General features: G+C 50.5%; 4 protein-coding genes and 1 pseudogene across 7 annotated transcripts in view; 1 reads left to right on the top strand and 4 right to left on the bottom strand.

The window, feature by feature from the left end:
* C3H16orf89 (chromosome 3 C16orf89 homolog) overlaps positions 1-2,939 on the bottom strand; it is an 18,838-nt gene extending 15,899 nt beyond the window's left edge. Inside the window, exon 1 of one of the 3 annotated variants that reach the window (XM_013995669.2) lies at positions 2,636-2,939. In XM_013995669.2, coding sequence (XP_013851123.1) covers positions 2,636-2,843 — 208 coding nt within the window. In that variant the 5' untranslated portion in view covers positions 2,844-2,939. The remainder of the gene's footprint in view (positions 1-2,635) is intronic. The other 2 variants (XM_013995668.2, XM_003354629.4) reach the window with 2 other exon arrangements.
* Positions 9,068-25,744, top strand: ALG1 (ALG1, chitobiosyldiphosphodolichol beta-mannosyltransferase). Of its 2 annotated transcripts, none has more exons than XR_001307482.2 (13): positions 9,068-9,316; positions 10,524-10,601; positions 10,706-10,809; positions 14,362-14,510; positions 16,960-17,049; positions 17,356-17,466; positions 18,340-18,461; positions 18,623-18,661; positions 19,011-19,070; positions 19,846-19,956; positions 21,478-21,592; positions 22,842-22,939; positions 23,947-24,018. XR_001307482.2 is itself a non-coding variant. In XM_013995667.2 (13 exons), exons 1-13 carry the CDS (start codon positions 9,097-9,099, stop codon positions 24,076-24,078), a joined length of 1,407 nt encoding a protein of 468 aa, XP_013851121.2. In that variant the 5' UTR covers positions 9,068-9,096; the 3' UTR covers positions 24,079-25,744. The 2 variants fall into 2 exon arrangements, 1 of the variants encoding a protein (XP_013851121.2); XM_013995667.2 differs by having other exon boundaries at positions 22,864-22,939; positions 23,947-25,744.
* Positions 24,764-38,554, bottom strand: EEF2KMT (eukaryotic elongation factor 2 lysine methyltransferase). The gene is made up of 8 exons (XM_003124619.6): positions 38,417-38,554; positions 36,595-36,657; positions 34,107-34,187; positions 33,452-33,553; positions 27,574-27,707; positions 27,202-27,497; positions 26,976-27,125; positions 24,764-25,196 (listed from the first exon to the last, which is right to left on the bottom strand). Exons 1-8 carry the CDS (start codon positions 38,510-38,512, stop codon positions 25,096-25,098), a joined length of 1,023 nt encoding a protein of 340 aa, XP_003124667.3. The 5' UTR covers positions 38,513-38,554; the 3' UTR covers positions 24,764-25,095.
* On the bottom strand, positions 39,162-41,836 carry LOC100524367 (annotated as a pseudogene).
* On the bottom strand, positions 48,525-49,927 carry LOC110260112 (ectonucleotide pyrophosphatase/phosphodiesterase family member 7-like). The gene is given in 3 exon segments (XM_021088379.1): positions 48,525-49,179; positions 49,182-49,209; positions 49,814-49,927. Coding segments are annotated over 3 exon segments (753 nt in total). The 3' UTR covers positions 48,525-48,568.

Genomic DNA, 69,387 nt, shown 5'->3' with positions numbered 1-69,387 from the left:
ATATGCATTAGCAAAGAACAACCGAGGTGCAAACCTAGGCAAGCTGGGTTGCTGCAAATATGCATGCTGTCTACAGAAGCACAATGGTGATTCTCTAGATGCTCTGCATAGGTAGCTGACACCAAGCTTCCTCAAATGCTAATGATTGTTAAATGCCTAAAGATCAGGGAGTTCCTTTCGTGGCTCAGTGGTTAAGGAATCCAGCTAGGAACCATGAGGTTGCGGGTTTGATCCCTGGCCTTGCTCAGTGGGTTAGGGATCTGGCATTGCCGTGAGCTGTGGTGTAGGTTGCAGACGCGGCTCGGATCCCGCGTTGCTGTGGCTCTGGCATAGGCCGGTGGCTACAGCTCTGATTCAACCCCTAGCCTGGGAATCTCCATATGCCGCGGGAGCGGCCCAAGAAATAGCAACAACAACAACAACAACAAAAAGACAAAAGACCAAAAATAAAATAAAATAAAATAAAATAAAATAACTTAAATAACCCTATATCCTGCACCTACAACGCCCTTCTCACTTAACATAATCCTAAAAAACACAATAAAAGCAGTGTGGTTTCTTGAGGTGGGGCTCTTGGTCCCTGAGACCTTGAGTCTCCGGGTTCCCACCTTTACTTAAGATAAATGTCTCTGTGTCTTGTTTTATGTTAACTTTTTTCCTTAAGTTTCACAGCACCCGTTCTTCAGCCCCATCCTGCTGAGCTGGTCTCCACACCCGCCTTGCTGTGGCTACAGCTCCGATTGGATCCCTAGCCTGGGAACCTCCATATGCCACGGGAGCGGCCCTACCAATGGCAAACAAACAAACAAATGAACAAAAAACCACACTGGAGATTGTTTTACAACTAGATTGTTAGAATGTCTGATAAAAATGGAAAATTATGTATTAAATCATTTTCTTTGACCTATAAGTTCATTTTTCTTCTCCCTAACTTAATAGAAATTAAAACATTTTCGGGTAGTTCCTGTGGTGGCTTGGTGAAAACGAATCCGACTAGCATCCATGAGGATGCAGGTTCGATCCCTGGCCTTGCTCAATGAGTTAAGGGTTCGGTGTTGCATGAGCTGTGGTGCAGGTCACAGACCCAGCTTGGATCCCTCGTGGCTGTGGGTGTGGTGTAGGCCAGTAGCTACAGCTCTGATTCCACCCCTAGCCTGGGAACCTCCATATGCTGTGGGTGTGGCCCTAAAAAGACAAAAAAAAAAACCCCAAACAAACCCAAAAACCCATTTTCATGGGCCCCTGAAAGTATCATGTGCCTGATGGGGAAGCTGGCCCTGCGTGTTTATGATTATTATTAATTTCTACAGGAGTCAGAGGCTGGGGCTGGGGTTAAATGTCTTGGCCCACCCTGGTCCTGGCCTGGAGGGGAGGGACCAGGTCTTGAGGGTCTCCAGGATCCAGCCCGGGGGCGCAGGGCGTGGGGAGGACACCATGACAGCCTGAGGTGTGAGGCCATGACACAGGCCAGGGAATGGAGGATGAAGCCTGGCAGGTGGAAAGCCGCTCTGGCAACACCGAGGGGTACCAGGGAGCAGGGAGCAGGGAGCAGGGTCTTTGTCCCTTGGGTGGGGGAGGGGCACGTGGCAACCCTGTGTGTGTGTGTGTGTGTGTGTGTGTGTGTTGGGGGGGAGGGATGGCTCCCTGCTGGTCTTGGCCTGTCTCCAGCCCCCTCCTTGGGTATCTTATATCCTTCAAAGCTGAACAAACACTTGGTCCTTTTCTCAGCGCTTTCAGGTGGCTTTGGCTGGATGCGTTGCCGGGGGGGGGGGGCGCTACCACCCTCCCGTGACTACCTCCTTCCCTCTGCCTGCCTCCGTCCTGGCGTTTCAGGAGGGACAGACTGTCCAATGAATTGTTTCCTCCCAGGAAAATAACAATTTCCAAATCTTTTCTCAGTGGGGCTCCAGACACCCAAAAGGAGCAAGCTGCCCTCTGCTCCTCTTTCTTTTCCCTTCCTTTCTTTCTTTGTTTTCTTTTTTTAGGGCCGCACCTGAGGCATATGGAGGTTTCCAGGCTAGGGGCTGAATCAGAGCTGTGGCTGCTGGCCTACAGGATCCAAGCTGCATCTGCGACCTACACCACAGCTCACGGCAATCCCGGATCCTTAGCCCACTGAGCGAGGCCAGGGATTGAACCCCCAACCTCATGGTTCCTAGTCGGATTTGTTTCTGCTGCGCCACAATGGGAACTCCCTCTTTCTTTCTCTCTCCCTCCTTTTCTTTTTTTCCTTCCTCCCTCCCTTCCATCCTTCCTTCCTTTTTCTTTTTGGGGCCACACCTGCAGCATATGGAAGTTCCCAGGCTAGGGGTGCAATCAGAGCTGCAGCTGCCAGCCCACAACACAGCCACAGCAATGCAAGATCTGAACCAAGTCTGTGACCTACAGCACAGCTCACAGCAACTCTAGATCCTTAACCCACTGAGTGAGGCCAGGAATCCAACCTGCATCCTCAGGGATACTACTTGGGTTCTTAACCTGCTGAGCCACAACAGGAACTCCTGCCCCTCCTCCTTTATATCAAAGCAGACTATTTGGGAGCCAGAGGTGGGCAGGTCCTGGTGGTACAGAGCAGGCAGGCGTGTTGAGAACTGGTTTCCCAGAGGCCAGTCCAGGGCAATAAGAGCACACCCACCTTCCAGGACCCGGAACCCCACCATGCCATCCAGGTTGATTTCTGGCAGCCTCTTCTCCAGGAAGGATGTGGCTCTCTCCAGCGCAGAGAGGATGAGGCCCGTGACAGCGGCCTTGCCCCCTGGGGTGTCCAGTGGTGGCAGCAAGGAGGGCTGCAATGGCGGTGGGGCCAGCAGCAAGAGCAGGAGCAGGAGCCCCGGGCTGGACATGGCTGGCCTTCTGCGGGAGGCTGGTGCAGCGCTTCAGACCCGGCTGGCCTGGCTCCACGGGCCCTCCTCCCGCCTCCTCCTCCTCCCGCCTCCTCCTCTTCCCGCCTCCTCCTCTTCCTCCCTGCAGAGTGGCAGAGGAGTGGCTGGGCAGGGCTGACCCAGCAGCATGGGCACAGGACTGGGAAGGGCAGGTACAGGTGACTGACTGCGGGGTGTCAGGTCAGCCCTGGACTTGGAGCAGGCTGGCTGCAGGCTCGGGGGAGGGGTGTCTGTCCTGGGGGAGGGGTGTCTGTCCTTTTCCTTCTCACCCCCCACTCTCCAAGCCCAAAGGCTACATCTTTGCTTTTTTTTTTTTTTTTTTTTTTTTTTAAAGGGCCGCAGCTGTGGCACCTGGAGGTTCCCAGGCTAGGAGTCCAATCAGAGGAGCTGAAGCCACCTGCCTACACCACAGCTCACGGCAACACCAGATCCTTAATCCACTGGATTGACCCTGCAACCACATGGTTTCTAGTTGGATTCGTTTCCACTGCGCCACAACGGGAACTCCACAGGCTACATCTTTCTTTTTTCTTTTTTCTTTTTTGCTTTTTAGGGCTGCACCCGTGGCATATTGAGGTTCCCAGGCTAGGGGTCTAATCGGAGCTGTAGCTGCCAACCTACACCACAGCCACAGCAATGCCAGATCCAAGCCGAGTCTGCAATCTACACCACAGCTCATGGCAATGCTGGATCCTTAAACCCACTGAGAGAGGCTAGGGGTCGAACCTGCATCCTCATGGATTCTAGTCAGATTCACTAACCACTGAGGCAGGACGGGAACTCCCACAGGCTACATCTTTGATTTAGCAGTTGCAATTACAAAGTTTGTTTTGTTTGAAATAAGTTTGGAATAAACTCATTTGAAGGCACACTTGCCCCAAACTGAATATTTCTTTTTTTTTGTCTTTTGTTGTTGTTGTTACTATTTCTTGGGCCGCTCCTGCGGCATATGGAGGTTCCCAGGCTAGGGGTTGAATCAGAGCTGTAGCCACCGGCCTACGCCAGAGCCACAGCAACGCGGGATCTGAGCCGCGTCTGCAACCTACACCACAGCTCTGCAACCTACACCACAGCTCACGGCAACGCCGGATCGTTAACCCACTGAGCAAGGGCAGGGACCGAACCCGCAACCTCATGGTTCCTAGTCGGATTCGTTAACCACTGCGCCACGACGGGAACTCCCAAACTGAATATTTCTTAGAGCGGCTCCCAGCCAACAGAAACAGAATGAGCCATAAAGGCAAGCTTCACGGGTGCTTCAAAATCTTCAAGTGGCCACGTTAAAAGAAGCAAAGAGGAGTTCCCGTCGTGGCGCAGTGGTTAACGAATTCGGCTAGGAACCGTGAAGTTGCAGGTTTGATCCCTGGCCTTGTTCAGTGGGTTAAGGATCTGGTGTTGCCGTGAGCTGTGGTGTAGGTTGCAGACGCAGCTCAGATCCCGAGTGGCTGTGGCTCTGGTGTAGGCTGGCAGCTACAGCTCTGATTAGACCCCCTAGCCTGGGAACCTCCATATGCTGCAAGTGCAGCCCTAGAAAAGACCAAAAAAAAAAAAAAAAAAAAAAAAAGAAGCAAAGAGGAGCACGTGAAGTGAATTTTAACAATCTATTTTATTTGAATGCATAGATTCAAATATCTACGATATTAAGATAAGCAATGAGGTCCTGCTGTACAGCACAGGGAACTACATCCAACCACTTGTGATAGAACATGATGGAAAATATATATACCTTTCTGCTGTAACTTCTCCAGAGATTAAACTTCTCTCCTTGCTGTCTGGGAGGAGTGAAAGACTTTGTGATCTTTAAAAAAATCATTTCATTAGCAGACAGAAACTATTATATATAAAATGGATAGATAAACAACAAGGTCCCACTTTATAGCACCAAGAAATGCATTCAATATCCTGTGAAAAACCAAGGTGGAAACAAATATGAAAAAGAATGTATATTATGTATAATGAAACCACTTTGCTGTACAGCAGAAATTAACACACCATTGTAAATCCACTACGCTTTAATAAAATAATTAAAAAGATAATTTCAACTTGCTATCAATATAAAAAACAATAAAAATTAATTTTTTTGCACTTTTTTTTGGGGGGGGACCCCTCATCTGCGACACGCAAAAGTTCCCAGCCCAGGGACTGAACCCGAGCCACAGGAGCAACCGAAGCGCTGCAGTGACAATGCTGAATCCTTAACCTGCTGTGACACAAGGGAACTCCTGCATTCCTTTTTAAGTACTATTTCTTTTCCTACAAAGTCTTTGAAATCTGGGGAGTATTTTACACTTGAGGTGCATTTCAGCTCAGGTTCGTCTCAGCTCGAGCCCACAGCCATGTGTGCTTCTTGTGTCCTGTATGGGACAGTGAGGACTTCGTGCCCCCACGCAGCTCACTCACCATGAAAGTCCATCTGTTTCCAGGTGGCAGTGTCACTGTTGCAGTACTGGGTGCTGTCCCGAACCTTGCTGGGACTACTATGTGTGTGCCATATGACCTTCCTGAAATCCAAAAAATTCTGCGTTCAGAAACATACCTGGCCCCTGGGTTTCAGTTAAGAGATTACAGATCTGTAAAAATAATAAAAATTGCCACCACCAAAATGTGCATCTGATGCTCTTTATGGGCAGACTCCAGGTCAGGTTTTCTCATTTCTTTCTTTTTTTTTTTTTTGTCTTTTGTCTTTTTGTTGTTGTTGTTGTTGTTATTGTTGCTATTTCTTCTATTACTCTGTAAAAACTCTTTTTTTTTTTTTTTTTTTTTTTTGGTCTTTTTAGGGCCGCACCCGCGGCATATGGAGGTTCCCAGGCTAGGGGTCCAATTGGAGCTGTAGCCACCGGCCTACACCAGAGCCACAGCAACGCAGGATCCGAGCCGCGTCTGCAACCTACACCACAGCTCACGGCAACGCCGGATCGTTAACCCACTGAGCAAGGGCAGGGATCGAACCCGCAACCTCATGGTTCCTAGTCGGATTCGTTAACCACTGCGCCACGACGGGAACTCCAGGTTTTCTCATTTCTTTCTTTCCTTCTTTCCTTCCTTCCTTCTTTCTTTCTTTCTTTCTCTCTCTCTCTCTCTCTCTCCCTCCCTTCTTCCGCCCCTCCCTTCCTCCCTCCCTCCCTCTCTCTCTCTTTCTCTCTCTCCCTCCCGCTCCCTCTCCCTCTCTCTCTCTTTTTTTTAGGGCTGCACTTTAGGCATATGGAAGTGCCCAGGCTAGAGGTCAAATCAGAGCTGCAGCTGCCGGCCTACATCACAGCCACAGTAACGGCAGCTCTGAGCCACATGTTCGACTTATGCCACAACTTGCAGCAATGCTGGATCCTTAATCCACTGAGCAAGGCCCACGATTGAACTCACATCCTCATAGACACTAGTTGGATTCTTAACCCGCTGAACCACAATGGGAACTCTTTTTTTTTTCATTCTTTTCCTTCCCCAGCCTTTTAAGGAGCTTCTCTGAACATTTAAAGATAATAGCTTTATTGAGATATAATTCGCATGCCCTTTTAAAGTGTATAATTCAGCAAGGTCTTTTTTTTTTTTTTTTTTTTTTTTTCTTTGCCATTTCTTGGGCCGCTCCCGCGGCATGTGGAAGTTCCCAGGCTAGGGGTCAAATCAGAGCTGTAGCTGCCAGTCTAAGCCAGAGCCACAGCAACGCAGGATCTGAGCCGCGTCTGCCACCTACACCACAGCTCACGGCAACGCCGGATCCCCAACCCACTGAGCAAGGCCAGGGATTGAACCCGAAACCTCATGGTTCCTAGTCGGATTCGTTAACCACTGTGCCACGACGGGAACTCCCAATGTCTTTTTTTTTGGCCTTGCCCATGACATGTGGAATTTTCTGGGCCAGGGATTGAACCAGCGATCCAGGCCGCTGCAGTAACAACACTGGGTCCTTAACCCACTGTGCCACAAGGGAACTTTGTAGCAGTGTCTTTTACAGAATATTCACAGAGTTGTGCCCACACCACCACTGTCTAAGTCTGGAGTATTTTCATCATGCCAAAAGGAAACCCCACACCTCTTAGCAGCCACTCCTCATTCCCCTGACGCTAGACCCTGGCAACCACGATCTGCTTTCTGGTTCCATGGATTTGCCTGTTCTTGATATTTCACAGAAATAGACTCATACAACATGTGACCTTTTGTGTCTGACTTCTTTTACTGAGCACAGTGTTCCCAAAGTTCATGCATGTTGCAGCATGAATCAGTGCTCCCTTCCTTTTTATGCCTGAATAATATTCCATTGTATGGAGAGATCACATTTATCCCTTCATCAGCTGATGGATATTTGAATTGTTTCCTTCTTTCTGCTATTGTGAATAATGTTGAAATAAATATTTATGAGTTTTGTTTATATACCTAGGAGTGCAATGACTGGGTCACGTGGTAACTCTATGTTTAACGTACTGAAGATCTGCCAGGCTTCTTTCCGCTACAACCACTAGCCATGTAGGTGTGCACAAGTGTTTGTCCAGAACTCAGGTGAAAATTTTAATATAACAGATATACTGTATTTTGTTTTTGTTAAGTTTTTCTTTGATTCCCCAAGAACCATTTTTTGCTCTCCTGGGTGTGCCACTGAGAATGACTGTCATCACGTCTGTTAATGCTTATAACAACTCCTGAAGTGGGTACTATTCTTATCTTCTTTTACACCTTAAAATCTGAGGCTCGGGGTGGGGGGGTAAGTGACTTATAACCCCCTGTGTCACGGCTGGTACATGGTGGCTCAGGGACTCCAACACCTGAGTCCACATCTTAACTGTTGGGTAATTCTGCCAGGGTTCAGCCTCCAGTCTTTGCCAGAGGAACAATACCCTCTTGACCTCTGGAAGGATTGAATTTCATGTGTGAAGCAGGCCAAGTGGGCAAGCAGGCCGAGCAGGACTGGCTGGTGATGGATCTTGCGTCTGTCTCCCGACAGAATCAATCCCATCTCCTTCCTTAACTAGGGGTTCACCTTTTGGGCAGGGGCATTTACTTCCGGTGTGTCACAGCTGTGGCACCTGGTCCTTATCCTGTTAGATCATCAGAGCAAGAGGGGCTCTCTGAGGTCTGAGGTCCCTCTTCCTTAGTTTACAGGTCAGGAAAGCGATCTGCCTAAGATTAAAGATCCGGTGAGGTCAAGGTCTGGGGATCCCAGCCCTGTCCCAAAAGGGGCGGGGGAGGGGAGTGGGCAGGGTACATGCAACCGAAGGCAGGTCTCTGTCTGTCCATCTCTCCACCTATACATATTTACTCATCCTTCCTTATCCTGTTCAACTCGGTTTCCAGCCCTGCCTCTGCGGTACGCTCACGAATGTGTGAACTTCAGTGTCCTTACCTGTAAAAAGAGGACTCACTGAGCTATTGTGAGAAGCTAATGAGACATGTGCCAAGTCCTGAGCTGGGTTCTAGGGTCCCTGCAGGTTCTGGGGCAGCTCCCAAGGTGAGGGCAGTGGGGTAGCTTCAAGGGGACCCCTTTCAAGGTCAAAAAGCTGTCACACAGAACTCTTCAGTGTAGCTACTTTGGGAGGTGAAATGGGAGGGTCAGTGGGGAAATTTTCCCTTCTTACTACGGATACTTAAAATCATTACAGGAGTTTCCATCGTGGCTCAGCGGAAACGAATCCGACTAGAAACCATGAGGTTAGGGGTTGTTGAGGAGCCGGTGTTGCCGTGAGCTGTGGTGTAGGTGGCAGACGCGGCTGGGATCTGGCATTGTTGTGGCGGAGGGTGGCAACTGTAGCTCTGATTAGACCCCTAGCTTGGGAACCTCCATATGCCAGGGGTGCCCTAAAAAGACAAAAAAGAAAAAGAAACATACGATGACACAACCAGGTCCCCACTGCCTCCCTCCCACTTACTCCCCCACCCTCCCAGGCAGGTCACCTCTGATTTCTAACAGAAAAGAACAGTTTTGCTTTTATAATGGAACTGGCCGGTGTGCACTCGAGCCTCTCTGGCCTCTTTTCTCAATATTATGCTTGAGTTTCATCCAAACTGTTATCTCACTGTCTACTGAACTTCAAAGAAACAAATGTTCCTAGATCCCCACGGAGTGACAGCTTTGCCGTAATAGCTCTAAATCTCGGCCCCCCCGGAGGCTCCTCCGCGGTTCCGCGGGCCCCGCCTGGGGAACCACGTCCAGCCTCCCTTTTCTCCGCCCACCTCGGAGGCTCGGTCTGCGGCTGCGCGGTCACGTGACGGTTGCCGGCTCGCCAAGATGGCGGCCTCCTACGTCGCTCTGCTGGCGGTATCCGTAACCCTGCCGCTGCTGCTGCTGCTGCTGTTGCTGGTGGCGTGGAAGCGCTGGCGGTGGGGGCGCGCGTCCCGACACGTGATGGTCGTGGTGCTGGGAGACCTGGGCCGCAGCCCTCGCATGCAGTACCATGCGCTGTCGCTGGCCAAGAACGGCTTCTCCGTGACCCTCCTGGGGTTCTGCAGTGAGTGCAGGGGCTGGGGTCTGGGAGGGAGGGTGCACCCTCAGCTTTTGTCCCCACGGGGCTGAGGTAGGGGCGCCCCTTTTCTCTCTCCCTCCAGCAGCTCTCTGACATTGGCCCAGCCGCATCCTGGCTTGGACAGCTGTTGTCAGGTTTCTGTCCATCCTCTGCGGGGTGGGTCACTAGGAAGAGTCAGCATAAATCTAACGCCTGCCATATGCCACGACTGTACTAAACTAAATGCACTCAGTGAATAGTCTCACTTGATCATTCTCCTGTAGGTGATAAAATGGACTGCTATCCAGGTGCATGTGACTTCCGGGCCCGTGCTGGTAACCGCATCTCTGAGACTACTCTTGTCGGGCTGTGTCTGAACCGACAGGCAGCTTTTCTCCTCTCCATTCCTCACCCTCAGGGCAGAGCTTTGTAGGCAGGAGATGTTTCATTTTCCCATCATGTCCAGCCTTTTCTCTCAGTGTGCAGGGGGAGGGGTGTCTGCTTCTCCATCTTACTCTGCCTTGACATCTTTAGAGGGTAGCTCAGCCCCCATCAGCGAAAAGCAGGAATAGCTCTGGTTGCCTCTGGCCCCTGTATTTATTTATTTATTTATTTACTCAGTCTTTTTGGGGCTGTGCCCTCGGCATATGGAGTTTCCCAGGCTAGGGGTCAAACTGGAGCTGTAGCTGCCGGCCTACACCACAGCCACAGCAACATCAGATCCGAGCCTCCTCTGTGACCTACACCGCAGCTCAGGGCAAGGCTGGATCCTTAACCTACTGGGCGAGGCCAGGGCTTGAACCTGCATCCTCATGGATGCTAGTTAGATTTGTTTCTGCTGAGCCACGACGGGAACTCTGTGGCCCCTGTTTAGTCTGCTATCCCAGGGCGAGGGGTTGGAGTGAGACTTTCTAGGTGTTTCTCTGTGGTGTGATAATTCTACTACCCAGGGAATCTAGATCAGCTTGAGTGCCTACTGTCTTCCAGACAGTGTTACATAAAAGTAGATAAGATTCCAGCCGACCCTCTGTGGGTGGTCTAGTGGAATCTGGACAGCTGGCCTTATTCTCTGTTCTGGCTACTGAAGAACAGAGACAGGTTTGGGAAAGTCTCACTTTCCAAAACTCTTCCCTCTTTAGCCTGGGGTGTGGGATCACCTGACGTTAACTTAGATTGTCTTGTTCAGCACATTAAAGGTGGACCTTCTTTTCAGACTCCAGACCCCGTGAGGAGCTCTTGCAGAGCGACAGAATTCAGATTGTGAGTTTGACAGAACTTCCGAGACTTACAGGTAGGAAGCAGTTAACTTCAGATTTGTCTGAGTCTCTGTGTGTGTATGTATCTGCAAATTGCCAAGAACTCCTTTACTAGTGAGAGTTGTCTTCTGACTTGCAGTTGGGCCCCACATTCTCCAGTATGGAGTCAAAGTTGTATTTCAGGCAGTGCACTTGCTGTGGAAGTTGATGTGCAGGGATCCAGCCGCCTACATCTTTCTCCAGGTAACTGGTAGCTCTGCCTCCCACTGTGAGAACAACTGTGAGCAGTTTTCTTTACTTTCCGGTTTTTAAAAAAGTCCAAATTGGTGAATAAACTGCATGGTCATGTGTAAGTGTGTAAAAACTTTTAAAAACATGAGTAGGAGCCTCTGGTATGCGTTCATTCGATTTATGGTACCCATGCCTTTTATTTTTCAGTGTCATTACAGATTATATTGTACTTAGCTAAATGTTTTACGTACATTATCTCATTTAATTCTTTACAACATTCATAAGGAGTAGGTTCTCATATTATCTACATTTGAAAATGAGGACCTAGGAAGTTCCCTTGTGGTGCAGTAGGTTAAGGATCTGGTGTTGATGCAGCTGTGGAGCAGGCTGCAGCTGCTGAGAGGGTTTGATCCCTGGTCTGGGAACTTCCACATGCTGTGGGTGCTGCCAAAAAAAAAAGAGAGGAAACCTAGACACAAAGAGGTTTTGTAAGTAACATCAAGTAACGTTGACACACACACCTAGGAAGTGCTGGAGTCAGGATTTGAATCACTGACTCTGGTTGTCACTCTGGTTCTGGATTTATACTCTTAATCTCTTCCCTATACTGCTTTTTAAGACAGAGAAACTCCTTCTTTTAATTGGCAGTGTTGTATCTTGACATGTGATTAGAGTACCTAATGTATTTACTTAGTCAAACCTTTTTTTTTTTTTAGTCTTATCTTAATGGACACTTAGATTCTTTTTTTTTTTTTTTGTCTTTTGTCTTTTGTTGTTGTTGTTGCTATTTCTTGGGCTGCTCCCGCGGCATATGGAGATTCCCAGGCTAGGGGTTGAATCAGAGCTGTAGCCACCGGCCTATGCCAGAGCCACAGCAACGCGGGATCCGAGCCGCGTCTGCAACCTACACCACAGCTCACGGCAATGCCGGATCGTTAACCCACTGAGCAAGGGCAGGAACCGAACCCGCAACCTCATGGTTCCTAGTCGGATTCGTTAACCACTGCGCCACGACGGGAACTCCGACACTTAGATTCTTACCGATTTTTTTTTTACTTTTACAAATAGTGTGACAGCATCAGTGAACGTGTGTCTTTTGCATGGGTCTGGATTCTTCTTGGGGTAAATTCCTAGGGATGGAAATGCCTGATCAGAGTCCATGCACCTAATTATCTTTTATTTTAATTTTTTTATTTTTTTGCTTTTTAGAGCTGTACCTGTGGCATATGGAGGTTCCCAGGCTAGGGGTCAAATCGGAGCTACAGCTGCCGGCCTACACCACAGCCACAGCAATGCCGGATCCAAGCTGTGTCTGTGACCTACACCATAGCTCATGGCAACGCTGGATCCTTAACCCACTGAGTGAGGTCAGGGATCGAACCCGAAACCTCATGGTTCCTAGTTGGATTCATTTCTGCTGAGCCACATTGGGAATTCCAGAGTCCATGCCCTTAAAAAAACATATTCAAAAATTTTAGTTAATTTTTATTTTTTGTTTTTATGTATTTTTATTTTTTGAGGGCTGCACCTGAGACATATGGAAATTCCCAGGCTAGGGGTTGAATCAGAGCTGCAGCTGCCAACCTATACCACAGCTCATGGCAACACTGGATCCTTAACCCACTGAGCAAGTCCAGGGATCGAACCCACATCCTCATGGACGCTAGTTGGGTTCATTACCACTAAGCCACGATGGGAACTCCCCTTATTTTTATTTTTAAATTTTTTATTTTTATTTTTAATGATTAGTAGTATTTATTTATTTATTTGGCCCTGCCCTTAACATGTGGAAGTTCCTGGGCCAGGGCCCGAACCTGTGCCATAGCTATAACAAGAGCCACAGCAGTGACAACACCAGATCCTTAATGTGCTGAGCCACCATGGAGCCCTATTTTTGATTTTTTAAATTTTAAATTATTTATTATGCTGCGGGTGGGCCCTAAAAAGCACGCCAAAAAAATTACTTATTTATTTTTAATTTTCATTTTTATTTTGTTTATTTTTTTGCTTTTTAGGGCCACATGTGTGACACATGGAAGTTCCCAGGCTAGGTTTTGAATTGGAGTTGCAGCTGCCACCCTATGCCTCAGCTACAGAAAGGACAGATCCAAGCCATGTCCAAGACCTACACTGCAGCTTGAGGCAGTGCTGGATCCTTAACCCACTGAGCGAGGCCAGGGATTGAACCCGCATCCTCATGCGGTTTGTTTCCATTCAGCTACATGGAAACGTCTATTTTTTATTTTTTAATTAAATTTTTTTTGGTCATGCTGTGGTGTATGGAGTTCCTGGGCCAAGGGTCAGATCTGTGCTGCTGTTGTGACCTACACCACAGCTGCGGTAACTTGGGATCCTTCAACCCATTGTGCTGGACTGGGTGGGGGTCAAACCTGGTTCCTGATGCTGTAGGGATCCTGTTGCACCATGGTGGGAGCCATGCCCACGGCATGTGGAAGTTCCTGGGCCAGGATTGAACCTGCGCCACAGCAGTAACCTGAGCCATAGCAGTGCCAATGTCAGATCCTTTTTTTTTTTTTTTTTTTTTTTTTTTTGTCTTTTTGCCATTTCTTGGGCCGCTTCTCACAGCATATGGGGGTTCCCAGGCTAGGGGTCGAATTGGAGCTGTAGCCGCCGGCCTACATGGATCCTTAACCCACTGAGCAAGGCCAGGGATCAAACCCGAAACCTCATGGTACCTAGTCGGATTGGTTAACCACTGAGCCACGGCGGGAACTCCCTACAATGCCAGAACCTTAACAGCTAGCCCACCAGGGTACTCCTCCATGCCCTTTTCTTTTTCTTTTTAGGGCCGTACCTGCGGCATGCGGACGTTCGCAGGTTAGGGGTCCAGTCAGAGCTGCAGCCTCCAGCCTACACCACAGCCGCAGCAACATAGGATCTGAGCCTCATCTGCGACCTACACCACAGCTCATGGCAACGCCAGATCCTTAACCCACTCAGCGAGGCCAGGGATTGAACCCACAACCTCATGGTTCCTAGTCAGATTTGTTTCTGCTGCGCCACGACATGGGAACTTCTCCATGTACTGTTAAAATGTTGTGATGTATGGGAGTTAGAGCCCTAGCCTGGGAACTTCCATATGCTGAGGGAGTGGCCCTAGAAAAGGCAAAAAGACAAAAATAAATAAATAAACAAATAAAATGTTGTGATGTGTTCTCGGTTAGTCCTGGAGTAAGGCTGGGCCAGTTTGTCCCCCACTCAGTGGGGAGGCCTCTCCCCCCCCTCCTCACAACCACCAGGCCTTGCTAAATGTTTTAGAGTTTCTCTTATGATAGGTGGAAAATGGTACCTCTTTGCTCCATTTTTCATCAAGGATATCAATGATCTTGGACTTTTCAGGTTAGTCACCTTTTTTTTTTTTTTTTTTTTTTTTTTGTGACTTAAACCTTTTGGCCAGAAAGAGGGTCTTCCTTCTGCTTCTCAACTATCAAGAGCTCTGTGAAGACAATTGACTCTTTGACGTATATGTTGCGACTCTTGCTTGGTTTATTAGGAACTGTGTGGTCTGGTTTCCTCTTCTTCATCCAAGTCTCTCTTTCCCAGAACCCTCCAGGCCTGCCTGCCATTGCCGTCTGCTGGTTCGCGGCCTGCCTCTGCGGGAGCAAGCTCGTCATCGACTGGCACAACTATGGCTACTCCATTATGGGGCTGGTGCACGGCCCCGGCCACCGCCTCGTTCTGCTGGCCAAGTGGTGAGGGTCTGGGAGGAGGGTGCAGACTCCGACCCCGAACTGTGGCAGAAGGAAGGGCCAGTGTGGAAACCTGGGAGAGCTGGTTCCCCGTGTGCTCTGGGGGCGAGGGTGCGGGCAGGGCTGGGGAGTTGGGCTGATGCACGTTACAGGCGATGGAAACAGAGCTGAGCCAAGGAGCGCATCGGTTAGCCCCTGAAACTGAAAGTCTGGAGAAATGGCAGACTCTGTGCTTGGGAAGGGCGTCCTCAGGAGCCCCCATCCCTCTCTCCACGCTCCCTCCTGGAGGTGTTTCTCAGGCTCTGGGAGCTGCCCCCACCCTCCTCCCTACCCATCAGGCTCAGTGGAGAGACCAGGCCTCTGATTGGCTCCTGCTCCATGGTGTCCTCTGACCCTCCCTGAGCCTGGGGGGCTTCGATACCCCATTGTCTCAGGTCTGCGACAAGTGCTGCACTGGAGAGCTGGGGTCCCTGGTGCACCCAGACCAGATCCCCAAATGAAAACCAGGGCTGCTGCAGCCGATGAAGCTGGTGAGGGAAGAAGGCCCGGGGGAGCAGATTAGACTGGGAGGCAGAAGCGTCTCCTCCGTGTGGACTTGCAGCCTCAAGCCACTGGCCGACTGGGGCCTTTCCCCTGAAGGGGCATTTGTGGGTGGAGGTCACGGCCGTGGTTAGTGGTACCTGCCGCGTGCCAGGTTTCAGGCCAAGTCCTTTATCGCATTCGGTCTCCACGGCCCCCCCAGTGATGGTGTCATGCCATCACTCTGTTCTTATTTATTTTTATTTTTGTTCTTTTATTGGGTTTAATTGGATTGGTTTTATTGCTGTTATTTTATTTTTCTAATGATTTTTATTTTTCCCATGATAGGTAGTTTACAGCGTTCTGTCAGTTTTCTGCTGTGCAGCAGGGTGACCCAGCCACACGTATATGTCTACATTGTTTCTGAGTACCCACTGGTAGCATCCTTAATGACCATATTTCTTTTTTTAATGAAAAGCAATTTTTTTTTGGTCCTTTTTGCCATTTCTTGGGCTGTTCCTGCAGCATATGGAGGTTCCCAGGCTAGAGGTCGAATCGGAGCCATAGCTGCTGGCCTACACCACAGCCACAGCAGCGCGGGATCCGAGCTGCGTCTGTGACCTACACCATGGCTCATGGCAACGCCAGATCCTTAACCCACTGAGCAAGAGCAGGGATCGAACCTGCAACCTCATGGTTCCTAGTCGGATTCGTTAACCACTGAGCCACGCGGGAACTCCTGAAAAGCAATTTTTATTTTTATTTTCTTCATTATGGCTGGTTTACAGTGTTCTATCAGTTTTCTGTTGTTCAGCAAGGTGACCCAGTCACACATACATATATACATTCCTTTTTCTCACATTATCATGCTCCACCATAAGTTACTAGATATAGTTCCCAGGGCTACACAGCAGGATCTTACAGCTCATCCATTCCAAAGGCAGGAGTCTGCATCTGTTAACCCCAGAGTCCCAGTCCATCCCACTCCGTCCTCCTCCCCCTTGGCAACCACAAGTCTGTTCTCCAAGTCCATGATTTTCTTTTCTGTGGAAAGGTTCATTTGTGCCATATAGTAGATTCCAGATATAAGTGATATCATGTGGTATTTGCCTTTCTCTTTCTGACTTACTTAGTATGAGAGTCGCTAGCTGCACCCATGTTGCTGCAGATGGCATTATTTCGTTGTTCTTTATGGCTACGTAGTATTCCATTGTGTATATATACCACATTTTCTTAATCCTGTCATCCATTGATGGACATTTAGGTTGTTTCCCTGTCTTGGCTGTTGTGAATCACTCTGTTTTTATAAACTGGGACCCCAGGCTGAGCGCCTCATGTCCCTTACCACACAGCTGGGAAGTGTGGGCTCCAAAATTCAGGCCCAGGCAGTCCAGCTCTGGAGGCTTTCCTTGCATCCTGAGTAAGGAACAGCCGTGGGACCCACACGTGTTCCGTCACCCCTTTCGTTTCCAGTTCTCTTTCAGTTCTTCCCTGTCATCAGGGCTCGAGTCTCAGTTTGGAGCTAATCTGTTGCTAACGCCCTGCTGACTTTAGCTAAACTCCCCTGGTCACACATGGGGAGCGAGCCTCAGTCCCACAGCCGTTGCAGGGAATAGCGCCATGTGGCTGAGATTTGATAATGAGGCCTTTATTGTATTTCTTCTTCTTTCATGGCAGGAGAGACTGGATTTTCCCTTCTGTGGTGATAAACGGTTTCCCATGAAAGCAATTGTATTTAAGCCAGAGAACAATATGATTTAAAGAAAGGTGTGAAGGAGAGAATAGTACAGGCAGCGTTCAGAGCAGGCACTGGGAAGAATTTGGGAGACCCCAGCTCTGCAGCCTCTTCTCTATGAGAAGGTGCAGAAGCACATGGCGCTGGGGTAGGGGTGCCCGGCCCAGCTCCGGGCTGACCACTGACACGTCTTTTCAGGTACGAGAAGCTCTGTGGCCGCCTGTCCCACCTGAACCTGTGTGTGACCAACGCGATGCGGGAAGACCTGGCAGAGAACTGGGGCATCAAGTAAGGGCCTCGGGAGGCGAGGGGCCCCTCCCAGCACGGTTGGCTGCTGTGTCGTGTTGCCAAGGCATTGGGAGCTCCAGGAGGTTGTTGCTAGCTTGGGGAGGCTGAGGGCGTTTCTTTCCCGGCCAGCCACATGGTGCAGGCAGTTTGCATGTTAGGACTTCTCTCTGTGCCTCCCCAAGAAGGAAGGAAGTGTCGTGTCGGAGATTTGGAGCCCCAGACATCCTCCTTCTAGATCCTTCTGGGTCTTATATTCCTTACCCTTTCTCCCACCCTCCGTAAAGCCCCACCATGATCTCGTTGCAGAGCTGTGACCGTCTATGACAAGCCGGCATCTTTCTTTAAAGAGACGCCCTTGGACCTGCAACACCAGCTCTTTATGAAGCTGAGCCGCATCTACTCTGTGTTCAGGGCCCGGTACGTCGGCTCTCCTCAGCCTTCAGCTGCCTTCTGTATGGTCGCTGTGACCTGGTCCCTCCCCTGTCTCCTTGCCGCAGACCCGGGGATCCGCGAACCCAAGGCCTGACAAACTGTGGCTGCAGGCCCGCTGCTTGTTTTTGTAAATGACGTTTTATTAGAGCACAGCACATGTATTTACATGTTGTCCGTGGCTGGTTCTGTGCTACAAGAGCAGAGCTGAGTTTTGCAGCAGGGATGGTGCGGCCCCCAGGCCTGCAGTGTTCCTTCTTGGCGCTTAGGGAAGTGTTTGCCCTGCACTGGGCTGTGGGTGTCCTCCCCCTGCCCCCGCCGCCCATGGTTCCTGACCCTCTGGCGGGGTCTGGGTACCTGTGTGTTCTCTGGGCATCTCTCAGGGCTAAGGAGAGTTACCCGGGACAGTTGGAGGGGCCACAGCGGCCTCCTCTTAAGTTGAGGGATGAGGCGTTCCTGCTGTGGCGCAGCGGGATCATTGGCGTCTTGGGAGCTCTGGGATGCAGGTTTGATGCCTGGCACAGTGGGTTAAGGATTTGGTGTTGCCACAGCTGTGGCTTGGGTCGAGACTGATCCTTGGCCTGGGAACTCCATGGGCTGCCAGGCTGCGAAAAAATGGGGAAAAAAAAAAAATTGAGGGATGCTGAGAACCTTGAGCCCTGTGAGGCGGGAGCTGAGTTGGTTTTATCCACTGTTGTGATTCCCTAGCAACGCATACATGCTCACACAGAGAAATGGGCCTCAGGTGGTGGCTGCACACTGACCACCGGGAGCCTGTGGGCCTCGCTGTGGCGGGAGACGGCCATCCGCGGCCTGAGGGCCTGCTCTGTGGCAGCTCACAGGCTGTCTCTGCTCCTGCAGCTCAGAGCCCTCGGACCTGGATATGGAGCGGTCGGCCTTCACAGAGCGGGATGCCCAGAGTGCAGTGGTGACCCACCTTCACGGGCGGCCGGCGCTGTTGGTCAGCAGCACCAGCTGGACAGGTGTCTGGACTGACCCCCACCCAGGCCCTTTGGTTTCGTACAGGCCCCTGGCACAGCCTGTGTCCTCTGCACGGGGCCCCAGGGAGAAGGGGGGGCACACTGAGCTGGGTGGGGACATGTCTAGAAACTGGCCGCTGACGCTTGGTTCTCTTTTCTCCCAGAGGATGAAGACTTTTCCGTCTTGCTGGCAGCGTTAGAAAGTAGGTGTGTGGCTGTGATCAGGAGCTGGGCTTGTCAGGGGCTGTGGAGCTGGGAGATGCGTGCCTGGCCTTGTGTGGTGTCCTCTGCCATGATCTCAGGGCCACTGGGTGGCCGGCCCGGGGACTCGGGGTGCAGGTGGCGGGCCTGACTCTCTGTTTGGGTCCCTGAGCCACCAGCCTCGCTCTGAAGGGCCGCCTCCAGGAGTGGGATGGCGCAGTTGGGAGCAGCGCCCCTCCCCCACTCCCTGGATCTCCCTGTCCCGCCTCCCCTCCCCCATCCATGCTGTCAACCCCTCTCTCGGCTGAATACAGGTTTCTGTTTATCACATATTTCATTTCTTCAACACAGAATTTGAACAGCTGATCAACGATGGAGAAAGCCTCCCTTCTCTGGTCTGTGTTATAACAGGTACCCACCTGGGACTGGGCCTGTTCCCGTAGTCAGTGGGGGCAGTGGAGTGGACGGAACGCCCATAACCTTGGTCATGGGTGCCTTCCCCGTGTCAGGCACGTGATGTGTGTGGTTGATCCTCACCTGGCTCTCTGGCACATGGTTTTCTGCACCAGCTTGGCAGAGGGGAGGCTGAGATCAGAAGGGCGTCCCAGCAGGGCAGAGTCTAGATCTGCATCTCAGGTATCATGACCTGAGAGATGCTGAGCTGCTTTCTTCGCAGTAGTCTTCGAGCATCTTTTTGTTGTTGTTACAAATGAGAGGAGTCCACTGTCCAATGTAAGACTATTTCCCAAGTTGCCCAGCAAGGGGAGAGAAGCAGAGAAGATTGGGGTGGAGAAGGAGGGTCCTGGCCCTACTGGCCCACCTAGGCACCCCCTCCCCCTGGGCCCCCAGGGGCGGCAGGAGCGCCCCTCTCAGGCTGTGCCATCCTTGGGGGTTGGGCAGTGTGCGGAGCATAGGGCAGTCTGTGAGAGAAGCTGTATTGGGTGCTGTGCTTCCCGGCCAGAGTTTATCCCACCGTGTTCCCATCCTCAGGCCTGCTGGGCACAAGCTGCTGGGGGGAAGGGCTGTGATCTCTGGTCGGCGTGCACACTCCTGGGGGTTTTTGGAAGGGGCTGGATGGGAGCCTGATTGGAGTTGCCGAGCGTGGGCCTCGCAGGGGCTTCTCAGGCCTGGGGCTCTGGGACGGGGCCAGGGGTGGGCTGGTACAGTGACTGGTCTTCTCTGCCAGGCAAGGGGCCGCTGAAGGAGTATTATAGCCACCTCATCTGCCAGAAGCGCTTCCAGCACATCCAGGTCTGTACCCCGTGGCTGGAGGCCCAGGACTACCCCTTGCTTCTAGGTAAGAGCATCTGGCTGGAGGCCTATGGGGAGCGGGCTGGGGTTTAAAGGGGTATAACTGAGGGCAGGGGACAGAGGTTTTCTGAAAAGGCTTAGTAAGTATTTTACCAGCCTCTTTGGCCTAGTCTTTATTTTTACAATCCTTTAAAGATTTAAAGCCATCTTCAGAGCTCCAGTTGTAGCTCAGTGGGTTAAGAACCCAGCTACTATCCATGAGGATGCAGGTTCGATCCCTGGCCTCACTCAGTGGGTCAAGGATCTGGTTGGTGTTGCTGTGAGCTGTGGTGTAGGTTACAGATATGGCTCTGATTTGATCCCTAGCCTAGGAACTTCCATATGCTGCAGATGTGGCTGTAAAAAGAAGAAAAAAAAAGTCATTCTCTGCTCAGGGGCCTACACTCGCAGGCCTCAGGCTGGGTTGGGCCCTGGCTCCTGGACATGTGGCCGTTCCCTGGTGTGCCAGCTCCTCCCTGCCTGGTGGGCTGTATGCCAAGGTCAAATCTCAAATCTGCACGCTCCAGGCCTCCACGCCCTCCCGTCAGTCCTGCCCTTCCATTGGGCAGAAGGGCTGGGCTGGGCTTGGGTGGGGGCTACTTCCCAAGTCTGAGAGGTGCCGAGTTACACAGTTACACAGCGTGGGTTTGCTCAGGGAGGATGCCCGCCCGCTCAGCTCCTTCCGGCTTGCTCTCTTGGCTTGGTGTCTGTCGGTTGCTAAGGCCTCGGTCTTCAGCAGCCAGTCCGCGGTCTTGGGGGCTCCTCTACAGGCGGGAGCGCCTGCCCCACCGAGCAATGCCGGGTTTCGTCCTTGGCCTGATCTTCAGTGACACGTGGTGTTCCGTTGGGGCTGCTTTGGGTTCCTTTTCTATTTATTGAGAGAAAATATACATAGCAAAATTTGCCATTTTAACCATTTTCAAGTTTGTGCAATCCAGTGGCACTAATTATATTCATGGTGTCCAACTATCGTGACTGTGTCTTCCCCAAATGTTCCATCATGCCAAGCAGAATCTCTGAACCAGTGTTTTTTTGTTTTTTTTTTTTTGTTTTTTTTTTTTGCTTTTTAGGGTACTCTGAACTTATGAGCAGTAATTGTTATAGCTTTTAAGATCTATTTTGGTTGAGAGTTCCCTGGTGGTGCAGACGTTAAGGATCTGGCACTGTCACTGCTGTGGCATGGGTTCTATCCCTGGCCCTGGAGCTTCTACATGCTGCAGGCATGATCAGCCCCTGCCCCCCAACCACATCACAACATCGTGGTTAAGGAGTAAAAGGGGGTTTGGTGAAGGGTGGGCAGTTTTCAGAAAGGGCCGAATGGCTGGGGTGGCAGGTGGGAGGCACCTCCGTGTCCCTGCCCCACGCGAGGCTGCTGGGCCAACTCCAGGTGGTCGTCTGCAGGGTTGGGGGAGATATTATCCCCTCTCCACTCCTCCCCGAAGGCCTCGGTCCACAGTCCCGTGGGATGTGTGGTCACCGCGTGCACAGCCAGCACTGACGGCCCCTCACCCTCATGCTCACCCTGCAGGGTCGGCGGACCTGGGTGTCTGCCTGCACCGCTCCTCCAGCGGCCTGGACCTGCCCATGAAGGTGGTGGACATGTTCGGGTGCTGCCTGCCTGTGTGCGCCGTGAACTTCCCGTGGTAGGAGCGGAAACCCAGTCTTCCTGGATCAGGGTCTCGCCTCAGCAGTTGGGGGTGGGGGGAGGAGGCGGGGAGACTAGTGTGGTCAGAATTGGCCCCAGAGACCTGCCTGGAGGCTGCATTGTTGGGGCAGCTCAGCCACCCACAGGGAGTGGGAGCCCTTGCAGACCGGGCGACTCCCACTTAGGGCTCATGTTGGATGAAAGCTCTGAGTTTGGAGTCCCTTGTGGCTTAGCGGTTAAGGATTCGGTATTGTCACTGCTGTAGCACGGGTTCCATCCCTGGCCTGGGAACTTCCACAGGCCGTGGGCGCAGCCAAAAAACAAAACAACAACCACCACAAAGCTACGAGCCTTAAATTCTCCAGGTGGGGGCTTTTGCTAATGGGCAGGACGGCGCTGTACTTGCCCTTCAACTCACGCAGACCTTTCTTTTCTTTCCCTTTTGTCTGCGCTCACGTAGTTGGATGCGGATCAGTTAAGTGAGTGTGATTCTGCCTCCGCTCTTCCTGGCAAAGATGGACAGGAGAGGGTGTCTGGAGGGGGCTGTGTTGGAAGAGCTTCTAGAGACAGTGGCCCCACTGAGGGGCCAGCCTCCACATGGGAAATCCAGGATGTTAGACCCTAGGCTCAGGTCATGTTGGGGTCAGCCAGCCCCCTTATCACCTACAGGCTTGTGTCCAGCAGAGTTGTCTTGTATCTGGTTTCTCTTCCATGGAATTAAAAAAAAAAAAAAAAAAAAAAAGCAGAACTTACCGAGCATGTTCTCAAAGAAAAGAGCATGTAGCACAGAAAGTCCAAATATCTCCTTACTGCCCCTCCTTCCCCAAGTTGGTATGGATTTTAATTTTTTTCCTTTTTCCTTTTTACAGTCATACTTGCAGCATATGGAAGCTCCCAGGCTAGGGGTCAGATTGGATCTTCAGCTGTCGGCCTGCACCACAGCCACAGCAATGCGGGATCTGAGCCACGTCTGTGATCTATACCACAACTTGCAGCAATGCCGGATCCTTAGTCCACTGAGCAAGGCCAGGGATCGAACCTGCGTCCTCGCAGAGACAATGTCGAGTTCTTAACCTGCTGAGTCACGTGGGACCTTCTGGGTTTTTAATGTGTATCCTTCCAGGGCTCTTTTTCTGTCCGGATGCCAAATCTAAGAACAGGCTCCCTAACCCAGACCTGACCCCCAGCCTAGCCCGCAGGTGGGTGGGGCCTGGGTGGCCACTGTTTCTCCTCCCTGCGTCTTCCAGAGAGCCTGCCTTGTCTCTGCAGCTTACACGAACTTGTGAAACACGAGGAGAACGGCCTGGTCTTCGAGGACGCGCAGGGGCTGGCAGCTCAGCTGCAGGTAGCGTGTCTGCCTCCAGCCTGGGGCTTGCAGGGTTTTGGAGATTCCTTGCTCCTGACCTGGGCTGGGTCTGGGTGAAAAGCGGACGGAGGGAGGGAGGGAGCGGTGGTCTCATGGCCTGGATCCCCTGTAGGCCTGGGGATCAGGGCTCACACCACCTGCCATCTGGGTTTACTGAGCCCAAACCACACAGGTGACGCTAGAGCCAGGTGGACTGTGTGTGGCATTTAGGGAGCGTTTGGATCCGGGAAGGGAGTGAGGATCAAGGGAGCTTCCTGGAGCAGTCTTAGGCGATGGATGGGCATCTTCAAAGGATACTAATTTCTTAACTACATATGACAAAAACACTGTCATCATTGACAACCTGTGGATGAAAGGGTGTGGCTGTGTTCCAGTAAAACTTTATTTGCAAAGACAGGTGGAGGGCGGCCTGTGGCGCACAGGCTGGAGTCTGCAGACACCTGGCTTAGTTTAGCAGAGCTGGGAAGAGCAGACATTGCCTGGCTCTCAGCACATGGGCAGGATGATGCTGGGCTGAGGCCGAGGGGTGGGTGCTCTTGGTGGAAGGAGCAGCATGGCAGAGGTGGGGGCTGCTGCAGGGCACGGGCTGTGGATGGTGAACGCTGCAGCTCGGCTGTGCTGTCAGGTCAGAGCCGAGTAGGAGATGAGCACGGCCTGGGTGTGAGGGCCCCCCTGTGCCTGGTGATGGAGGGGTCTCGCTGCCTGGGGACACTGGGGTCAGCTGTGTTGAGAAGGGTTCGTTAGCCAGGCCTGGTGTGGAAGCTGGGCAGGGGCGGGAGGCCTGCTGGAGGCTCCTGGAGACTCTGGTGGTTCAGGACGTGTGGTGATGGTTTGAGCAGACTCACCGGCCTGGAAGCTGGGGCTGGGGGATGTGGGGGAGCCTAGGCTGCCCGAAGGAGGAGCAGCTGGAGGAGCAGCTCGGGGTGGCAGCTGGGAAGGGGAGGGAAGGGTGAGGAGGTAAGTTGTTGCCTTTATTTTTCTCTTAGTTGCTTCTCTCCAAGTTTCCTGATCCTGCTGGCAAACTGAACCGGTTCCGGGAGAACCTCCGCGAGTCAGAGCAGCTTCGCTGGGATGAGAGCTGGAAGCAGACGGTGCTTCCTTTGATTTCGGACACATGACCCCTCGGGGTGCCGACAGAAACCCCAGAAGTGTCTGTACTGGTGGAAAGGCCCTCACGCGGACGTCCTCCCCTCCCTCTTCCTCCCCAGAAGGCGGTCCCGTCCCCTCCCCTCCTCGCAGCCACCTCCGCTGCTGGCCAGTCCCTGGGCAAACTCTGTAGAGCAGCGCCGCCTGGTGGACGGCAGCTTAAAGGAAGGGGAATTAAGTTACTTTTAATCTTCAGGTTTGTGGCCCGGCAAACTGGTTCTGCCTGGTTTCTTTGGAGGTGCTGAATCTCTTCACTCGTATTCTTTTTCAGTCTTGTGAAATCCCCCCCCCCCCCCCCCCGTCTTATGGCCTTCCTGTTATTTGCTTGTGGCATCTTCAGCATCTCCTTGTTCCTCTTGTCTCCTGCTGTTTCTGCCTTTCTCAGCATCCGACAGGTCGGGTCGTGTCCCTGACATTCTGATTTCTGTCTTGGAAACAGGTATGCAGCCCACTGCACTGCAGGGGTTGTTAGACCGCCCACGTGCACAGCAGGCTTGGCTCCCTGAGGGACGTGTGTCCAGGCTGGGGACAAACAGACTTTGTGTATGTTTTTATTTGCACAAATGAAATGCTTATCACTGAGCCTTAAATTTTCATCTCTAATGATTTATGGTGATTTGCTCGAGAACTGAGACAACAGGCAGAAAGGGGCACAAACACACTTGAACAGTTTAATGTGGAACACCGTTTGATTCAGAATTTAATGTTCCTCAAACATTCAAGTCCAATGGATGTTTTAGCAGCTTTCCCACATAAAAATTCTGTATATTTACAGCAGAAATCAACAGAACATTGTAAATCAACTGGAATAAAAAAAAAATTCTTTCTAAGGGAGTTCCCTGCTGGCTCAGCAGGTTGAGGACCTGGTGCTGTCACTGCTGTGGCGCAGGCTTGATCCCTGGCCCCAGAACTCATGCATGCTGCCGGTGCGGCCAAAAAAGTCCTAGGATGGTGATTTAATTTTCACATTATTTTTCAAAACTGTAAACCTACAGTGTTAGTTTCAGAATTGTCATCTCCGAGCACTCTTCATAGGGGAACAGCTTCTGATCATGACCAGGCACCACTTCCCACAGGATCCCAGCTTGGTCTGGAAACAAAATGTATGTGTCTCAGGGTGCTGGGGTTTGGGGGGTAGGGGCATATAGACACAGATTTCCAGCCCCCATCCAGACTCCTGGAATCGGCCTCCAGAGGTGGGGCCAGGAGTCTTGTCTGTAAGCCGCTCATGGCAGCCAGGTCTGCCATCTGTCCACTGGGCCATGTGTACCCTGGAAGGTCATGGCCTGGCTGGGTTCCCTGTCACTCCCTGCATCCCCCACCCCATCCCAGGGCACAGCTCGGTCTGACCGAGGTTTGACCATGTCTGCCTGACCATTTGGATGGACGTGCCTTTGAAAGGGCTCATGTCATCTTTGTAAGCACAGATGTCTGAGGAGCCCTTGGGGAGGGAGGATCATTTGTCCTTACTTTTTATGAATGGAAAATTAGTATTTATAAAATGAAATGCTGGACAGTGTGTAAGTGTCATGATCCTGCCTGAGTAGAACATGTCAGCAATATTAATTGGTGTATGCACTTTTCCCATGTGTATGTTAACATGATTATTTTTTTAAATAAAAATGGGCTTATACTACATATACTGTTTAGCACCCTCAGCTTTCTTCACTTGAAATACACTGTGGGGAGTTCCCTGGTGGCTCAATGGGTTAGGAACCAGCATTGTCACTGCAGCAGCTCAGTGGTGTACGTTTGATTCCTGACCTGGAACTTCCACATGCATGGGCGTGGCCAAAAAAAAAATAACGCATGGATATTTTTTCACATAAGCATCTGAAGAAGGACTTCATTATTTTGAGGCTGAATAGCCCTCTGTCAGTGGGGCACGGTGTACGGGGGCGGGCACTGGTCGTCTCTGTGGCAGAGGCAGCAGTGGGGGGGCTCTGCTTAGTGGGGGTGGTTGGGGCAAGCACGGTGGTGGCCCTGGTCAGCCCTGGCATGTGGTGGGCATTGCGGGGCAAGGGTCATGGGGTTTGGGGGGTGGAAAGTGGAGCCTGCTGTCTGGCTCTAATCCGTGGGTCCCTGGGTCATTACTCAGCTGACTCGCACGGAGGTGTCCTCTGGGCTGAGACAGGAAGACAGCACACCCCACCCCATCCCCACGCTGGAGGGGTGGACACAGGCCACAGGTCGGGTCTGAGGACTGTGCCCACCTGCAGCAGTGAGGATCCAGGCAGACTCCTCCCTCCTCTAAAAGCATGCTTTGCTCTTCATTTACTGTGGGTTTGATCTAGTAAGGGCAGCTGCCCTCTTCCTGAGTGTGCTCGCGTGCCAGCCCCATGCCACCTGCAAGTGGATGTTTCCACTGTACAGTGAGGACGGGGAGAGGCTGGCCCAGCGCCACCTGGGTGGGTGGCGGGACCCAGCTCTAGAGCCCACGCCTGACCTCTGTGTGGCCAGAACTCATCTACCCTGATACCCGCTGGCATCCATACCGTCTCCGTTTTGACAAGGAAACAGGCCCAAAGGCTCTCAAAACCTGCCCTAAACACAGGCCAGGACTGCTGGCCTCAGACTTCCGAGATGACAGTATAAACTGCCTCCCCCTCCCCAGAGCACCTGCTCCCTCTGCTGACCTTCTGAACGGGGGTGGGGGGGGGGTGGGGGGGTTGTCTGCCCAGCAGATCATGGTCTGGGGCTCCCGCCTTGGCTCCACAGCCCCATTCTTTGACTTTCCTAGCTACTGCCTCCCTGGAGTCCTGTGTGGGGCCAGCACAGTGTCCCCGCAGGCCTGGGTGGCTGGCCTCTCAGAGCTAGCAGCCCCCGAGTCCTGCAGTGGATGGCAGCCTGTCCCAGGCCCAGGGCTCACCCAGCTCCGTGATGAACAGCTGGTATGTCTCCGGGTTGCGGACAGTGAAGGCAACGTAGGCATCAGGAGCCCGCTGGTCCTTCCGGCACGCAGAGAGCTTCTGCAGTACCCCGACCAGGGAGAGTAGAGTTTCCGGGCAGTACAGCACATCTGCGGTGAGAACCCCGGGTTACTGGAAGGGGCTCCTCCAGGACCCAGGGCCCCAGTGGCCTGAGCTGGGCGATACCTGCTGCAATGACAATGTCTGGCTGGAGGGCCGCGAGCTGAGGGACTGTCACCACGTCCCAGTCCAGCCGGGCCACTGTCACCCTGGGGCTCTCTGCCTGGGGGGTGTCGTGTCCTGGGGGCTCGGAGGGGGTGCTGACACTCGGCTCCAATGAGAAGCCATTGAGAAGGATGTTCCCGCGGAGCTGCTCGAGGACAAGGCTGTGACAGTCGCTGAAGACGAACGCGCGGGGACGGCACGTCTTGCAGATGGCCAGGCCCGTGAGGCCGGCTCCGCTGCCCAGCTCGAGGACAGTCCTGGGGGAGGAGGGGCCGTGTCCAGGGCTGCGCTGTGGCTAGGCAGCCCGGGGCCCAGCCCTGCGCCCCAGGTCACCTGTGAGCAAAGGCCGCCGGGTGCTCCAGGGCCCACTCTGCGAGGTAGAGGGCGGCGTTCCACGTGACCAGGCCCGTGGTGCCGTGGGAGATGATGGCTAAGCTCTCAGCCAGCGTGACTGCGTCCCCGGAAGGCTAGGCGGGAACAGGAGAGAGAATTAACCCAGCGACCGGGGCAGGTGGGGGCCTCATGGGCCCCATAAGGAATTAGGATTTGAGTCTACAAGTCACGGGAAGCAGAGTTCCCCATTGTGGTTCGGTGGGTTAAGAACCCAACTAGTAGCCATGAGGATGTGGGTTCGATCCCTGGCTCCACTCAGTGGTTAAGGAAGTGGCGTGGCTGTGAGCTGTGGTGTAGGTCACAGATGTGGCTTGGACCTGGGGTTGCTGCAGCTGTGGTGTAGCTTGGTGACTGTAGCTGCAATTCGACCCCTAACTTGGGAACTTCCATAAAATGTGGGTGCGGTCCTTAAAAAAAAAAAAGTCACAGGAAGCCACCGGCAAGAGAGATGACCTTCGTGAGGTCAACCTGCCAGTAGAGACAGAAGAGGGAAGAGGTGGGGCACATGGTGGACCTGGGCACAGGGGCCAGAGCCCACAGGCATCCCTGGAAATGCAGGGGCCCAGCCGGGAGAGGACTTGCCCAGCCCAGGAGTGGGGGGCGTGAGGGCTCTGTGGCGAGGCCCAAAGGGCCCCTAGAAACAGAACACGTCATTTCAGTAATAAAGGCTACTCAAAGGAGCACCGGGGATAAAAACAGAACATAAAACAGATAAACCCTTAGGAGATGGGAGGTGAAAGGAGTGAAGTTTTAAAAACCAAAAAGAAATTAAGAGCCTCTTATAGGTTGAATCACTTCCTCCCCAGAGTCACATGCTGAAGTCCTCCTTTTTGGAGACAGGGTGGGGTCTTTAAAGAGGGAATGATGTTTAACGTGAGGGTATAAAGGCGACCCGAACCCAGTCTGACTGTGTTCTGATGTGAAGGACGCTGGGACACAGGAGGGGAGACGGCTGTGTGCAGGCTGAGGAGGGAGGCTGGCCCTCATCCTTCCCTCGCAGCTTTAGATGGACCAGCCCTGCCCACACCCTGCTTTTTTTTTTTTTTTTTTTAAATGTTTGCACCCTTGATACTACGACGCTCACGGGCCAGGGATGGAATCCGAGCTGCAGCTGTGGCTGCCACCGCCACAGAGACAACAGATAACACTGGATCCCTAACTCACTGCACCACAGCAGGAACTCCCAACACTCTGATTTTGGACTTAGAGCTTCCAGCACTGAGAGATGATAAATTTCTGCTGTTTAAGCCACCCATCTTTAGGTCCATTGAATGGAAAATGAAAGTAAAGAACAAACACTGAAAAAACAAAATTCGAGAGACCACTCCTGAAAAATCAAAGATTGGAAAGGCATATTAAAGGAATATACAACTGCGCCCAAGGTCACTGACCCAGAAGGATCTCAACCTTGAGAGGCAGTCTAATAGAATTACTGGACTGGGAAGAAGGAATGCTCCGGCTGTCTCAGAGAAAAGGGCATGGACAAAAAAGGGCAAGAAAATTAAATGATTATCAGGCTTTTGCACAGTAATGCTTTATGGCAAAGAAAATGGAGAAATATATTTAAGAAACTCAGGGAGTTCCTGGTGGCTCGGTGGGTTGGGGATCCAGCCCTGTCACTGCTGTGGCATGGGTTTGAGCTCTAGTCTGGGAACCGACAATGCGAGTGCAGCCCCCACCTCAAAACAAAAAACAAAAAACTCAGGAAGAGAAGGTGTGAGCCAGGATTCAAGGATAATCGGCTCAAACTGTTATTAATATGCAAGAACTCAGGAAGGTCCACGCCACAAGCCCTTCTTAACCTCTGAGAAAATGAACTTGAGACAAACCAAATGGCTAGAGACATCAATATACAGCCCAGCACAGAGACTGAGAAGAGACTTTGGTATGTGCACAAGGTTGGTACCGTTTCTGCCTGAATCCCTGGACCCTGTGACTGAGTTAGGCCACCTGGCGAAGGGACACTGAAGATGCACTTAAGGTCACAGAATTTGACATCAGGATGGTAGCCTGGATTACCCAGGTGGGCTCGATTTAGTCATCAGGCTGAAGTCTGGGAGATGCAGAGGAAGATGAGGCAGTAGGCATCTGAAGCGGTTGCCGGCTTTGGAATGAAGGGGGCACAAGTCAGGGGACAGGGTGGCCTCTAGAAGCTGAGAACCACCCCCGGTCAAGAGCCAGGGAGGAAAAATGGAACCTCAGTCCTGCAGCCACAGGAAATGCAATTGTGCCAAATGACCTGAACGGCCTGGAATGGTTCTCCCCCAGGGCCCAGTCCTGCAGATGCTTTGGTTCTAGCTCTGTGAGTCTCATGTTAGCACACTTCTGACAGCTAACTACAAGGAGGTACTGATGTTGCTCTGAGCAGCTGAGTTTGTGGTGATACTGTGTAACGGCTCTGTGATGACAATGTAGGAAGGATGAGGATAGAGTGTATAAAAATGTTCACAGTTACACTAACCACAGTTGGTGGCAGGGATTAGCCTTTTTTTTTTTTTTTTTTTTTTTTTTTTTTTGCCATTTTTCTAGGGCCGCACCCGTGGCATATGGAGGTTCCCAGGCTAGGGGTCAAATCAGAGCTATAGTCGCCGGCCTACGCCAGAGCCACAACAATGAGGGATCTGAGCCGCGTCTGTGACCTACATCACAGCTCACGGCAACGCCGGATCCTTAACCCACTGAGCAAGGGCAGGGATGGAACCTGCAACCTCATGGTTCCTAGTCGGATTCGTTAACCACTGCGCCACGACGGACAGGAACTCCTAGCCTGTTGTGTTGAGTCGGCTGCCTCAGTAATATGGGGATAAAGCCAGTAGGCGGGTGGGGAATAGCCTAACGTCATCCCCTGTGACCTTGAGAAGCAGAATTTCCAGTGCAGAAGAAAGCAGATGGGGACACAATGCAGAAAAGGCCGAGTATAAACTCTGCTGTTCTGATTTTGCGTTAGAAACAGCAATATGGACTCAAGGGATATTTTCTCTTAAATAGTATGGATATGGGAGTTCCTGCTGAGGCTCAGCGGTTAATGCACCTGACTAGTATCCATGAGGATGTGGGTTCAGTCCCTAGCCTTGCTCAGTGGGTTAAGGATCCGGTGTCGCCATGAGCTGTGGTGTAGGTCGCAGATGTGGCTCAGATCTGGCGTGGCTGTGGCTGTGGTGGAGGCCGGCAGCTCCAGCTCTGATTTGACCCCTAGCCTGGGAACCTCCTTATGCTGCGGGTGTGGCCCTAAAAAGACAAAAACAAAAACTATGGCTCTCTATCTCCATTCATATCCTAGCTCTGTCCATGGATAGCAGCAGGGATCATCTCTAATGCCCAGACTGTGTATATCTGAATATCATTTCCCACTAAGAGAAACCAGGGCTTCTTGAAGATATGGCTGATTTCAGGTCTGGAGCAGGAAACATACAAGATGAGTCTGGAAAAGCTTCACATAAAGTGAAGTAAGAAATCTACGAGGTGGAGTTCCCGTCGTGGCGCAGTGGTTAACGAATCCGACTAGGAACCATGAGGTTGCAGGTTCGGTCCCTGGCCTTGCTCAGTGGGTTAAGGATCCGGCGTTGCTGTGAGCTGTGGTGTAGGTTGCAGACACGGCTTGGCTCTGGCGTTGCTTGGGTCTGGTGTAGGCTGGTGGCTACAGCTCTGATTCGACCCCTAGCCTGGGAACCTCCATATGCTACCGGAGCGGCCCAAGAAATAGCAAAAACAAAAAAAAAGAAAGAAATCTACGAGGTGATGTCAAAGGACCCAGAAGCCTATTTGAAATGGCTCAAAAGAGCACATAATGACCCACTTTGCAATGGACCAAAGCCCTACTGAGAATGACAGGAAACCAATTCACTAACTTGAAAAGGAAAGAATTAAGTCTGCATGTCACCTTTCCCCTGCGCTGTACCAGCAGGTAACAAAATTCGGATGAAAGGAGGCATGTCCTTATCAAATTTCTCCAGCTAATTGGAGTTCCTGTTGTGGCGCAGCAGAAACAAATCCAACTAGGAACCTCGAGGTTGCAGGTTCAATCCCTGGCCTCGCTCAGTGGGTTAAGGATTCGGGTTGCCGTGAGCTGTGGTGTAGGTAGCAGACGTGGCTAAGATCCCACGTTGCTGTGGCTGTGGTGTAGGCCGGCAGCAATAGCTCTGATTAGACCCCTAGCCTGGGAACCTCCATATGCCACGGGTGTGGTCTTAAAGAGACAAAAGACAAAAGACAAAAGACAAAAAAAAAAAAAAAACTCCAGCTAATGAATGAGAACAAAATGATAGAAAACCACCCTTTTGCCATGTCTCATGAATTAATGAGTCTAAGCTCTAAGCTTTAAGCATGTGCAACTGCTACCACAAAGAGAATGAAAAACAGATATTGTGCCTTCTAGAACCCCAGTTGTGTTCTTGCCCAAGGGATCAACAGACAGGAGTGGGCCTCTGAATCCAGATGGCAATTGGCCGGAAACAGAAGATGAAGGAACAAGCTATGGTTCCACACGCGTGCAACCCAAAGCCAGCTGGGAAAGCTGTTTAGGCCAAACCGCCAGGGCTGCTCAGGAGGAAATGCCAGGAAGAGAAAGAGCTGGGGCGCCTGCATATGAAGGGAGGTTTTGAGCCAGATCTGGTCAACAGGCAAGTCCAAGTGCAGGTGTCCAGGGGAACTCATGGAAGTGAGAAGACTGCAGAGCCAGTACTCTGCAAGGGAGGGAGGGCTGGGACAGGGATGGGGCAGATGAGGGCCCTGTGGCCTGGCTGCCTAAGTCCTTGACGAGATTGACAATTACCATGGTGGCCATCTTGCAATGATGTAATAATCTAATTCTTTTGTGTGGTTTTCTTTATATGTTTTTTTTTTTCTTTTCTTTTTTAGTCTTTTTAGGGCTACACTCATGGCATATGGAGGTTCCCAGGCTAGAGGCTGAATCTGAGCCATAGCTGCCAGCAATGCCACAGCCACAGCCATGCCAGATCCAAGCCGCGTCTGTGACCTATACCGCAGCTTGCAGCAACACCGGATCCCTAACCCACTGAGGGAGGCCAGGGGTCAAACCCACATTCTTATGGATCCTCGTTGGGTTCTTAACCCTCGGAGCCACAATAGGAACTCCATTTCTGTATCTATGTTTTATAACAAAAGGTTAAAGTATTCTTTTTTTTTTTTTTTTGGTCTTTTTTTTAGGGCCCCACCCATGGCATATAGAGGTTCCCAGGCTAGGGGTCCAATCGGAGCTGTTGCTGCCGGCCTACGCCAGAGCCACAGCAATGTCATATCTGAGCCACGTCTGCAACCTACACCACAGCTCACGGCAACGCTGGATCCTTAACCACTGAGTGAGGCCAGGGATCGAACCCGCAACCTCATAGTTCCTAGTCAGATCTGTTTCCGCTGCACCACGATAGGAATTCCTAAAGTGTTCTTTAACCATGAAACAAACATGGTTCTGTGCAGAACGGATTTCTGTGGGGTGAGAAGCCAGAAGACCAGTCAGAGGGCACAGCATTTGTCAGGGTGCTGATGGTGGCAGTGGACAGTGAGAAGGGACTGCTGTCCTGTAACATCCATCCACCAAGTATTTACTGGGGTCTGAGTGCCAGGTCCCTGCTTGCAATTCACGTGGCGGTGCTTTAAGCCCAGCCATCTCATAGGACGACGGGTGTTACCTGTTGAAGGGCTTGGTTTACAGATGAGGCTCAGGAAGGTTAATGGACCTCGTCTAAGACCACGGAGCTGATGCGTCAGGACCTGAACCCACATGAGGCTGACTGCAGCTTGAATTAACTCTGTGTGTGTGTGTGCACATGTACATGTGTGGAAGGCGCACGTCTCCTACCAGCAGATAGCTCCGGTGGCAGCGGGTGGACTCCTCGGCCGTCAAGACTTTCGCCAGCGCCTCGTACAGCTCGTCCAGAGGCTCCGTGTGGACAGCCTCATGCTGCGGGGAGGGGCGGGGAGGGCGGGTGGCACTTCAGCAAGAGGGTTAAGGTGACCCTCACAAATCATACCAACCAGCCACCTGCTGGCTTTTACTGTGACTTGTAAAAACGGCTGGAGGATTTTCACCCTATCTGGAGCGGAGGCTGGGGGTAGCCTGACTTAATACAGGGCACCTGGTTGGGGGACATGGGGGGGGGGCTCAAAGAGAGGTTTAGAGAAGGGGAGGGTGCGGTATAGTGAAGGGCAGCAGAAAGGGGGTGAGAGCTGGCAGGACAGAGGGAGAAGGTGGGGTTTCCCACACTCAGGGGTTGCCAGGTGGGAGAGGGCTGGAGACCCCTGGAAGCAGAGAGGAACTGCCCTGGCCTCCCGCTTCCTCCGCCCTCCACGGCTTCTCATCAGTGGAACCCAGTTGGGAGCTGCTGCCCACGGAGCCCCCTGCTGTACCGGGGTCTGCAGGGCAAGGGCATCGGATGATCTGTGCTCCCACTTCTGGAGAGCCAGCTGCGTCGCCAGCGCTGCCTGGTCACCGGGGGATGGTGCCCATCACTGACCTTTCTGATGAGCTCCGAGAGGAAGCTGCGGGCGTACTTCACCGGTGGTGGATGCCTCATGCACAGAGGATGGTGCACAGTCTGTGGCAAGGACACAGTGTGGGCTGCTGGAGAGATGCTGCCTTTTTTTTTTTGTGCTTTTTAGGGCTGCACCTCAGCATATGGAAGTTCCCAGGCTAGGGGTCGAATTCGAGCTATAGATGCCGGCCTACACCACAGCCACAGCAATGCAGGATCTGAGCTCCATCTGCAACCTACGCCACAGCTCCCAGCAATGCTGGATCCCAGATCCACTGAGTGAGACCAGGGATCAAACCTGCATCCTCATGGATACTAATTGGATTTGTTTCCCCTGAGCCACAATGGGAACTTCCGAGATGCTGCCTTAAGTCCCCCTCGAGCTTCAAGTGAACACAGGGCAAACCCGTTACTCTATCCCTAGAATTCTGGCTCTGGTTGACCCTCATGCATCTAAGTATAAGCCTTTCCCCAAAATATTTCTCCACTACAGTGGCATGGACTGTGGCAGTATTTCTAATGCCCTTTCTGTGAAAGAACATGGGATGCAAGGACTCAGGCTAACATCCTGCTGTGGACTGAATTATTTGTGCCCATTTCAAAGTCTCATGTTGAATCTGACACCCAATGTGGTGATATGGGGGGTGGGGTGGGGGCATGATTAGGTCATAAGGCTAAAGCCTCCATAAATTGGATTACTGCCCTTATAAAAAAGACACACTCCTCCCCGGGGTTCCCATTGTGGCTCCATGGATTAAGAAACTGATGTTGTCTCTGCAAGGATGTGGTTTGATCCTTGGCCTGGCTTGGTGGGTTAAGGATCCAGTGTTGTGGCAAGCTACAGGGTAGGTCTTCAGATACAGCTTGGATTTGGTGTGGCTGTGGCTGTGGCTGTGGCTTAGGCCTGCAGCTGCAGCTCCAATTTAACCCCTGCCCAGGAACTTCCACATGCCGCAAGTGCAGCTGTTAAAAAAAAAAAGAACACAGAGAGCTCCCTCCCCTGCTGTCATGGGAGGACACAGCAAGAAGACAGCCATCTACGAGCCAGGAAGCAGGCCATCATACAACAATCTGCTGGCACCTTGATCTTGGACCTCCCAGCCTCCAGAACTGTGAGGTATAAATTCCGGCTGTTTATAAGCCACCGGAGTGGTGGCATCTGTTACAGCAGGACCAAGACATATCCCTTCTTAGGGCAGCTGGCAGGCACCAGAGTTTACAGTGAGGACAAACGTGGGACTATCTGGCTCCGAGGAAGAGCCGAGAGCCCACACGGTGGGAAGAAGGCAGATTCTGCATCTGCTCTTCTGGAGCGCACGTCTGGGGCTGCAGGGCTATGGGGCCCGCACAGAGCAAGCTGGCCTCTGCCTGGGATGTGGTGGAGGGAGATGGGGACTCTCAGGGCAACGCTTCAGCTGAAGCCTCGAGAAGCAAAGAGCAGGGGAGGGAGTTCCAGGCAGGAGGGCAGCTTGGGTGGGCTCTGAGGCTGCGCTGGACCAGCCTTTTCGGGGACAGGAGCAGGGAGAAGAGAGGCCTGGTCACATGAGGCTTGTTTGCTGGGGGGACACGATTTGATTCGAGGGCCACAAAACACCCACATGACGCTTTTAGGGGCTTTCTGGGTGGCCGGTGTTAGGCTTTAACCCCTGGGTGAGAATCAGAAAAGGCTGTAAGATGGGGACCTCAGAGATGTTGGGTCTGCTGGATCCCCCCGGGGTCTCCCTAGTTACGCCTGCACCTTCGCCACGTGGTGGTCAGACGGCTGCTCTTGGTTTGCTCTCCATACACAAATTCTGAACCTGCGCTCTCTGGATGGGACTGCTGGTTGGAGGCAGGTGTGCGACTCACATGCTTTTGTACACTAAACCTACTTTCCTGCTGCATTTTTCTCTAGGGGGAGAGTCCGTAACTTTGGGGTTTCAGAAGGATTCATGACCCTTCGGTGGGTAAAGAGCCCAGATGCAGTGTGATCCACACCTGATCCACAGGGCCAGGGGCAGCGGGGGACAGGCCAGGCAGAGTGGTGGTCCTTCCTCTACCTGCACCCAGATGTGTCTTAGAGTCCAAAACCCACCTCCAAAAAGCAGGGGTCCATCCACAACTAGAAAAGACACAGGGATAGGCAAGACTCGCCTCCTTGTTTTCCCCTTATACACAAAGAAGAAAGTCTCTGAGCAGCTAGGAAAGTCTCTGAGCAGCTAGCAAACGCTAGATATTCCCACAGCTGTCATCTTCACTTCCCTCTGTGGACAGTTTAAAAAAAAACATCCCCAGATTCCCTCCTCTCCTGTGGATTTTTGTACATTTTGATGTCTTCATCTAAGAAAACAGAAGCGCTGGAGCTGTCTGAGGTGCTCAAGCCGGATGCAGTGTCTTTTTTAAAGGATACGTGTGCACACACCGTGGGGCTGTTACATCTTCATGGGCAGCTCAGGCCAGTGACCCGTCCCAGCGATTCTGTGATTCTTACCTTCTGCAAAATATCCAGCAGCAGCTCAGAACCTGACGAGTCTCTTAATTTCTCTTCTAGGCTCTATCCAAAGAGAGGAGGGCAGAGAGAGAGAAATCTCAAGGGCATTATCACAGGAACATTAAACATGCAATAGGACATGTTGGCAAAGTGCTAAGTGATCTCTCCCCAGAGACCTGGGGCCAAATGATGTGAAGCACACACGGCTGAAAGCCTGACCTGAGACGTCCGGGTTACATCCGGATGAGTCAGAGGAAGAATGTCAGAAGACAGACTCCGTTTGCATTAGCCCTGGCAGCTTAGCCTCACCTGGGTCACAGATCAGCTTTGTGGCTGAACTGGTCCGCTAGGAACTAACACCTACCTGATAGGCTCCCTGAGACCCTCTCGTGGAAGGTTGCCTGCATCGCTGCAGAGATCCCAGCTCCTATGTCACCTCCTTGGAAGGCCTTCCCGTTTCTCCTAATTTGATCCGTTTCCCTGTTGTACTTTCCTGCATATGGCTCTCCCATCTAAGCAGAGCCTTGTTTATATGTTACCCATCCTGGTGTCTGGCTCATGTGCCTTCAGCAAACATGTGGTAACAGAAGAAAAACACTAGCTAACACATATTCATGTAATCTGACCACAGCCCTATGAGGTTCAGCATCATTCCAACCTCTGTTTCACTCGTAAGGCACAGAGAGACAGTCACTTGCCCAGGGTCACACAGCTTGTGCGGGGTGGGCCCAGGATTCAAAGCGGGCAGGCGGTCTTCCACGTCTGCTCTCAACCTTTCTGGTCAAACCAGTGATAACAATAGTTCCCACTGCACGGGGGCTGTGGGTGTATGTAAGCAAGTGCTTAGCATGGGCCTGTGCAGAGTAAGCACTCACTTCGCCTGAGCAATTATAGTCAATATGGAATTGGGACCCATGCATTGGGGCATCATAAAGGTTTAAATTTTGGGTTAAAAAATGTGTAATTCCTTTCTGATGGGAAATGCTCTCCCAGAATGTGATATGGTTTGTATCAATGAAAGAATATAAAAGACTAACTACCACTCTTAAGATGGGGCAGACGTGGGGAGGACTATGTGTCCAAACTGAGTCATCCCAATGAGCTCACCGCACATGAATTATGAATTTAAAGAAGGCAGTGTCCTTAGAACCCCTGTCTTGGCAAAAGGCAGCAGCTACCTCTGCCCTGTGCCTGTGTGGGATGGCAGGTCCCCTGGGCAGGGAGGTGAGCTTTTTCCCAGACAGTTCTGTATCTTCCTGTCTCTTCCATCAGCTGACTCTGAGAACATTTTGTCCAATGCTACTGATACTATGAGTTCAGGAGGCCCAAGGGGGTCTGTGACCTGGTCACTGCGCTCAAGGCAGCGTGGTCTCCCGCTGTCTTGAGACTGCTGGCTATTTAAATGAGCAGCAGCAGCAGCTGTTACCCAAGGCCAGGATGATAACTGGCTAAAGAAAAGTCACGAACTGTCCGTGATCCTAAAAACTCCAGTGAAAAAAGGGAGTTGGAAGGAAACCTCACATTCCTTCAATTTGTGAGATTCAGTTTGCAAAGTCAGCGAAGGGTAGGAAGGGCCCCAGGGACGGAAGGAGCTGATGGCTGAGCACAGGGTGGGCCAGGGGCGCGCAGAAGGATCTCCTGCTCTGCGCCGCCAGCCCTGGAGAGCTGCGAAGATGCTGGGGGATCCAAGGGTGTTGCCAGGAGCAGAGGCCGTCACGTGGCAGGGAGGGCGGGGATGTGAGCCCGGAACCCGGTCCCATCCTGACCCCCCCACCCCCCGGCGCCCCCTACCCGCCTTCTGTGCGCCCACCTAGCCGCCCACCTGCCAGGGGAAAGAGCGCAGTGCGCGCGCCGCCAGGAAGCGGCGCTCGAAACTCCACAGCAGCCTCGCGGCGTCCGCAGTCTCCTCAGGCGCCATGGCGGGGCGGGGCCGTGGCGTTCCCTGGGAGACGGGGCGGGAGCAGGGCGGAGCCTGGAGGCGGCCCGAGGCCATACGCAGGCAGGGGCGGGGCCAGGCGCTGCTCGTGCCCTGGGAGGCGGGTCTTGGGAGTGTCGAGGCGGGGCGCAGAGCCCAGGAGGAGGGGCTTAGGGCGGGGCCAGGGTTCAGGAGGCGGCAGGTCGTGCGTGCGGAGGTGGGGCCGGGGGCGGGCCAGGCGTGGCGGGGCCCTAGGAGGCGGGACTTGGGGATGTGGGATGTGGGGCCAGGGGCGGGAGGGGGCGGGGCCAGAGCTTCGGTGGGGGCGGAGTTACCGTTTGGCGCCAAGTTCGGTCGGGTGGGGCAGCGAGGGTTCCCTGGGAGCGTCCAGTCAGGCCATGGGCCAGGTAATCATTCTCGTCGTTCCCGCACCTTCTCAAGGGTCTTTTTGGCAGGGCCCTAAGGGCAGACCGTCGCCCCGTGGGCCTTTTCCCAGCCCTGCGCTGTCCCTCTGGGGCTGCGTCCTCAAACCCACTCGGGAGCATGTATCTCTCAGCTCTGTGGACCGCGGCTGCCCTTTCTCTCCTAGGAAGGGTGCTGGGGTGAAGGTGTTGGTTCGCAGCCCGCCCCTTACACGGAGGGCGAGGAGAGACTAAGCCGCAGGCCCCTCCAGGTGGTAGGTGGAAGTTTTAATAAGCGAGGGAGCTCGCTTGCCAGGCTTGTCTTGGCCGCGAGGCCGATAGTACCCTCCCGCCAGAATCTTAGCAGCTTGAATCGAGGCCTTCACGGGGCCCCGTCACTGGCCGTCCAGGGGTTTCCACGGCTGGTTGCTCCCTCCAGGCTGCTCCCTCAAGTTCTTGAAAGAGCTTGGACCGTGGGAACCGTGGGCAGAAGTACATACTGAGGGGGGCGGGGAGCCTTTTGGGGTCAGTTTGGGGTCAGCCAGCGGTCACCTTGTTATCCAGCCAGGTTTGTTTGCCAGACGTGCAGCAGGGCAAATACTGAGATGAGGTTTGCAGAAAGGGTTTATTCACAAGGCAGCTGTTCAAGGAGACGGAAAAAACAAATCTTTTTTTTTTTTTTTAATTCCACTTTCTTTAATGTTGTATAAAAAAGTAACGAGTAGAACCAAAAGTAAATTAAACATAATCACATTTGCTTATACCACAATCTCAGTTTTTCATATGAACTTTACTATTCAAACAACAGAAAGTAGGTGGCAATTTAGGGATTGGCAAAGAGATAAAACCAAAACTACTTTACTAGCATGTTTATTCTATACTGCGTATAGCTTGCTCACAAAGATGGCGTCTCTTACTTCTCCGCTGTGTAGGAATTCAGTTTGTTTATAAAACTGAGCCTGCTCAGGAGTTCCCGTTGTGGCTCAGTGATGTGGGTTCGATCCCTGGCCTTGCTCAGTGGGTTAATGATCTGGCGTTGCAGTGAGCTGTGGGGTAGGTCACAGATGCGGCTCTGATCCCGAGTTGCTGTGGTTGTGGTGTAGGCTGGCAGCTGCAGCTCTGATTCGACCCCAAGCCTGGGAAACTTCATGTGCCATGGGTGCAACTCCAAAAAGCAAAAGAAAAAAGTAAAAATATAAAAAATAGAAAAATTGAAACTGCTCAAAAGCTGAGGGAGACTAGAAATGATAGGTCCATATCTGGGTGCATTGTCATACAGTTCAAACAGTGGTGTAGCTACTAGCTTGTAATTTTTAGGGACAGCAAATAAGGCTTTCTCTTGAAACTGAACCAAAAACAACGTCTTGTGTTGCTTAGGTTTTGTAATGTGTGCAGGAATATATGGACACCGAGGAGGTTCAGAATTTGGTCTCCACCCGTTACCAATGCAATCATCAGTGACCCAGTCTTGCAGGACTCCTTCTTGACGACCCAGTATCTCTGTCATTAAGCGTCTTAGCCCTTCATCTTCTCCTGGGTTAAGCTCACCACCAGGTTATTTGAAGAAAGTTGTTCCCAGCTGTAGCAGTAACGCATGGGGTAGCCGGTGCTCATGGGCAATCAACACCGCTTCTACAGTCCTCCTCATGCCAGTGTAATCAAATTCCTCCCTTATGTACTGAAATCTGGTGGCAACAGAGCTGACCTTCTCATAGAGGGGCTCTTTTGTACCAAAAGTATAATTGGTAGGAGGGTATGGGTTGATGGTGAGGGGTTCTAGGGTGAGGGAGCTGGTCTGCTGAATGTACCTGCTGCCACACTGATTGACCTCCCCCGCCCCGTGGGGGGGAGCCAGCAGTCTGCCAGTGATTGGGTAGCACCATGGACATGCTGGCGAGCCCTGGCACTAGCAGCGAGCAGAAAGGGGGAGGCAGGGAGATCAGTGTCCCACTCAGCAGCTGCTGCCTGCCATTAACAAGGGAGGTCAAGGGGAGGCCAAAAAACAAATTTTTTGTTTGTTTGTTTTTGTTTTTAGGGTCACACTGTAGTATATGGAGATTCCCAGGCTAGAGGTTGAATTGGAGATGTAGCTGCCAGCCTACACCGCAGCCACTGCAATGTGGGATCCGAGCCACGTCTGCGACCTACACCACAGTTCATGGCAACACTGGATCCTTAACCCACTGAGCGAGGCCAGGGATCACACCTGCGTCCTCATGAATGCTAGTCAGATTTGTTTCCACTGCAGCACAACGGGAACTCCCAAAGGACAAATCTTAGATGAGCCTCCCCACCCCTGTTTACAGGCAAAAGAAGCAGGGTGGTCTGGGATGTGGGTAAGGGGGTTGGAAATAAGAGAAAAGATGAGTAAGTTGTCGTTTTGAAACCAAACACGGCCCTGTGGGGTTCCTGGGCACAAAAGCCTTTCTGTATCCCCCATTTCTTGTTCTTAGGAAATGGGCCTCCTTCAGCCTCCATGACCTCCCCTGAGTTCCAAGGGGCAGGGGCAGACTGGTGCTGATCAGGGAAGGAAGGGGATGCAGAGACCAGGGAGGAACAGTCCAGAAACAACAGTAATGGCCTCGGGGCAGGACCCTGGTTCCCTCTCAAGGGATGCACATAATAATATAGGCATCTTATATGCCGAAGAGAAAAGTTAGATTCCTTATGCTTCTTTTAGAAATGAGTACTTTGAAACTGAACAGCTTAGAGTCCTTCCTTGTTCTTCTCCCTGGCTTAATGGCACCCTAAACACAGTCACCCATAAACTAAAGATCAGGCACCCTGAGCACACTTGCCTGTGGGTTAAAGATGTTTAGCACGTGATGTTTTTCAGGACTTTTCCTAGTTTGTTCTCATCTCTGATCCATATGCCCTTTTCGCAAGTACTGTTATTCTAGGCAAGAACCCAGAAGATCCCCGGCATGGTCCTGTGGAGGTCTCTCTTGACTCCAGCTTTGATGATTAAGATGTCCCCAAAGAAAGAAGAATGAATGCATGTTTGTCCCAATCCTGATTCCTATCTGAAAACCTGTTTTTCTCCTTTTTACTATAAAACTCCTCACACTTCTAATAGGGGTACAGTCTTTACGGCATGAGCCTGCTCTGACCCTCCTTTGCTTGGCAAAGCAATACTATTTTTTCTCCTTTGCCCCAAACTCTGTCTCCGCGTTCCAGGTCGGCACTGGCAGACAGAGGCCGAACTCTGGCAGTGGTTTTGCAAGGGTGCAGCTAAACTACAGGCTTATTTAGGGGACCCTTGTCTAGAATGTGCCTAAGGGTGAAGTTCTTGGTCCTCTGACGTCAAAAGGTCACGGGGGTGGGGGTGGGGGGACTCGCACATGCCCAGACGGAGGGGAGGGTTGGCCGTGCTAACCAGTCTTAACCGGCTCCAATTAGACACAGCTGACTCCACCTTCCTGGAAAACAACTTGGGTGAACATCTTATTGTTTGGGCTATACGATGCTTGGAGGACATGTGAGTCTTTTGCAGCAACAACTAAAGTGAGCTTGAGCGGTGAGGGCAGGCTGCAGGTGTGATAGATTTAACCATGATGCCCTGGGGTTCATCAGCCTCTCAATGACCTCCTCTAAGAGGCGGCAGGAGCCTCTGCTCCCCCAGCCTTTGGGTCTGTCCCTAACCCTGGAGTCTTTAGTTCACCAAATACTAAGCACCAGCTTAGCTATGTGCCTGGCATTGTCAGGCATTGAGCATGCAACAGTGAGAAGAACCAGGAGTGGTTCCTGGGCACAGGGTCTCATAGGGGAAGTGGGTATTGAACTATCACAAAAATAGGAGATCCCTTTGGGGCTCATTGGTAACAAACCCAACTAGGATCCATGAAGATGCAGGTTCCATCCCTGGCCTTGCTCAGTGGGTTAAGGATCTGGCGTTGCCAGGAGCTGTGGTGTAGGTCGCAGTTGTGGCTCAGATCCCAAGTTGCTGTGTCTGTGGTGTAGTCCGGCAGCTGCAGCTCCCATTTGACCCCTAACCTGGGAACTTCCATATGCTGTGGGTTCGGCCCTAAAAAGCAAAACAAACAAAAAACAAACAAGAATAAACAAGAACTCTCACACAAATCTAAAGGCACAGTGGCAATATGCACTGTGCCACCAAGCACACGGAGCTGTGAAGGCTTCCCATAGGAGTTTTGACTTTGCAGGGAAAGGAATCCAGAAGAGTAGAGGGCTCCTGGGGGTGGGGGTGTGGTGGTACAGAGGGGGGATGGGGAAGAAAAGAAAAATTACTTCCATTCGACCTTATTGTGTCTTGAGTGAGGAGCAGGACAGTGAAAGGCACTGGTGCTGCCTCTGGAGTTTGAAGTGTGTTCAAAATCTAACTCGTTTACCTTCGCAAATCTCATAAAATGCCACGTGGAAGTGGCTTGGGAGCTCATTTGTTAAATATGCTCGCACAAGGTGGAGGAGGGGGAGAGATGAAATCTTATTACCCCTTTCAGATGAGAAACATCTGAGAACAAGTGAGGAGAATTAAATTTTTTTTTTTTTTTTAAAGGGCTATACCTGAGGCATATGGAAGTTCCCAGGCTAGGGGTTGAATTGGAGCTTTGGTCACCAGCCTACGCCACAGCCACGGAAAGGTGCGATCCGAGCTGCATCTGTGACCCACACCACAGCTCAGCTCACTGCAACGCTGAATTCTTTAACCCACTGAGTGCGTCCAGAGGTTGAACCTGCGTCCTCATGGATACTAGCTGGGTTATCACTGAGCCACAGTGAGAACTCTGAGGAGAATTAATTCTTTTTTTTTGTAGTTGTCTTTTTGCTATTTCTTGGGCCGCTCCCTCGGCATATGGAGGTTCCCAGGCTAGGGGTCTAATCGGAGCTGTAGCCACCGGCCTACACCAGAGCCACAGCAACGTGGGATCCGAGCCGCGTCTGCAACCTACAGCACAGCTCACGGCAACGCCGGATCGTTAACCCACTGAGCAAGGGCAGGGATCGAACCTGCAACCTCATGGTTCCTAGTCAGATTCGTTAACCACTGCGCCACGACGGGAACTCCTGAGGAGAATTAATTCTAATTGAATGCATTTATTCTCTCCTATTTGTTCTTCCACCAGAACCATGGGAGCACAGGATCGAACACAAAATTTTTGCTTTTATTCCATCAACGCTTAATTTAAAGAGGGCAGACTGTGGTTATTGTTGTGTTTTTACATGGAATTAATGGTGTTGGGTCCGAGATGTTGCATGAATCCTCTGAGTTACAGCATCTTGGGGGAGAAACACCTGACACCCACTCTGGTTGCGCCTTGGTCCTAAAGGAACCATGTCGGAGCTCCCTCAGGTGTACTGGTTCACTTGTGCTGTTTTGATCAGCTCTCTGCCTGCAGTAAACAATGGTGACGAATGAGAATGGGTCAAACTCATAAATACTGAGCTCTTATTAACACATGATGGCTATTAATTACCTTTCTTCTGAGGAGCCAAAGGGGCACAGTCAACACTGGAGTAAGTGATACTCCATGATGTTAGAGTAAGATATTAAAAAAATCTAGGCTGGTCCAGCCTTCCTGATGCCCCAGATGAGAGGCTGACCGGGGAAGGACCCTGCGTGAGCCACCCCACTGAAATGCACACAGAAGATACTTTGTTCTATGCGTGTGGGTTCTTGGGAGGGACAAAGGTCATAGGGTCACATAGATCTGAACCTAGAAGGCACTCAAGGGATTTGTGATGTCCCCTGGGCCTCACAGCTCTGGTGCGTTCAGAGGTAAGTGAAGGTTAGGGCTACTGTTTTTTTGTTGTTTGTTTGTTTTTTTCTTTTTTTAGGGCTGCACCCTCAGCATATGGAGGTTCCCAGGCCAGGGGTCCAGTTGGAGCTACAGCTGCCAGCCTATGCCACAGCCAGCCACAGCAATGCCAGGTCTAAGCCGCCTCTGCGATCTACACCACAGCTCCTGGCAACACCGGATGCTTAACCCACTGAAAGAGGCCAGGGATCAAACCTGCAACCTCATGGTTCCTAGTTGGATTTGTTTCCACTCACCACGACAGGAATTCCTAGGGCTGCCGTTTTAACATAAAACATGAGAATTCCAGGTGATATTGACATGGCGAGAAGAACGAGGATATATCCAAACTGGTGGCAGAGCCCATGTGTATGTGCACGTGTTATATAGCAAAGGTTCAACGTCTTTAGATTTGAATTTGAAAGAAAGATTTGAGGCTTTATTAATAATAATAAGTTACTGCATTTTAACGGTATGGAATGGGTTGCCTTTTAGAAATTATGCTGCGGGCATGGCTGTTCCATCAAGACATTGACATTTTTCCTGTCTCTCTCTTATGCCTAATGGTTTCTGTAGAAAAGGGCCAATTGATTTCTTTCTAAAATGTTGCTTCAGGGTGTAGAGACCTTTGCAGGTCATGTTTCAGCTTATAGGAAAATTTTATAGTTACATATAAGTTATGTTAAATATGGGCTTTGTAATGGAGTTAAGGTTAGGTAAAGGTCTTGACTTTGCTTAGGCCGTTGAGCGTGTTCAGGAGGCTCTGGTGCAGCTGAGACAGGTGCTCTTTGAAAGCAAAGGAATGGTCAGGATTGGGTGTAACAAAGGACAAGGGAGTCTCATGATATACCTACAGAAATATGGAAGGGGGTGCCTCGGGACCATATAATGCTTGGGTTGGTGGCAGGACCGGTGTCATGGGTTGAATTGTGTCCCCCGCAAAGGTTGGAAGTCCTGTCCCTGGTACCTAAGAATGTGACTTGATTTGGAAATAGGGTCCCTGCAGGTATGGTTAGGTCAGGAGGAGGTCACACTGGATTACTGGGGGCTCTAAATCCCATGTGAAGACAGACACAGAGAGAAGCAAGCCCTGAAACGGTGGACGCCGAGATTGTGTCTACAAGCCAAGGAATGCCAAGGGTTGCCGGCAACCACCAGAAGCTAGTAGAAGCAAGGAAGGATTCTTCCCTACAGACTTCAGAAGGATCACGGCCCTGGGACACCCTGATTTCAGACTTCTAGCCTCCAGTTCTTTGAGACAACACGTGTCTGTCATTGTAAGCCACACAAGTGTGTGGTTGGTAACTTGTTAAGGCAAATGAATGCAATTGGAACATAATTTTTGGAGCACAGTGAAAAATGAAAATGCGAGCCCTTTGTTAAAAAAAAGAATCAAGATTTTTAAGACCATTCCAAGCTGGGGCTTTTCTTATCTCTGGGCCCTGTATGGCTGCCTAGGCTGCAAGACCATGAAGTTGGCCTTGGTTTCCGGGTTCTCAGAGTGCTTTGCCCCAAGGCACTCAGGAAGTGGCTGAAGTGAATTATTACAATATGCACTTATCACCTACATGGACCTGCAGACTGTTCACTTCTTTTACCAACAAAAGGCTGTGAATGTCACACTGGCGACAAACAGAACTGCAAGTCCTCCTATGACAACCCCAAGACCAATTACTATGTTTTAGAGAGCAGATGCCCTCTGCATTTCCACTCCTGCTAAAAAAATCAGATGGTTTTAAATTGTCTGATTATTGAGAAGCTGCTCATGAGTCCCTGGGAAGTTTCCCATCCAGGCGCTAGTGAATATTAATTACGGAAATGAAATGTACATTTAACCCAAGGAAGTGCTCAGTGTAGAGAAATCTCACAGGGCAAGTCGTTGAAAGCCAATTTACTAAACGACCTATTTGCCAGATGACCCATTTGCCTAATGACCACTTTTACCAAATGACCAATTTGCTAGAAGCCAATTCACTGAAAATCAGTTGGTGGGATGTCCTGTTTATCAATAACGGATGGTCAAACACACCTTACCCCAGGCTCCTGGGACTATGACACAGGGTTAGGGGCCAGAGAGTTGAAGGAAAACTCTAAAAGTTAAAAAAAGACAATAATTTAGAGAATTGTCATTCATTTACTTAGTTTTCTGCAAAACAGTTTGCTTCCTATAAATTCACAAGAGGATTGTGGGCAGTGGCTTGGAAGAAGGGAAGAGGGTGCAGGAAGCTGTTCTTTGTACTCCACTTCGATTGAGTGTGGTCCCTCTAAGCATCTGATAAATCACTGGGCAATGTCTTTTTTTTTTTTTTTGTCTTTTTGTCTTTTTGTCTTTCTAAGGCCACACCCATGGCATATGGAGGTTCCCAGGCTAGGGGTCAAATTGGAGCTGTAGTTGCTGGCCTACACCACAGCCACAGCAATGCAGGATCTGAGCTGCGTCTGTGACCTACACCACAGCTCACGGCAACACCGGATCCTTAACCCACTGAGCGAGGCCAGGGATGGAAGCTGCATCCTCACGGATCCTAGTTGGATTTGTTTCTGCTGTGCCCCAACAGGGACTCCTGGACATTTCATTTAAATGAAATCATACAGTATGTGGTGTTTTGTATCTGCTTCCTTTCACTGAGCATCATGTTCTCAAGGTTCATTCAAATTGTAAGATGTATCAGTACTTCATTTCCTTTCAGTGGCTACATAATATTCCAGAGAATGGATAGACCATATTTTGTTTATTCATTTATCAGGTTATGGGCATTTGGGTTGTTTCCACCATTTGTTTATTATGAATAGTGCTGCTATGGGCGTCTGTGTATACATTTTTATGTGAACAAGATTGACTTTTTTTTGGATATATGCAAATGGAACTTTTTTTTTTTTTTTTTTTTTTTAGTGAATCTTTTGGTGATCTATGCGTAATTATCAAACACAAACACATAGGCTTGAGTTCGGACATCCACCTTGCATTTCTTTTCTCTTTAGGGCTGCGCCCAAAGCATATGGAAGTTCCCAGACTAGGGGTCAAATTGGAGCTACACCACAGCAATACCGGATCCGAGCTATGTCTGTGACCTACACCACAGCTCATGGCAATGCCGGATCCTTAACCCACTGAATGGGGCCAGGGATTGAACCCACATCCTAACCCACATCCTCATGGATACTAGTTAGGTTCTTCATTCGCTGAGCCACAAAGGGAACTCCCAGCCTTACATTTCGAATCCCAAACAGCTTTGGTTTCTTCCTTGTTAAAATGGGGAGATAAGAGCATCTATCTTTAGGGTTGTTGGGAAGACAAAAATGAAATAACTCACATCAATTTTTTTTTTTGGCTTTTCATCTTTTCCAGGGCTGCACCCACGGCATATGGAGGTTCCCAGGCTAGGAGTCGAATCCCGCCGGCCTACACCACAGCCACAGCCACCCCAGATCCGAGCCGCGTCTGCAACCTACACCACAGCTCATGGCAATGCCGAATCCTCAACCCACTGAGCGAGGCCAAGGATCGAACCCGCAACCTCATGGTTCCTAGTAGGATTCGTTAACCGCTAAGTCAGGACAGGAACTCCAACACATCAAATTTTTAACACAGCCCTGGACACAACCTTGGTCAGGGATGTTTGTCGCTATCATTGCGTTGTGGTAACGTGGGCAGGGTTGGGTGGCTGGGGTGTGGAGTCGGGTGTGGGGAACACTCAGAAAGCAGGGGGTTATAACTTATCATGCCTGTACTTTTTAAAAATTTAATTAATTTATTTAAAAATTTTTATTATAGTGGATTCACTTTTTAAATATATTTTATTATAGTTGGTGTACACGCCTGTACTTATTATGTTTTAATTTTTTTCAGAACTGCCCTTCCCTTGTTGCTGCCTCCCAGATCCACGTGGACTTGACTCATTTTAGAAGCTGCTCACCCCATTGATGTTATAACCAGGGACTGCATACATCACAATTGGCAGGACCTGCTCATGTTTGGCAAAATGGAAGCGTTCTGGAAGTTCCTTCTTCTTATAGACATTGAGGGGAGGGTGTGCGTGCTTCAGCGCTTGGTCAACAGCTTCCTCCTGCCCGGGCTTGGGCAGGAGCACCCCAAAGCTGCCGTAGTCCACGATATCACACTTGACCAAGTCCCTGAAGCTGATGTAGTTGCTCAGGAGGATCTCGGTGACATTGGGCTTCTTTTTCACGATGGTCATGCCGTGGTCTGATGTGATGATGACGTTGAGGTGCAGGGTCAAGCCGTGCCTCTGGATGGCTTCCAACAGGTACCCGATGGGTCTGTCGATGGGCCGAATCCTCACCCTCCTGTCCTCTGTCTTGGGCCTGAAGCGGTGCCCCATGTCATCAGGCTCCCTGCAGTACAGAGTCACGAAGTCAAGGTCCGCCTTGGTGAACCAGTTCATGATGATCTCGATGTTCTCCTGCTCTTCTGCCTCATTGTCCTTCGGGTGAGGGTATGACTCCACCAGGGACCGCCAGCCGGCCTCCCCTTCGTACTTGGCACCTCCCTGGGATAGTGGAATGATGCCCTTTCCCTCCCCTGCAAGGCCAAGAAGAGAAGACTGTCAGGGCCATTTCTCCCATCTTTCTCTTATTGTGCAAAGCCCAGTGTGCCAGCCTCCCTGCCCCGGGCCAGAGGCATCAGAAACACGTGGGCTGTGGACGGAATTGGGTGGGGCTGGGCTTCCTTCCTGGCATCACCAGGATCTCATGGAATCTAAAACACTCCTAGTTGTGAGACGTGTCTTTATTTTACATACTCCTGTGAAGAAAAATGCTGCCAATGACAGCAGGACGCGCCAGTGATTGTAGGATGCATTTCGATTCTGGACGGCAAAATGAACAAAAAGTGCCTTGGGATGGAGGAAGAATGGTACTAAGTTGGCGATGGTGAGTGATTTCTTTCATCTCTTAGTGCTTCAGTGCTTCTACCTGTAAAATGCCAAAAAGCTGATGGGATTTTTTTTTTGAGGATTAATTCAAGTAACTTTCAGATAAAGTGTTGGGCATCGTCTTAGGGCACATAATGGGCACTGGTGTCTTTGCCTCCAGACCTAACAAGCCACCACAAGCCTTCCCATTGCCCTGGTGGCTGGTTTGGAGCCCCTTGAGGGCTCGTTTCCCTGCTCTCACTCCATGCCTACTTCGGGATGGGTGGGCCCCACATCAGGCTGCAGAGGTGGGATGTGGCTCTGGCCTGGCCAGCCAGAGGACACTGCATCCTCTGGCCACAGTGGCTGCTTCAGCCTTGGGCCCATGTCCCAGTCAGAGCCCATGACATGAGATCGGGGGACTTCCTCTGGGACTGTTGGAGAATCTGCTTCACTGGTTCCTGTCGCCGGTGCTTATAAAATCCGGGGGTGTTTGCAAGAGGGGGAGACTGTTATCTTGTTCCCATGCAGGTGTCTGCTCAGATGGGGGCTTGGAGACCCACCCAGAGGCAGAGAACAGGGCAGTTAAAGGTGTGCTCGATGCTGGGTTGCCTGGTTTACCTCCTCTCTCCCACTTGGGTACATGCTACTCAAATGCTCTCCACCTCAGTTTCCTCATCTGTAAAATGGGGATGTTAATGCCACATCGTGGGATGGTTGGGAGGACTAAATGCACACAAAGCATATTAGTAAGTCTTCAGTGGGCTCAGCTTTTATTTTTCCTGAAGAGAAACAAAGAGCATTGGGCAGACCACGTGGTCAGGCGAGGAGGGGGCAGTGATCATTTCCTCTGGTTTCTGTCTCCTGAGGGGGACTGAGGGTGGATCTGGAATGTGCCTGTAGACTCCAGGTTTGGGGGTCTGCAGAAAGAAGATGAGATCAGGGGCTCTAGTGATGACAGAAATGGTGTAGCAGGGGGTATGGGTTTCCTTAAATCAGAGAAATATGTCCGCCATGAAAGGTGGCTGAGTCTTGCAAGGCCTGGGCAGGGCCTGGGGTTGCTGCTTGACCCTGAAAGCCTTGTCCCTGGAGCCCAGTGACCTTCACCTTGTAGACAGGACAGTAGATCACAGGCAGCAGGCAAAGGGCCCCTGCCTCCCCATGGGAGGAGCTGCTGTCTCTTCCCTCTCCTTGTCCCCAGTGGGTAAACCAGGGAAAAGGGGTGAGGGGCCATAGAGAACAAATCACAGGTCACACTCCTTCTAGTCCAGGCTTCTGAGGTCCCCAGAGGGTCTATGGTGAGGGTGGGAACAGGCTGGGGAGCAGGGCTTTGGCTTGGATCCAAGATGAAGGTTTTGCCATGAGCAGAACTGAATCTTCAGACTGAAAATGAGGCTGTTTGAACAACAGAAGTAATTTCAAAGTCATGAAAATATTAAGTGATTTGCTTATCAGCAGAAAGGTGATTTTTGACAAAGCCGGGTAAAATAGTTAGGAAAATAATTTTTTTGGGCTCTCACCACAGAGTTAACAGTAAGATGGACTCATCTCCCTTAATAAGGTTCTGTTGTAAAGCAGCAGCTCAACCAAGACCTGCACAACGTAGGCAGTCGATAGATTTCTGGTTCTATGAATGACTGACCCGCTTATCTGGGAAGCACGTATTTTCCTTCATCTCAGCCATTAACTTGAGGGCTCTTCTGTGACACTTCTTATGTCACCCAAGGTTTGGATGTTCTGAAAAACACTCTCAAGTTCATTGGCTTTAGTAGAACCAGGAGAGGGAGCTGGGGTAACGGTGTCAACCTGGTATGGAGAATAAATGGCGGGGACAAACTGTGGGATAACAGCACCTACACTGTGGCTGTCTGGTACCTGGTTTGTGTCTATCTGGTCTACCAATGGGCAGAAGCGTATAACCAAGTGTGATGCCAAAACTTCCCATGTACCATGTGTGGGAGAGACGCAGGAAAGCAATTTGCGAGTTGTGGGGGCTGCTGTTGGCGTCCCACCCAGATCCCCTTGCTGGGCTAGTGCACCCACACCCATCTCTCTGAGGGTGGCTGCTAATGTCTCAGAGCTGCTCCATCTTCTGGAAAATTCCCTCACCAAGCAGCTAGGTCCTGCCTTACCAGGCAAGTATCCTATACTGTTCCTCTATCCCCAGCAGCCTGTGGCCAGTGATGGACAGGAGGACATAAAGCCAGCTCCCTGGCTTCAGGGTGGGATAAAATGGGGGTGCAGTCCATGCTCCAGAGCTCCCCGTGGGTTCTGGCTGAGGCTGGTCTCCAGCTGGGGCCATGTCTCACTCAGCTCCTTGTCTTGCCCTGTCACTTTTCCACGCTCCCATCTTCTGAGAGCTCTTCCTCGATGCATTACCTGCATTGAATCCCTGCCTCAGGCTCTGCTTTGAGGAAGCTTGACCCAAGACAAAAGTCAGTACTAAAGACTTTGCAAGGTTCTAGAAGCTTGAAATACTGTCCCCTCTGCCCTTTTCTAGAATGTGAGCTTTGGGAAATCAGGGGCTGTGCTGATTTTATTGATAGCATTTTTCCTGGGACCTAGAACAGGCCTGGCTCAGAGTGCTGCTGCCTGATGATTAAATGTGGGTTGAATGAATGCATGAATCACATATCCTTTTAGGTGTGCAAAACCCATGCTATTCTCACTCTTGATTAACTTATGGAAATAGTTACAGAAATGCTTTCTCTTTTGGGTTCTAGCATCTTATTTGTAACCTCCACAGGTAACACATTTTCCTTTCTGATAATAGAATTTCTATGGTTGCTTTAACTTGCAAATCCTCTAATATTTATTTATTGCATTTCTGATTGGCATTAGACATAATTCTCAGTTTTCAGTGACGGTACTTTGTTTAACTTCCATGTAAATCGACTTTGCTTTCCAGTATGGAATTGACTGGAAGGATGAAACTTCTAACATTTTGTACAACATATTTGACTGGCTATTTTATTATGTGGAGTAAACTGACATTGACATTGTGAGGGACTTAGGCAACCCTGCATATTCAGTTAAGTTCCTGGTGTTTGCATTGTTAAATCTCAGATATTCCCAACTTGAAATTGTTTTCTCAGGCTGTGTTCTCAACACACACACTTTCTTTAAAGATATCCCAAACTGTAGTCTTAGGAAACTATGTTCTTTTTTTCACTTGGTTCCATAGGAATTTTAGGAATTATGCCTCTTTGTGAAATGAGTTCCAGAGAGAACTGTATGTGTGTGAGCATGCATGTAAACACACACACACACACACACACACACACACACACACGCGCGCGCGCGCGCGCGACTCTGTTTATTTGGGACCCATGATAATCAAAAGCGCTGTTTTCAACAAACACTTCTGAGAAACAATCCGAGCACTTAATTGGATGCAAAAGAGTGGGTATTTACTATTCTACCCTTTAATTAGCATAATCAGTGTTTCTAGTAGCAATAGCAATTGGAAAGCGCTAGTTTTATTAGGTGTATTATTCTTCTTTAGTGTAGTGTTGCATCAGTATGGCTATTAATCTTAAGTTGCTTTGTTTAAAACAAGAGTTGGTACTTATTAGGGCAAAGCCCTAAGACTGTTGTACAGAATCTACCAAACTCTTCAGAACCAATCATTAGAGGAAGAGTTTTCTGTCTGGTTTTGCATTTTGTCTTGTCTCTTCCTTTAAGGGACAGCATTAATGTCACCCTTAGGAAGGCCTGTGAAGGGTTCACCGCAGTTGTGCTTTGGTGGAGAGTGTGTGCAGTAGTTTAGGGAAAGGAGTTAGTTACTTGTTCTAGGGAGTGACTAGTAGAAAGAGGCGGAGTGCATATATTTGAAATCCAGGAGGTTGGTTCTGAGTGTTTTCATGGCTTTCTTGTGCCCTGGAGGAGTCTGTGGACAGAAGGACTGGCTAAGCGTCTGTATTTTCTTATCCTCCCACACCCTTTTGGAGGTCAGATTATTATTGTTATTATTATTATTATTATTGCTTTTTAGGGCCGCACCGACGGCATATGGAAGTTCCCAGGCTAGGGGTCAAATCAGAGTTACAGCTGTCAGCCCATGCCACAGCCATGGTAATGCAGGATCTGAGCCACATCTGTGACCTACACCACAGCTCATGGCAGTGCTGGGTCCTTACTTAACCCACTGAGCAAGGCCAGGGATCGAACCTGCCACCTCATGGTTACTAGTCAGATTCGTTCCTGACTCCCTGGAGGTCAGTTTATTATTCTTAGAACCTTTATGATGTGTGAGAGAGACATGGCTTGGGCCAGTATTGGGATGTGTCATCTTTCCATTAATGCTCTTTTAAGCAGAAGCTGCTGACCCCTTTTTCTCACGGCTCTTCCAAATTCGGAGGCGGTGTCTGGGAGACTGGCTGACACCGAGAGCCCTAGCTGCCCTCCCCACCCTCTCTCCAAACTCCCTCCTGGAGTAGCCTCCCATGGTCCTGTTCCAGACTCTTGACAGCCACGAGGATTCCACCCACATCATCCCTCTGCCATTTCACATCCTAATAATCTCTGCGGCTCTTCCACGGAGAAGAGAAATGTGCCCTTAGGTTTTCCTGAGTCTAACAGTCAGGGCTGCCTGCCTTAGAGAATTAGGACTTCTGAACTGGGTGAAACCCCTCATCATTCATCAGATGCAGTTATCCTGGGAGCTCCTTTAAAATCCCTGCCTGCTCTCAACGAAGCTTCTCTGTTCATAGCCTGACCACTCGGAAAGTCTTGATGGCATGTGTTTATGCTCACGGACCATGGCGAGTGGCCACAGAGGTGGTCAGGAATCCTATCTTCTAGGCATTAGCTTCCAAAGCAGGCCGCTTCTCCTGGATCTTTTTTTTTTTTTTTTTTTTTTTTTTTTTTTTGTCTTTTGCCTTTTTGTTGTTGTTGTTGTTGCTATTTCTTGGGCCGCTCCCGCGGCATGTGGAGGTTCCCAGGCTAGGGGTTGAATCGGAGCTGTAGCCACCGGCCTACGCCAGAGGCACAGCAACGCAGGATGCGAGCCGCGTCTGCAACCTACAGCACAGCTCACGGCAACGCCGGATCGTTAACCCACTGAGCAAGGGCAGGGACCAAACCGGCAACCTCATGGTTCCTAGTCGGATTCGTTAACCACTGCGCCACGACAGGAACTCCTTCTCCTGGATCTTGATGGACTCTGGCAGCATTAGTGTCGCTGAAGGAAAACATTTCAGTCCTATTAAAGGTTAATGCATCAATCTCCATGAAGCCTGACTGGAAGAGACTCAGAAGAAGCATGGCTTTCCCCAGTGATGGATACAGGGCAGGCCTCCTCCTGCAGATGTGCCCTGGAGTGGCATTTGGCATTTGTCCCCCTGTTTCCGGAGGGCTGACCTGGGGCCACAGGCTTGCTCTGATTGCAGCAGCTTTTGTGTCAGCTCCTCAGGGAGCTGGCTGATGGCCCTGTCCCAGGCAGGAGCTGCCAGTGGCAGAGCACGATATACCAACTTGACGTTCACTGGCCAAACAAGTGGCGTGTTGTCAGTCGCCTGGCCCCACACCAAGTTCTCTTTTTGTACAACCACTTATGGATTCAGCAAAGAGGAAAAGCACTCTGATCATGAGTTGAGAAGAAGGAAACAAAGTCCTGCAAATAAATGACAAGGAGACGTGAACCGCGCATCAGAAAATGCCAGGGAGGGAGAATATCGCTAGAAGCCTCATGCCAGTGAACAAATTTCATAGTGAGAGAGACTCTGGGTTTTGAATAATGAATTAAGGAAGACTAGGCTCACCCCCTTGGCAGCTAGGCAAATACAAGATTCATTCTGAAATCCATGCCTAAATGCTTTGGCCACAGAAGAAATATTGTGTCATGGTTAACGGTTAAGAATTGCTTAGAGTTCCCGTTGTGGTGCAGCAGAAACGAAACTGACTTGTATCCATGAGGACTCGAGTTTGATCCCTGGCCTCACGCAGTGGGTTAAGAATCCAGCGTTGTCATGAGCTGTGTTGTAGGTCACAAACATGGCTCGAATCTGGCGTTGCTGTGGCTGTGGTGTAGGCCAGCAGCTGTAGCTCCGATTTGGCCCCTAGCCTGGGAACCTCCAAATATCTCAGGTTTGGCCCTAAAAAGCAAAAAAAAAAAAAAGGAAAAAAGAGTTGCTGAACCCAAGGTGAGTTCAAATCTTAGCTCTGCCTCTCACTAGCTTTGTGGTTTTGAGAAGTTATGATATCCCCAATTTATCTCAATTTACTCATCTGTTAAATGGACATAATCATAGAACCTACCTCAGAGTGGTTATAAATTAATGTACATAAAGCGCTTAAATCAGTGCCTGGTATAGTGAGTGTCTTGGATATTATTTTCTCCGGAGGACAGAGTTTATTTGCATGGTCTATGCCTCAGAGTTTAGAAATGCTGAGACAGAAGAGGAAGGAATCGAGAGTGCTGAGTCAGGGGGAGAAAATGAACCTGAGATAGAGTAGGGTCACAGACAACCCTTGTGGTTATTCTAGAGCTGTGTTGTCCAGGATACTAGCCCCTCATCTGTATGGTATTCAGACTTACGTTGAAATTACTTAGAATTAAGTACAGTTAAAAATTCAGTTCCTCAGTCTCACTAGCCACATTTCGAGGGCTCAGTTTTGACCTGTGGCTTGCGGTTTCCACGTTGGACCATGCAGGACAGAACCTGTCCATCATCATAGACTGTTCCATGGGATAGTGCTGACCTAGAGCTCTTTTGACCACCTGAAGTTGTGCTAAAACGATTCTGCTTCCATTCATAAGAATGACTGATTTTTGAGCAGGGTTGAGCCATTCGTGCTAAGCACCTTATTTGCGTTATCTCAGTTAACCCTCCCAATGAGTCTAGGAAGCAGGGATCCTGACAGCCCTCATTCTAAGGGTAGGGCAAGTCAAGCACAGAGGAGAGGTCATTACCCAAGGTCACACAACTGGAGCAGAGTGGAGCTGGTTGGATCTCCATGAGTCTGAGTCTACAACCTGCGTTCTGAGCTGCTGCAATGACACCCCCTTGCAATGCAACGCGCACGACATGAGCTGGGAGCATGGAGGTGAAATGTCAGGGCCTGGGGTAGCTTGGGAGCCAAAGCTGGTGTCTTGGGGGAAGAGGAGGAAGATCTATTCTGAAGTGATGACTTTGGAAGCTCATTGAGAAAATGCAACAGGTTGGGGGCTGGGAGTTCAACACACAACCCTGATGTCTGCCTTTTGGAAACAACAGTGAATGGCCGCTGGGTTACTTTCAAGCACATGTTCTCATCAGAGCTTCTCATGCCTTGAACGATCAACCTTGTTCCTAAGGGCTCTTATGTCTAAGTCAGAGGCAAGTGTATAAAGAGATATTTATTAAAGAGCTGCTGGGTCCAGACTCTGTGATGAGCCCTGAAGGTCCAGCCTTGATTAAGCCAACTCTGCCCTCAGGGAGACTCATCTATCCAAACTGCTAAAAGCCACTGAGCTATGCATTAAATGTACATCTTATTTAATCCTTACATCAGCTCTATTAAGTATGCACAACACCATGATCCCTATATCATGGTTTTTTTTTTTTTGTTTTGTTTTTGTTTTTTTTTGCTTTTTAGGGCTGCACCTGAGGCATACGGAAGTTCCCAGGCGACGGGTCGAATTGGAGCTACAGCTGCTGGCTTATTCCATAGCCACAGCAATGCAGGATCCGAGCTGCATCCTCGACCTACACCACAGCTCACAGCAACGCTGGATCCTTAACCCACTGAGCAAGGCCAGGAATCAAACCTGCATCCTCATGGATCCTAGTTGGGTTCATTAACTGCTGAGCCACGACGGGAACTCCCATGATCCCTATATCATGTTTAGGGAAATAGATGCTGAGAGAAATTAAGTCACTTGTCCAAGGCCACACAGCTTCTAGCCCATCCACGTGCCTAGGAATGAAAGGCCATGTCCCAGGAAGTCAGCCCAGGGTTTCCAGTGGTACTTGTCCCTGGACAGTGATCCAGAGCGGGAGAATGCCATTGTCCCACCACTCAGTCTTGTTCTGGGCGGGGCGGCCCTGAAAGAGTACTCCGGCATGTCTCTGTGTTAAAACGTCATGTTGTGAATGACTCATGATCTTCAATCATCGACCTTGGGGATAAAGGAAGGAAGGTCCGTAAGTGCTGTGAACGGATGCTGCCAGGAGTCCACATGGGCTTAGGACCACATCCCTTAACATCCTTCTGGTTGGCCTCCTTCATCTGGGAGCTGCCCCTCTGGGCTTCGGACCTCTTTCTCTGGGGCGCAAATGTTGGCAGCCACAAAGGAAGGGCTCGTCTCATCTCATACCTTCCAGATTAGATCTTCGTCCTGAGCAGACCTCACACCCCAGGGGGAAGTTGGTGTTGGCTGTGGAAGCTGATGAGGGAGGCAGGAAGACAGAGAGGCCAAGTTCCTTGGGCTACTCTGTGTCCAGAAGCTAAGAGTCTGGAGTCTGGACGCTTCCTGTGATCTCACATTGTACCAGGAAAGAGGGACTGCATGTCTAAGGGGTGAGCTGAGATCCAAGGGGAGCGCTGAGTGTTCACTCCTCTGGCCTCCTGGGAGACGAAGCCTCTGTGTGACTCCACTGATTGTGATAAGGTGGTGATGATTTCTCCTGTGTTTATGGTAAGCAGGACCTTCTATGACTAGAACCTGATGGTCATGGGCACAGAGAAGGGAAAAGCTCTCCGAGGGGTCAAAGGTGCTGCCAAACTCCTGGTGGGTAAAGTCCCCAGCCCCCAATTCCCACAGCTCCTGGCAGCCACTAATCTGCTTTCTGTCTCTGTGGATTTAGCTATTCTGGACATTTCCGTAGAAATGGACTCATACCTTATGTGACCTTTCATGTCTGGCTTCTTTCCCTGAGCATCACATTTCTCAGCTTCATTCATGTTTTGGTATGAATCTGTACACCATTCCTTTTTTATGGCTGCATAATATTCCATTGTCTGGCTAGACCACAATTTTTTTGTCTGTACATCAGTTGACGAATGCCTGTATTGTTTGCATTTTTGACTGCTATGAATAATGCTGCCATGAACGTTCTCTTGGGTATATGCCTAAGAGTAGAATTGCTGGGTCATATGGTAACATTATGTTTCATGTTTAACAGGCTACCAGACCTTCCCACCAGCAGTGTTCAAGGGTCCCGGTTCCGCCATATACTCGCCAAACTTACTGTTTTCCTTTTTTAATGACCTACTTAGTGGGTGTTACTGTCCTTTTGACTTGCATTCCCCAGATGCCTGATAATGTTGAGCACTACAGCCTGTGAATACCATGACTGAGAGTCCTCTGATAGGGGGCTAAAGGCCAAACGGGCAAGCATTTTGGAGCCTCACAAATGAATAATGGGAGGCTTCTGAAATCTACAAGGAACGCTTTTGCCATTATAGCTTCCCGAGGGCTGAGCCATGCCGTCACAGCAGATGAAATAGAAGCGCAGAGCTAACTCACCCAGGAGGCGGCTTGCCTTTGCCTTATTTAAACTGTAACATTCTGAACCCTGTTCTGTGTGTCTCTTCTCCCCAGTAGAGAGCAAATCACTCTGGAATTATGAACCCCTGTCATTTCACCTATTCTAGTGTTTTTCATGGTGTTTTCCACCACCAACATTAGAATCGATTGAGTTGCTTGATAAAAACACAGATTCCTGGGTCCCTACCCTAGTCCTTGCTGAATCTTGCAGTTGGGACGTGGGGTCCAGGAGTCTGCATTTTAACAGCCTCCCCAGATACTTTGATGCCACATGACACATCAGCACCACTGGTTCTGGGGCTATTAGTCATTCATATATGCACGTGGATTACTTCTAGCAGATTGCCCTTTTATTATTATTATCATTTTTTTGTCTTTTTAGGGCAGCACCCATGGCATATGGAGGTTCCCAGGCCAGGGGTCTAATTGGAGCTGTAGCCACCGGCCTACGCCAGAGCCACAGCAATGCCAGATCTAAGCCTCGTCTGTGACCCACACCACAGCTCACGGCAATGCCAAATCCTTAACCCATTGAGCGAGGCCAGGGATCGAACCTGTGTCCCCATGCATACTAGTCAGATTCATTTCCACTGAGCCACAACGGGAACTCCCAGATTGCCCATTGATCCCAAGATCTGGATTGACAGTAACCCTAACCCCCACTCCCTGAGGGACCTGGGGAGGGCAGGCAGCCATCAGAACCTGGACCACTTTGGTATCTGGGAAAACCTGGGGCTCCAGAGCCACTGGGAGGATGTGGGAGGAGGGATTGGAGGAAGCCACAGGCACAGAAACTTCCCCTTCCTGCTCTGAATGGATTCTGGCATCCATGCCCTGGGACCCAGAGGTCAACTATAACATCAGCTAAGTAGGCTAGGCTGGGAACCAAGCATAGAATCCATTTTCCCCTCCGAGCGATATTACCCAGGTTTCAAACAACTAACCTAAAATGAGCTCAGGGAGCATGACCTCCCATCCTGTGGCATCGCCTGTCCCAGTAACCGTACGAAGGGAGCCATCTCTGCAATGTTTGGGTTATTTCCACCCTGACACTTAGAATCACGTGCCAGCCAGTGGCCGGGGACCATCCATGACTCAGCAGGGTTTCCACTGCCTCGTCAGTTCTTCCTTCTCCCTGCTCAACCTCTTATCCTGGTCAGGGGCAAGTTTTAGACATGTGGGCAAAAGAAGACACAGGAGAGGGAAGGCTAAGAAATAGGCAGCTGAAGGGAGCAGCCATCCCAGTTTTACCTGAATTGCATTTTCTACTCTGGAGACAATTGGGGGGTGGAGGGTGGGGGGGCTGGCTGGAAAAGCTGTGTGAAGGCTGTGCCTGCGGTTCCAGAGCCTGCAAAGGAGCTGGTTTCACTTGGGTCCCATGATGCTGCACAACAGGGGCTGGACTTAGAGGCAGGATACCTGGTCTTGCCTCTTGCCGAGCGCGTGCTCTCTCCCTGGGCCTCAGGCTCCTGTCTGTAGCATGAGTGGAGTTCTAGCCATTTCCAAGGGCCTCTCTGGCTGCATCACTCTGGGAGTCTGTCCTCGCTCTCATTTCCGTGTCTGGCGAAGTGGGTAATTAGGCTAGTGAAACAGGACATGGATGAGCTCTCCCAGTGAATGGGATGCCTGCTGCTTGCTAACTATGCTTTAATCGGGGTACAGTGCACACTCATATACCGTTTCGGTTATGGCAAGGTGCGGGTAGTTCACCTAGCCGAGTGTTTGAGGTCTGGGAGCGAACCCAGCTAGACTCCACTCCTTCCCTTGGTTCTCAGAGACCAATATTTATTTATTTCCCAAATACTTGCAGAGTGATTTGGGAAACCAGGAAGTCCAGAGTTGACCCGGCCTCTTCCTTGCTCCTTCCCTTTCTCAAATATTTGGAGTCAAGTCCTATCGTAGCATGCCTTGGGGTGTTTCCACTCTGGGGGGGAGGGAGAGTTAAAAATAGAGTGAGCGTCTTCTGGGCGCCTGCAGGGCTCCCTGTGTCTCCTCTTGGAATTTCTCTACTCATAAGCCCTGCTGAAAGGAAGGTCTTGGCATTGTGTTTGTACCACATCTCCTCTCTGTGGTTATTTGGTTGGTTGGAAACCCAATTCTTAAATTTTTTTTTTAAAATTATAGTTTATTTACAACTGTTGGAAACCCAACTCTTTCTCGAGATTTTAACCAAGAGACCCAGTAATGAACAGCAGGTGGCCGGTGGTGGGCTCTGCTGTCTTCCACGATGAACCAGGATCAGAAAGAGAAAGCTGGTCACAAGTGAGGGAAGCAGAGCGAAGAAAACCCATAGAGCTGTTAAGAAAGACCACCGGGCTTCTGAGAGCCAGAAGGAGGAAGTTTGATTTCTATAATTGCAGTTTTTATTCCCGGATTCCCTTTATTTTTGTTCCCAGGCTTATGAGTTTGCCTGCCAGAGCCTTGCCTCCAGGTCCTTTTCCTTGAGCTACCGTGAATGGATTTCTGTTTCTTACAGCTGCTGTTCCCTGAAGTGGCTGAGAGCAGGGCTGTGCGTCATTTATTGTGGTGTCTCCTCGGCACAAAGCATGGAGCCTTGCCCTTAGTAGGCATTCCACCAGTGTTTGCTGGGTTTAATCAAACAAACCACTCCCACCCTCTGCCCATTTGTAGATGGCCAGGAACAAACCCAACAGGTAGGAAGTGGACCTCGATTTATTCAGGAGTCAGGCCAACGGAGAAGGGCTTTCTCACTCCCCACCTCTTCCTTTAATGTGCCAGCAGGAACAGAAACATTCTCTCTCCAGGAAGCTGTAAGCAGGAGTTCCCGTTGTGGCGCAGTGGTTAACGAATCCAACTAAGAACCATGAGGTTGCAGGTTCAATCCCTGGCCTTGCTCAGTGGGTTAAGGATCCGGCGCTGCTTTGAGCTTTGGTGTAGGCCGGTGGCTACAGCTCCGATTAGACCATAGCCTGGGACCTCCATTTGCCATGGGAGTGGCTCAAGAAAAGGCAAAAAGACAAAAAGACAAAAAAAAAGAAAAAAAAGAAAGAAAAAAAAAGAAGCTGTAAGCAGACGGCTGTACTTGCATTCCATCTGGGAACCCTTGTGATACACAGTTCTACCCTTGGCCTGCCTAACTGGCCACTGTCACCAAAACAGGGATCTGTCCTCTCCTGCGTTTTTTCCCTCACTTCATTTTTCCCTTACCAGTGCCGTGGGCTAAATGGTACCCCTTGCCCCTCTCCAAAGATAGGTCTACAGTCTTAGTCTCAGAACTTGTGAATGTTGCTTCATTTGATTTGATTTGTTTGGTTCTTTGGCTGTGCCCATGGCATATGTAAGTTCCTGAGCCAGGGATTGAATCCACGCCACAGCAGCAGCCTGAGCCTCTGCAGTGACAATGCCGGATCCTTAACCTGCTGTGCCACAAGGGAACTCCATGTTGCCTTATTTGAGCACAGGGTCTTTGCAGATGTAATTCAGTGAAGGGTTGTGAGACAAGGAGATTGTCCTGGATTATCTGTGTGGGCTTAAATGCAAAGACGCGTGTTCTTATAGGAGGCAGAGGAGGACAAGACACAGAAAAAAGGAGGAGATGGACCAAGGAGGCAGAGGGACCAAGGAAGCAGAGGGGCGTGATGCAGCCACAAGCCCAGGAGTGCTGGCAGCCACCAGACATGGAAGAAGCAAAGACAGATTCTCCCCTAGAGCCTCGAGAGGGAATATGGACCCCTGACACCTTGATTTTGGACTTCTGGCCTCCAGACTTTCTGTTGCTCTAAGCATCCTATGGCACTTTGTGACAACAGCTGCAGGGAACAAATACACCTGTGCCCTCAGTCTCAGGTGGTTCCAGCTACTCCTCTCACTCCAGGCCTTGGAATCCCGAGCAGTCATGACCTTTTTGCTCCATTGCCCTGGTGTTTCGGGCTGACCCTTCCTCTTGTGTGATGCGTGGACCTGCAGCATTGGCATCCACTGGGGGCTCATTGGAAATGTAGATTCTCAGGCCCCACCCCAGACCCACTGAAACACAGTCTGCATTTTAACCAGATCCCCAGGTGATTCACGAACACATTCAAATTTGAGAAGCACCAGTGGAAGCTCTCAGGTGGCAACTAGAGCATTTCTCCTCCCGCAAGTATCCTAGTTTCTTCATGTCAGTTCTGTTAAATATGGTGGGGAGATTTTGTAAAAAGAAACCCAACCCTTAGCTTAGAACTGCACATTGATGTGTTATGGATGCAATGGCGCGATGTCTGAACTTTGCTGTAAAAGATTCAAGGAGGGAGGGAAGGAGGAAAAGAAGGAAGGCAGGGAGGAAGGAGAAGGCTTTGGGTGGGGACAGTAGAATAAGACTGGTAAAACGTGAACAGGTTCTTGCAGCTCCGTGTTGGGTAGAGGGGGCTTCACTGCGCAGTTTTCTCTGCTTTTTCTGCATGTTGGAAATTTCCATAATGAAATGTTAGGAAACATCCTGGTTTCCCAGCCTTCCTTATGTTTAGTTTTTTTCCATGGCTCTGTTTTTTTCTCTCCTCATGGTAATGGCTGGTGCTGGAGAGACATCTTTTCTGTCTCGGCTTGTGCTTTTCTTTGCTCTGTTTGTTCATGTTTGTGGCTTTCTTGGCTTCTGGGACTTTTTCAGCAGAGAGTTATTGCTGGGGGAGTAGGATGGGAGCTGATTAAGGTTTATGGCCTTGTCTAACTGGGTTTCCAACAACATCTGCTAGCCTTGTATTGTTACTGGCAGCAGGAATTTAATTTCCCTTCTCTTTCTCTACTCTCTCACCTCTTTTAGACTTTGTCCACTGGCCAGAGTATCACGTTTGGAAGCTTTGGCTCTCTGATTTACATGTGATTTGCATATTACAATCTAGTCCAGGGATTCCAATTAGGGGGTGAGTTTACCTCCAAAGGAACATGGGGAACTGTCTGGAGACATTTTTGGTTGGCTCGACTAGGAGAGGGATGCTGCTGGCATCTAGTGAGTAGAAGCTGGGGATACTGCTAAACACTTTATAATGCACAGGGCAGCCTCCCCGCCCCCACCCTGGTCCCCAAGACAAAGAGTGATCTGGCCCCAAAAGTCAACGGTGGGACATAGAGACAGCCCGATCTAGTCTTAAAGATCATCCAAGTGCACTTGGCCACACTTTCTTTGCTTCTGTCCCATGAAGGAGAGGTGGATTCATGGCTTATGACAACATCAAAAGGAAAGTTTACTTCTTATAGGTTGATTTTGGCAGCGAATGCAAGGGATGGCTCATTTGTGTAGGTTGTGCCCTGCACACCTCCAGGGGGCACCACCCACAAAATATTCATGAAAACAACCCTCTCAGAATTGCCTACACAGCTCTAAGTGGTTGTTCTGGTTTTGGGGTTGCCCTAGGGGTTCTGGAACTGGGAGAGACTTTATATCTGGCTCCCAGGGGCCATGAGCATGCCATCGAGGGTCCTTTACAGAAGGGAGGAAAAGTGGAACTGTGAGGACCCCACTTGCATTATTCTCGACCATCATCTCATTATGGAGTTTCTCCTTTTCACCCCTGGGCCATGGCCTTTGGACTAGATCTAAAATTGTCAGATTATAATATCACAGTTTTGTTTGAAATATGGTGGTGATAGCTTCTTATTTTCCATCAGTTCCTTGGGGGAGGAAATACATGCTGTTGCCATAAGACTTTCTATCCACCCACTCTTTGCTTGGCGGGATTTCCTTAGTTTCACCAGCATAATTTATTCTCGCTGGCCCTCAATCACTTTGCAATAAAAACTGAGATTGCAAAAATGTTCATTGTCATTACCAGTGATGGAGCAGTAAGTACAGGCTTCTGGAGAGAGAGGGAGGAAATCAGGTGATTTAAAATAGCAGAATGAGCTGCTCACCCCCAGAGAATGGCTTTTCATTTTGGCAGGATCTGAGGGGAATTACAACAGAGTTCAGGGGCACGGAGGGACAGGGCTGGGAGGTATGGTCACCCATTGCATTGGGAGCCTGTGCCCTGTGGGCAGCCCCATGGATGGAGCTTTGATTTCTTGGGCCTCAGTACTGGGTCACTGGCTGCAAACCCATCATCACACTGTTGGGCCCAGGCCGGATGGTAGACCACTGAGGTTTCTGCCAGGCCTCTTCCCTTACTCCTCCCTCTGATGCTAGTCTTGACTCCCCCCTGGGGGCCCACCCCCTCCATGGGTGACATGGTTTGTGTGGGGCTTGCTATTGCTCGCCTTGACCTGGAGGTGGGCGTAGGGGCCCAGCTTGGGTGGTCACCATCATTCCATCCCCCTGGCCACGGAGATTGGTTGTGAGAAGCAAACTGGCCCAGTGAAAGTCAATCTCGGTCACTCTTAGGAAAGAGAAGTAGACAGAAGAATTGGAAGAAGTAAAGAGAGAGCTCCATCATTCTGATGACATAGTTTGGGGATCTGGATGTAGCCATGCCTATAGCTTTGGGTTAATTATATGTTACAGTTTCAGTCACGCTCCTCACAAAAGATAGGGTGGCGTCCTGAGCCCCAGCGCCTCAGAATGTGACCTTATTTGCAAATAGGGGCATTGCAGAGGTGAGGTCATCCTGGAGTAGTCCATTAAGCCAAGAAACTGGTGTCCTTATCATAAGATGGCCATGTGAAGACAGAGACCCAGGAAGAACCTTGTGGGTGGATGGAGGCTGAGAGAGAGGCATCTCCAAGCCAAGGAAAGACAGAGATCACCAGCAAACCAGGGGAGGCTTTCAGAGGGAGTATGGCTAGATCAACATCTTGATTTCACGCTTCCGGTTTCTACAACCATGAGACAATGAATTTCTGTTGTTTTAAGCCATATAGTTTGTGGTACTTTGTTCTGGCAGCCCTAGGAAATTAATAGAAGTACTTTCTTTTTCTTTTTTTTTTTTTTTTGTCTTTTGTCTTTTTGTCTTTTTTTTTTTTTTTTTTTTGTTGTTGTTGTTGTTGTTGCTATTTCTTGGGCCGCTCCCGCGGCATGTGGAGGTTCCCAGGCTAGGGGTTGAATCGGAGCTGTAGCCACCGGCCTACGCCAGAGGCACAGCAACGCAGGATGCGAGCCGCGTCTGCAACCTACACCACAGCTCACGGCAACGCCGGATCGTTAACCCACTGAGCAAGGGCAGGGACCGAACCCGCAACCTCATGGTTCCTAGTCGGATTCGTTAACCACTGTGCCACGACGGGAACTCCAATAGAAGTACTTTCAAATGAATAATCCTCCTCTTTCTCCTCCTCCTTCTAAATCATCCTCATCTTCATCCCTTTGCCTGAGCAAAAGAAAGGGTCTCCTCCAGATGTGGAGACTGATGTGCAGAGTCCAGACTCCATGGTCACTCAGTGCCCCTCTTGCATTGGCTCCCGGGCCTTGGGTTAGACCATAAGTCTAGGGCTTTCTGGAGCTCCATTGGAGAACCACCCCTATTACCTGTTGCCTTTACACAAAGGCTGATGCTCACCTTCTGGTTATCTGAGCTCCATCCAGGACTTATTCATGGTAGGCAGAATTAAGATGGTCCCAAGGAGGGGGGATGCGCTGGGGTTTGGGATGGAAATACTATAAAATTGGGTTGTGATGATTGTTATACAACTATAAATGTAATAAAATCTGTAAAATTCATTGAGTAATAATAATTAAAAAAGATGGTCCCAAGTTCCCTGTCCCAGATATACACGCCTTGTATAATTCTCTCCCTTTGCATATGGGTAGGACTGGTGGCTGGCTCCTAACCAACAGAATGTGGAAACGTTGAAGGGATTTTACAGATGTAACTCAGGTCCCTGAGCAGTTCACTTTGAGTTAGCCCAAAGGGAGATTATCCTGGGTGGGCCTGACCTCATCAGGTGTGCTCTCAGCAGAGGGTCCAGAGGAGAGACTCCTGCTGGCCGTGAAGAAGCAAGCTGACACAGATTCTATGGCTGCAAGGAAATGAAGTCTTCCAACAGTCACGTGAGCTTGGGAGAGGACCCCAAGCCTCAGATGAGAAGCCACCCCAGCCGACACCCTGATTTCAGCCTCCTGAGACCCTGAGCAGAGGACTAAATTCAGCTGTGCTTGGACTCCTGCCCTCTGAACCTGAGAGATAATAAATGAGCATTGCTCTAAGCTGCGAAGTTTGTAGTTATTTGTTATGCAACCACAGAAGATGAATACATCTTTCCATTTTAAGGAACTACCAGGTGCTGTGGCCAAGACCTCCAAGTGTGTGTGCAGGTGTGTGTGTGTATGTGTCTGTGTGTACATGGAGGTGGGGTGATAAAGGGTGACTGGTGGAGCTAGATGGGAAGAAGGAGGGCCAAGGGGGGGTTTGCCAAGGGGGGCAGTGGAAGGAAGTGATGGCCCTTTGGATGAAGGAAAGGAGCAGCCTGATCAATATGCAGACCTGCTCAGGGCCCAGCCTGGGGCTCTGGAGGGAGAACCCAGCCCCCCAGAGCCAGGTCTTAGGAGCCTCCATCCTAGACAGAGGCCCCACTTCCACTGCCTTGCAGGTGGTGCTGAGGGGCAAATACTTGGAAAAACACACCTTTTGTGAGGACGCCAATTTCTTTCTCATGTGAAGAGAGGATGAACGGGGCTATTTCGAATTAATAACCAATTTTATTAAAAAAGTCCTCTCTCCCTTCACTCAATTTAAAAACTCTTTCCTTGGGAGTTCCCTTCGTGGCGCAGTGGTTAACGAATCCGACTAGGAACCATGAGGTTGCGGGTTCTGTCCCTGCCCTTGCTCAGTGGGTTAATGATCCGGCTTTGCCGTGAGCTGTGGTGTAGATCGCAGACTCGGCTCGGATCCCACGTTGCTGTGGCTCTGGCGTAGGCTGGAAGCTACAGCTCCGATTGGACGCCTAGCCTGGGAACCTCCATGTGCTACGGGAGCGGCCCAAAAAAATAGCAAAAAAGACAAAAAACCAAAAAACCAAAAAAACAACCCCCAACTCTTTCCTTCACTCAAACAGCCAGGGCTTCTGTTTTTCATGCTGCAAGGAAAGGATGCCATGGGAGGAAGTGGAGAAAGCAGAACCCCTGGCTTCGGATTTTCACATGCTTGACTCCTTATGGGAGCCACAGAAAAGTTGGGGTGCAGAGAAAAGTTTAGGGGATACAGGAGAGTAAGAACCAGTCTCTCCTGTCTGCTTCCCTGAGGAAGGAAGCAAAGATGTGGAAAGATCCCCAAGAAGAGGCTCTTTGTCCTTGACACCAGCAGAGCTCCAGCTGGAAGGAACCATGACCCCACCCCTCAAAAACAATATCTGTGGGATTTGGGAGCAGAGGGGCTGGGAGCCTGAGCTGATGACACAACCCTGGAGACATATCAGTGTGCAGCTGGCCACCATCTATACCGCCTGGCCCAACGGAGATGCTCAAACAATATATGTCAAATGAAAGGATGAGTGCATCTCATACTAAGTGAATTAAGTCAGAAAAAGAAAGACAAATATTATGTGATATCACTTCAATGTGAAATCTAAAATATGGCGCAAATGAACCTGTCTACAAAACAGAAACAGACTCACTGACACGGAGACTAGACCTGCGGCTGCCAAGAGGGGCAGTGGGAGGGAGTGGGATGCACTGGGAGGTTGGGGCTCATAGATGCAAACTATTCCATTTAGAATGGATGAGCAATGAGGTCCTACTGTACAGAACAGGGAACTATATCCAGTCTCTTTTGATAGAACATGATCGAATATGAGAAAAAGTATGTATATGTGTGACTGGGTCACTTTGTTGTGCAGCAGAAATCAACAGAACGTTGTAAATCAACTATATACTTTAATAAAAAAATTTTTTTAAAAAGGATGAATACAACCTAAGCTGTCTAAAAACTCTCTGGGAAGATTTTCCAGACCAGCATCAGAAAAGCTGATGAGAGTCATGTGGTCCTGGCTGTGGGGTGAGGGCTCGGATATCCACACATGTGACAGCCCCCAGGCACAGGGAGGCCCTGCTGTCCAGGTGTGGACCTGAGGGGCTCAGAGTTCTGACCCGACCAGCCAGGTCAGCTAAGCCTGATGCCTGGGGTATGGCCTCCCCCTGCCCTGCTCCCTGCCTGGGACCACCAGGCCCCTGGGCCCTTGGACTCATTTAGGAAGCTTGCAGGGGTGGCCATGGGGCTCCTCAGACCTGAACCCTTTGAGAGCTGCCTCCTGGTGCAGAAGTGGGGCAGCAGCAGCATCTCTTCCCTTCTCTCCCTGAGCTAATGTGCCCGAGAGGTGTTGCTTGGAACTCCAGTTAGTTAGTCCTTGGGCCAAGAGAGCCCCTTAATCATACTTTGTGTCAAGCCTACCCCTGGAATCCAAAGAGGTCTTTGGGTGCTGGCAGCACCAATTTTTATCCATTATTTTTTCTATTATGGATGATGCTTTTCCACATTGGAGTCAGACAGAGGTCGACTCGAGCCCAGCTCATGAA

Source organism: Sus scrofa, chromosome 3, assembly GCF_000003025.6.
Source record: "Sus scrofa isolate TJ Tabasco breed Duroc chromosome 3, Sscrofa11.1, whole genome shotgun sequence".
In the NCBI taxonomy this organism is placed as follows: Eukaryota; Metazoa; Chordata; class Mammalia; order Artiodactyla; family Suidae; genus Sus; species Sus scrofa.
The sequence above is the reverse complement of the archived record's forward strand: the minus strand, read 5'-3'. Positions and strand labels throughout refer to the sequence as shown.

Excerpts from the sequence above, each read along its gene's own strand:
- ALG1 (XM_013995667.2), top strand. The coding sequence starts at position 9,097 with ATGGCGGCCTCCTACGTCGCTCTGCTGGCGGTATCCGTAACCCTGCCG. Across the intron at positions 9,317-10,523 it reads GACCCTCCTGGGGTTCTGCA|ACTCCAGACCCCGTGAGGAG; the intron begins GTGAGTGCAGGG and ends CCTTCTTTTCAG. Across the intron at positions 10,810-14,361 it reads CCGCCTACATCTTTCTCCAG|AACCCTCCAGGCCTGCCTGC; the intron begins GTAACTGGTAGC and ends TCTCTTTCCCAG.
- EEF2KMT (XM_003124619.6), bottom strand. The coding sequence starts at position 38,512 with ATGGCGCCTGAGGAGACTGCGGACGCCGCGAGGCTGCTGTGGAGTTTC. Across the intron at positions 34,188-36,594 it reads TGCTGGATATTTTGCAGAAG|ACTGTGCACCATCCTCTGTG; the intron begins GTAAGAATCACA and ends TCCTTGCCACAG. Across the intron at positions 27,498-27,573 it reads CCGGCGGCCTTTGCTCACAG|GACTGTCCTCGAGCTGGGCA; the intron begins GTGACCTGGGGC and ends CTCCTCCCCCAG.